This window comes from Neofelis nebulosa, chromosome 2, assembly GCF_028018385.1.
Source record: "Neofelis nebulosa isolate mNeoNeb1 chromosome 2, mNeoNeb1.pri, whole genome shotgun sequence".
Lineage (NCBI taxonomy): Eukaryota > Metazoa > Chordata > Mammalia > Carnivora > Felidae > Neofelis > Neofelis nebulosa.
Genome location: NC_080783.1, coordinates 86,379,856 through 86,451,944, shown reverse-complemented (window position 1 = coordinate 86,451,944; position 72,089 = coordinate 86,379,856). Strand labels below are relative to the sequence as shown.

Sequence of the window (72,089 nt, the reverse complement as noted above, 5' to 3'; positions counted from 1 at the left end):
TAATTAAGAGTCTGTTTATTGATTTGCTTCTCCTTTTTTCCCCTATATTCATTTGTTCTGTTTCTTAAATTCCACATATCAGTGAAATCATATGGTATTTGTCTTTCTCAGACTGACTTCATTTAGCGTAATACTCTCTAGCTCCAACCATGTTGCAAATGGCAAGATTTTATTCGTTTTGCTGGCTGAGTAATATTCTATTACCATATATTCCATACCTATCTCACATCGTCTATCCATTCATCAGTTCATGGACATTTGGGCTCTTTCCATAATTTAGCTATTGTTGACTGAAATTTATTTTAACATAATTTGTCCACACAGGCAAACCTATAAATTACTGAATATTAGTATTGAACCAAAGTTTTGCCATAGTTTCTCATTAATTTTTTTCCTTCTTTAGGTCAATAATACCAAAGATCAACAGTCAAAGCCAGTACTAATCTCTAGCAAGGAAGTGTGACTAGCACCACAAATCTGTAATTTAGCAAACTCACCTAGAAAAAACTGAATGTAAATGACCGCAACTCTTCTGTTATTTTTACCTGGTCATTTCAAGGCCAAATCAGCAAGAGAGATTTAGATAAGATACAAAGGATTTTATTATTCACACCTTAGGGAGCAGTATAAACATCAGCGTATTTGGTGCCCTAAACCCTCCATTCTTACTGTGCGACCCTAAGGGATCCAGGTGATGCCCACGTGTATAGCTAAGTTGTATTATAGGATAGAAATACTGCACTTCGAAAATCTGAAAGTTGTATACTGAGAAACCAGCTTGCTGGCCCATTACTTGGGACGGGGATATCGTCTCTATCTTCCATGAGTGTTCACTACACAAATATCCTGGTGCAGATAATCAGGAACAAAAGAAGTCAGTGCTCCTGCTGGCAAGATAGGCAGAAAATGAGAGACCCACAGAGAATTGTTTCCCAACAACATTAGCACCGGTTTCATGGAAATAAGCCAAAAATTGGAAAACAAACCTAACGCCTTTTCTTTTTTGAGTCTACATCATTCCTGAAAGAAACCCTGTCACTACTAATACATTCTCAAATTGCCATGGCCTTCAGATTGCTAGCCATATCTTCTGGGGCAGTGTGGCCTTTTCTTTTGTGCTATTGAGGGACAGCCCCTGTGGGCATGTAACCAGCGCTCTTCAGGCATGTTAGGTGAGTATCCTGTAGAGACTGGTCTCTCTCTCATTATTTCCTTGATACACGCTGTTTCATGTTCTACAGAACCTATGGCATTTGGTCCTCAGTAGGCAGATCTAGCTATCTGGTTACCTAGCGTCGTGGGATGGAGTCTGAGATGGAGAAGAGATTGTTGGAAGGGAAGCATGACACAATGGCCAAATCATAAACCATAACTCCATTAAGTCCTATTTTTGTATTGAATAGGCAATGAAATTGTATTACCTGTCTCTTACAGTGGGAAGAAAAATCAATATGGGCTGTTTCTTCATGTGATGAATGTTCTTCTCCATCGTCCCTGCTGTCGCCCCCCGCAACATTTAATATTAGCATGATAAGAAACATTGCAAAGTGTGGGATGGGCCTGTGTCTTCAGAAGGTGATTTCTCATATCAGTCAGTGAGTATCGTTTTTAAAACAGCATTTGTCATTATGGCTAAAAATGTCTGTAATCAGGAGGGAGTAAAGCAACATTAAATTATTGAACAAAGATTTCTTCTACCTCCCTGTAGGATATCTAGAAATAGCAATCAAGTGTGTATAATATAATAGAAAAAGTGCTAGAACTGGAATTCACTTCAGCTCCACATGGATTAGTTATGCGGTCTTGATGAAATTTAACATCTCTGACTTTCGGATGTTGATATTTTGAATGGGGAGGATAATCTTTATTCCGTTCTCCTCATAGGTTCATAATAATTATTAAAATGAACAATGTACATAAGCATATGAAGATGCTTCAGTAATCAAGTCTGATGTAATTGTGAAATGGTATTCCGATTATGGCAATATTTAAAGCAAAGTAGAATCTGTTCATAATATAGACATTGAAGCATGAGATCAGTATTCCTGTGAGTTTCATTTTTTTGCAACATAGGGAAAATAGTATGATTGATAACAAGACCAAATCCATGTAAGAATGAATGACATTCTAGAATATGTTAGGGTAATCTAAGTAACACCTTTCCAACATTGTTCTCATTCTTCACTATCATTTTTCTTAGTTGTTCAATCGCCATCTATAACCAAGTGGTGACCAAACTGCTTATTCAAATTTCCTGGAGTCCTCTACTTTCTTCATCTCAAACTTCTGTGATAACATCACCCTTAATTTATGATTCTAGTCATAATGCTGGTGTCTTCTCTTTTTGACAACTGAGAAATTTAATAGGAATCAACAAATAAGCTGGGGGTGGGTAGTAGAGAAAAGGGCTTTGTCTCTACATGTGACTAGAGCAATTCAAGCAAATCACGATCTACAAAGCAACCTACAATATCTGCTTTTGTTTTAATAAAACATGGATCCGCAGTGATTCCATGGAAATAAGCCACCAACAGTGGGAATCAATGCGCACAAGTACTAGCTTTTTTTTTTAAACTAATTCACTCACCACTAACTTATGTAAGTTCTCATCTTGAAACTGATGATGGCTGACACAGAAATATTTCTAGGATCAAAACTGAAAGCAGGTAGATGCTGTGGTTGTGATACTAAGAATATCAAGTCTGCCTGAACTGAATACATGTTGAGGTTGCTGAGATTTGGTTCATTGAACAACTGGGTGACAGACATATAGTTCAGATATGACTGCGCACTTGGAATTTCTTTCAGCAACTTAATAGATGCTGTGTGTGTGTGTGTGTGTGTGTGTGTGTGTGTGTGTGTGTGTGTGCATGTGTGCATGTGTGCGTGTGTGTGTTTGCAGGACTACTACCCAGCAGTTTAAAACCCAGTTAGTTTAAGAGTCAGGTGTTAGTTCTTTTCTTGGATATCGGGAACCAGTGGTCTCGCTGGAGTGGTATCAGCTGCATTGGAGGGAAAAACAGAGAGTGACAAGAAAGGTAAAAGGAAGCTGAGTGAAGAAGCTTGGTTGAGTCCCATTTCTTGGATAAACTTAGGTCAGTCAAGCATTCCAGAGTATCTGCTTGCTAATACTCAACTTGGGCAGGTCTGAGTCACCCTTTTGGATATTATATAATGCCTAGACTAAGTATTCTTTTTTTTAAATAGATTTTTAAAGTTTTAATACAGTGAAATCAGTGCCAGGGTCATTTTAGCTCCTTTATTGCCAACCTGGGGGGCAGAGGCTGCTTCAGTTTCACTGCCCTTTCTTTGGCTGTGATGACCAAGATATGAAAGTATCTGCTGCATCGAACTTTAGACTTCACATTATCCTTATTTTTCTTGACCTTGACAGTGTTGGCATCGCTTCTTCTGGCTTTGAGCAGAAGATCCTTGATTTCGTCAGTTTTGTGAGGCATGGCTATGGGGAGCACAGGAGAGCATGTGCCTGGCGCAGTGAGCTGCAAGGCTGGGGTAGACAAAGTATTTTTGAGATCACCAACTTTCCTGAGCAATGGAAGATCATGGTGGAATATGTGAATGGTTTAAGTTGGTAGCTCTCAAATTTTAGCATGTGACAGAATCATCTAGTGAACCTTTAAAACAGATTGCTTGGCCCTATTCCCAGAGTTTCTGTTCAGCAGGTCAGGGGCGGAGCCTGAGAATTTACATTTTGAACAGGTTCCCAGGTAATATAGATACCACCGGCTAGAGGACCACACTTTGTGACCCATTAGAACGGCCTTGTTTCCATGCATGTATGTTATAATAATCCTATCAAACTACGTATTCAAATCACTATGAGTAAGCTCCATTCCAACCTCCAACCCCTGCCACCCTCAAATAATAAATGGGTGTGGAGTTAGGTATAGCCTTTGAAAGTGACCAGTGGAGAGTCATGGAAATGAAGTCCATGCTCAGAGGGAATGCTGTTTTTAGTTGAGAACCTAGCTGGCTTATTTTTGAATGAGCTGAATTCTAGTGTTTGTGGTAGAGACTATGAAACCCAAGGTCCTTTGATGACAAAAATGATGACAGCCTAACCCCCCACCCAGATGATTATCTTCACTTTTAAGTATACCATGTGGAATTGAGTGGACTCAGAGAAGAAATTAAGAAGGATCCTGCAGGACAAAGTGGAAAGCCCAGACACCAGGCAGGCACATATCCCCTCTCACTCTGCAATAGACTCCAGAACTTTTCATTCAATCATTTATTTACTCATGCAATCATACATCAAGTGGTGGTTGACTGGTAACAAGGTAGACATAGTTTCTGCTTTTGTGGGGCTTACCTCTTAGTGTGGGTGGGAGGAGATGGAGAGAGGAAGAGAGAGCGAGAGAATGAGCATGGATTGAGATTGAGGGAGGGAAGAGGGAACAGAGACAGAACATGAGCAAATAAATAATCCAGAAAAAATATCACATAGCATAAATAAAGTGCAGAGAAATAAAACAGTGATTTGATATCAAGAGACAGGTTACAGAGTGGCTATTTCGGATTGGATGTTTGGGCAGGTCACTCTGGATGACATTTAAGCTGTGATCTGAATGACAAGAAGGAGCCAACCCTGTGAAAGGTCAAGGGCAAAGAGTCTTTCAAGCAGTGCAGTGCTAGTACAGTTAGTGTAAAAACCTCAAGATGGGAGTGAGGTTGGTAAATTTAAGGAGTGAAAGATCACTGCGGCTGGATCTTCCTGGGACATAGCGTGAGTGATGCCAAATGAAAGTGAAGGACAGGGAGGGGCTACTCTAAAGTCATCGATGGGATTTGATTGTAGGTGTGATAGAAAAAACAAAACAAAACTTTGGCTAGTTGTGATCTGATGTGATTGGTATTTTAAGGCTGCAGAGGACACAACATCCTACAGAGCAGGGGACCAAGTGGAAACAGGGGAATGGTTGGGAATCTATGTCCATAGTCCAGGAGACAGATGATGGTGGTACTGACTAGGTGCTGTGAGTTGGAAAATAATCAGATTCTGAAGAAATTTGGTTGATGAAGCATTACTGATAGAACATGTGTGGGGAATGTTCACTAGGGAGACAGAGGCACTAAGAGTTACCTTGAAGGTCCTTGCCATTCAATAATGTGATTTGAGGACTAGCAGCATCACATCATTTGTAACTTACTATAAATGCAGAATCATATGTTATAACAGAGACCTACAGAATTAGAAGACCTCCAGGTGATTCATATACATATTAAAGTTTGAGAATTGTTTCAATGTCCAGGGAGAATAGTGCTACTTACCAAGATGGAGGTTTCTAGGGCAGGAGTCAATTGGAAAGGGGAAAAAGGAACCACACTTTCTCTTTTATGTGTGTGAGTTTTGAAAGATTTATTTGGCATATAAGTGAAGACCTCAAGAAACAGTTGATTATATAATTTGGATTTCTGGGAAATGATCAGGGCTAGAAATAAAGATGTGGGATCCGTCAGCATTTGGGTGGTGCTCACTATCCAATAAGCGAATGGGCGAGCTCACCGGTGAGAGCGTGTAGATGGAGAAGAGGGCCAGGAAGGAGCTGACCACTACAAAGTTTAGAACCCTACATTTTTTTTAAGAGGAAGAGACAGAAAAGGAGACTGAACAGAGTAAAGCCAGGAGAGCATGGTGTCATGGAAGCCAAGAGGAAAAAGCGTTTCAACGAAAGGCAGTCAACTGTGCCAAATAATGCTGAGAGGTTGAGGGAGAGAACACAGAGAACATGGAGGTCAGTGGAGACTTTGGCCAAAGCAGGATCAGCATGGTAGGAATGGATGCCTTTGGGATACACAGAGGAGAGAAGTTGAGGTAGGTGAGTAGAGACAGTGCTTATGAATGGTGTTTTCAAGCTTCTGGGAGATAATACAGTTGTGTTTATTTCACTTGTGCTCAGAAACCAATAATCACTCTTTGTTTCTCTTTCTACCATAGCGGAACTCCTAACTCTGTCCTTCTAGATGTGTGGAGTACAAGTACGCAACATCCTAGCTACCGCCTTCAGGAAACTCCTGATCTAGTGAGAGAGATGCACACGAATAGGACAATGCTCTGAGAACTCTGTATTAGAATTTCTGGGATTTATGGGGCTGGGAAGAGAGTTCATATTTTTGCTTGTATCATGCTAGACACATTGCATGTGTTATTTGATTTAATCCTCACTACATTCCTTTGAGGTTTTCCCACTTTTATCCATGGGGAAGTGGGAGCTCGAAGAGGTTCAAGACTTGGCTTTAGTGTCAGAACTAGTTAATGGCGAAGCTAAAATTTGAATGGTGATCAAATTTGAAAATTTGGTCAGTTCTGCTGATCCCAGTGCTATATTCTTTGCAACATCATGTTGTTTTGCATGGTGGGGGAGGGAACAAATAAAAATTATGCTTAGCAAACTGTGAGTCATCCTTCACACATTGCAGTACAAGGACTCCTTACTACAGCAGAGTTGAACATTGTACAGTGTTTAGGGATAAATTTCCAAATGGTGAAAATTTCCCCCAAATCCCATTATATCACTCACATGTCCCTGGGGAATGTTCACACTATGAGAACCACTTGGGTATTGAGATCAGAGGAAGACATGTCAGAATTGTGTCTCCCTTTTCACTCAGAGAAACACAATTATTGAAGGAACTCATCTATAATACTATTATTATTGGCTATGTACCTATGGTTTTATTACTGTAAGTTAAATATATATATGTCAGTTATACCTCAATAAAAAAAATTGAAAATACATGGGGCACCTGGGTGGCTCAGTTGGTTGAGTGTCTAACTCTCGGTTTTGGCTCAGGTCATAATCTCACGGTCGTGAAATGGAGCACCTCATTGGGCTACTCTCGGGGGTGGAGCCTGCTTGAGATTCTCTGTTTCTCTCCCTCTGCCCCTCCCCACTTCATAAAAAGTTTTTTAAAAAATAAAAAAATTAGATAACATGCAATCTAATAAGAGTTCATTAACCTTAACTGAAAACTCACTATATATAGTCAGTGTACTAGGAATATTACATGCACAGTCTTTTTTAAAAAAATGTTTACTTATTTATTTTGAGGGAGGGGAGGGCAAAGAGAGAGGGGGAGAGAGAATCCGAAGCAGGCTCTGTACTGTCAGAGCAGAGTCCCACGTAGGGCTTGAACTCATGAACCATGAGATCATGACCTGAGTCAAAATCAAGTCGGATGTTTAAGCGAGCCACTCAGGCACTCTTATGTGCACAATCTCATTCAAATTTTAATTGACATACTAACCTGTGAGGTAGGTATTTTTATTCTACCTGAAGGAAAGACTAACTTTCCTAAGGCCATAGAGCTAGTTGCTTTCCCAGCCCCAAAGAACTCCTATGTAAGTATGCCTTCCACTTTGCACACGGTCTTCCTGGCTGGCCATCTTCTGTGGGGGCCAAGCAGATCCTCACTGTTATTTAACTCACAGGTTAGGGCTTCCTAACCATGTGGCTTGCCCAGTTCTTGCTAGCAGTAGATTTTCCCTTTATCTGCATCTCGAACATTCACCCCTTTCTTTACTAAGGCTCTCTAAGACTCGCTTTGCTTCTTCAGTCCCCACTGGAGCTTATTACTATCCATGGATCAGTTAGGGAGTTTGCATGACTGAGTCTGTGAGTAGGAAACAAACTTCTTCTGAAGTCAGAAAGTATTAAAGACCGCATGATCTGATTTAACATAAATATAACAAACACATTCCTGTCTAAATAAAAATTAGTTATTTGCCTTCAAAGTTTTCAGAGCAATAGTTTTATAAGTTTAATTTTTTAATGTTTATTTATTTTAGGGAGAGAGAGAGCAAGTGCAAATGGGGGAGGGACAGAGAGAGAGGGAGACATAGAATCTGAGGCAAGTCCAGGCTCTGAGCTGTCACTACAGAGCCTGACAGGGAGTCAAACTCATGAACCATAAGATCATGACCTGAACTGAAGTTGGACACTTAACCGACTGAGCCACCCAGGCATCCCAATTGTTTTAAATATTTAGTTGTTTGCAAGTACCCTCTGAAAGGCTCAATCGAAATACTGCTTAGCTCAATTCAGATATAATTTGATATTTGTATTAACATAAGCCCCAAGATTCTGTATAACTTCTGTTTTTCCAATCCTCTCCAGTGGCTCTCTTTGGACAGTGCCTTATTTCTGCAGCTAGCTAGTGGGCATTTATACTGGTGCTTACTTGGATAATGCAAACCTGAATTTCAGGGTTTTACCTAAGGTTTTTTTCCCCAACCCTCTTTGACCCTAGCTTTGGTTTTGAATGCCAATGTTCTGTTTTTGGAAATGCCATGGGCATTGTGAGGGACCATTGTCTCCCAAGTTTCTTTCTTGGTGGAAAAGAGTATATGATGTGATTTAATTCACTTATTTCAAGATCAAAGTATAAAACAAAAGGGAATCAACAATGAGAAGAGGAGGGAAGTTGGAGATCAGTGGACTGGAGTGACTTTTGAAACTTCATTTGTTCACTCTCTTGTATTTGGAGCTAGAAAAAGGTAGCAATGACAGTTATATATGGGAGTGCATCTAGTGAGATTTGGCTTGGAAATTAATTCTGACAAATTGTTTTGGACCAGATAGGCTAGGTAATATTGTAGCAACAAACAACACTAAAATCCCAACGGTTAACCAAAATAGTATTATTTTCAGTCATGCAAACCTTCTGCTGGCCCAGGCATCTCTCCGGGGGGGTCCTCTGTGTGGAAACCAGCATTCTGGGCTGTTTCTATCCCATGACACTTTTCTCTCAATGTGGGGCTTTAGGGTTTGTCTAAGCAGGGAAAGAGAACATTGGGGATTATGCATTGGCTCTTAAGTGTTTCCTCCTCAAAGTGACCTCTGCATCCCAATCCACTGTTCAGAATTAGTCACAGCCCCGCTCAACTGCAAAAGGGGCTAAGAAACATAGTTTTCTATAGGTCTAGGAGTGGTTGGGAAACGAAGGTGGACACTAACAACATCTATTATGGACATCTGAGGGAAATATTCCTCCAAGCCTCATATTCTTTGACCTTCAGATGCTTAGGGTACATGACGTATGGCTTTAGGTGGGAGAGTGTGTGGGCAGAGTGATAAGAAATTTGTCCTATTTTGAAGACACCCACCGATGTCTTTATCCCTAAGCCTGCATGACGAACTTGCAAAAATTTTCTTGTATGCCATCTTGGCACAGAGACCATCAAAGAAAAACAGACTAATCTCCTTATAGCCGTGAGTAAATAAATACACTTTTACGAGATCTTTTATAAGGTAGTCAAGGACTTTGAATTGAGAGCCTAGATCGAGAGCCTCCTAGGTACAGAACAGGCAAGTGCAGATTTATGTATGTATTTTTAATTCTCTTTCTGTTTCTTCCAAGGCTGTTATAGGAGTTACACATTAAAATAGAGTCTACGCAGCAATGATGAATCAGAAAGGGAATGTAGAAAGCTCAGGCACATACACAAAGGATAAACCATGAAGCTGTGAACCTTCTCTGAAGGGCAGGAGTGGGATCTTTCATTTAACACATCTCAGTTTGTTATCCTGGGAGCAAGTTTGATACTAGCTTCTCATTATGGGAATAGTGATCAGGCCCCACTGCCTTACAAACATCATATGTATGGGTATACAATCTCACCTCTAAAATTTCAAGGTAATAGAAAGTAATCTAATTATGTGGATAATTAAAAACAACCAAGTGCAAGTTTAAAACTTGTACTTTTATGACTGCAAAGGAGGCTATCAAAATGACAGGGTGTCTGGATGTGATCGTTGCACGCACTCAGATTAAATGAGTGCATTAGTTGATTGTTTCTGGTATGAAGATAAGCAGAGAAAAGTATAATAATGGTGGCATTTAAGTGGACCTAATTAGGCTTCAAGTTTAACACTCCATTAAGATGAATGGGGAAGGGTCACCCCTGTTCAAGCTGTGGCATTGTCTTAGTGTGTCTGGATTTTGCCTCTGAAGACAACAGCCTGTCAGCATACGTTCTCACAGTTACCCCTGGGAAACAGACTGGAAATTTCATTCTTTTAAAATTAAATCTCAGATTCTGAAGGCCACAGTGAAATCCGCAAGGAGACCTTAAATCTTCAAGTTCTGCAACTATAGTAGTCAAAAACAACAGCAGTAATGATAATACTTTCTCTTGTCTATAGGAACTTTCCTGTGCAGACTTTAGTGTTTCCTGAATATGATCTGGTAAGACTAACCACCTCCAGTTTACCACTAAAGGACCCTACCCATAGAAGGAACGAGTGACTTGGGTAAAGTTACACAGCATATCACGGGGAAAGCCAGAAATAACGTGGAGGGACCACTCAGGTTTTGTGGCAGCAGTTTGTTATCCATCAGGGAAAGGGAATAAGGAATACTGATCTCATCTACTAAACTGAGTGCGCAGGCATTTGAAAGAAACCCCAGGAATCAAAGCAGGGAACAGCACATGTTTATGGGGGAGATGCCCAGGTAAGTCCTATCATCCCGCCAAACGGAAATTTGGCTCACTGGTGTGTGAGTAGGGGAAACATTTAATTATGACAATGGCCAAGGTGCATGGATGTGATCTGAAAGTCATGAGACCCTGGAGCCACATTCAAAATCATCAGCCAAACAGCCACAAGGTTACCCTGTGCCTTTCAGTGACTGGATTTGGAAACTAGATGTCTAGCTATTGCATAAGGAGAGGTCACATATGTTTTGCGTTGCGTGGTTGGGTAAAGGTTGTCATGGTTTTCTGATTCTTTGGAAGTAGTGTGGCTACATCTCTACTGCAATCTCAGGACTGGCGATTTATAATTCTGGTTGTGCTATAGACTTGGTGCATGTCATTGAACAGTTTTTTCTTGCTAAAATTCAGTTGTTTCTTTTTAAAATTAGTGAGATGATATATAGCCTGCTTATTCAAATTCTATGCCTTGTGGCTGTGTTATTCAGTTAGATTGTAGAAAGGAAGTTTGGGTGTATGACTGGTGACTACATCCAACCCTTTTCTAAATGTGAAATCATTATAAATTTTGGAATTGCTTAAATGGTTCTAACTATAATAAAATGATGGCAGTATGTTTTTACTAAAAATAAACTGTAGAATCATCGACCTTCAGCTTTAGATGGAAGGAAATATGGTTCCTTAAGCCAAATTCTTACCAACGCTGAGGTTCATTATTTCAGATCCCTGACTGATGATATGCTTTAGCTTGAACACCTCTAATAATGGGGAGTTGAGAATGGGGCAATCATTCCATATGTTGATCATCTTGAATTATTAGTTCTTCTCACTCTGGCTTGTGATATTCTATAGCTATTGATACTAATCTGGACTCTGAGAATAATGTCTCTTCCTTCCTTTGGATACCTAAAGCAAGTGATCATGTTAGCCCCTTGGTCTTCTCTTTTTCATTCATTATAGGCACACGGAAGTTTCCAGAAACTTTGTTTCAAATGTTTCCCTCAAACTTTAATATTACATGAGGATTCAGCCTAGCTTATAAATGTTCTATCGTATGTCATTAATATTTGCTTATTTGCACTCATTAAGAACAGGTAAGTTAGTATTTGGAATGTATTTTCTTTATATATATTTCAGGTTTTTTTTAATATATATTTCAGTTTTAAGTTACTTTTGCTTTAGAGAAAATCAAATTCACTTGGGTTTATCCTAGTTAATTAAAACATTTATTTGTAATAATTATTTGTAATAAATTTGCTTCAAAATGAATCACTAAGTATCATTTCCAATAACACACCGACAAGATAAAAACCACGTAAATGGCACAAGGAAATAAAAAGTAGAAAAATAAGCTAGAACTGGGTAAAGTTCACCATATAAAATACAATCATGAGGTTATTATATCCTTATTTGTGGTGGGTCCAAATTTGATTCTGAAGTTGCTAGCAGCCAATTCAAAGAGAGAAGTAAGAACAGTTAGGAGACTAATAGCATCTAAAGTGTTTCGAAGACAATTGAAAGAAGCTCGATGATTCCTCACACGGAGTCCTGAGAACATACTCTCCTGAGGGTGCAGACAGATGGCTCTCTAGGATGAAGTAGGAATGTCTTCAACAACATTTTTGTTGTGAATTCCACAACAGATTTCATAGAACTTTTCCACGATACACTGATAAAATTCCCATGTGCAAGTGCCTGGTACTTAGTAAGTGATTGTGATGGGTTAAACTGTGTCCCCCAGCTAAACAGCGTAAAAGTCCTAATCCCCTGTACCTCTGAGGGTTACTTTATTTGGAAATAGGGTCTTTGCAGATGTAATCAGGATAAAATGAGATCATACGGAATTAGGATGGGCCCTAATCCAATGTGACTGGTGTCTATAAAAGAGAGAAGAGAGACAGGGACATAGAGGGAAGACAGCCAGGTGAAGACAGAAACAGAGATGGAAGTTGTGTGGCCAAATGCCAAGGAACACCTGGGGCTATCGGGAGCTGGAAGAGACCAAGAGACATCCTCCTTTAGAGGTTTCCGAGGGAGTGTGGCCCCGCCAGCACATCGATTTTGGATGTCTAGCCTCCAGAACTGTGAGAGAATACATTTCCGTTGTTTTAAGCCACTCGATTTGTGATACTTTGTTACCTAGGCAGCCTTAGGAAACTGATAGAGTGCTCAGTACATATTTATTAAGGTTTGGGTGAATTTTACGGACCACTTGACTAACAGGAAAGGGCTGCTCAGAAATTTAGAGACTGTTATAATCAACTAAGAAAAAAATCGACATAATCTCACTGGCTATTTTTACATCCATTTTTATTTTTACTAAAGTCGGTATTTCTGCATAGAAGATTTGTTTATTGCGGAGTTATAATTAATCACCCACCCCACAATCAGGAGGTTTAATGTGTAGATTTGGCCACTACCTGGTACCATTTTATCTCCCATGACATACAGCTCTTCTTAGAGCTTTGTGCGGCATCCAGCCTATAGTAGGTATTCAAGACATGTTTATTGGAATTACATGGTGAACGCTATTATTACATGATTAATAATGAGGGTAGAGGAAGCTCCTGTCCCCAAGTGCCATTGTTAGAAAGGAGGCATATTACACCTGTGTATTTTAATTAGCAGTGTCACAGGAGTCCTTTTATCTACCCTTGTGAATTTTACTATGTATGGGTGTTTCTGCTGCTTTTTCCTTAGTCCTTTTCTCAAAACACATGCCCATGACTTCAATCCTTATCATCTCCTACTGTCTTTAAGAAGTCAGATGAATCAATGACTCCTGAAACACTGAGAAGAAGAGAAAATGAAAAATGAGCCAACAGGCAAAACAATGTCCTGATTCTGGTTGGAACACAGTCTACCAAAGTTGTTGGAAGGCCAGTTTCAGTCTCTTGAGTACTGGCTTCCTTCCTACTCTATCCTCAAGGCAGTCAAATGTTATGATAAGGTAATGACAGCCACTAATGGGTCATATGCCCACTACAAATTATGAAAGCTCACCAAACTCTATGATGAGCCAATGTGGAGAAAAATTGTTCACGTTCTTTTCAGTAACCTCATATTTTATTTGAAATGATAAAACTTCCAAGAATCATTGAACTCTCATGAATAATGATACTGTCGACTTAAAAAAGCAGAGATGAAGCGTCTCAAGTTTTCAATACAAGAGTCATCATTCTGGACCTGAGAGGAAGACATAAAAAAAACAAAAACAAAAACAAAAACAAAAAAAACAACCCAAAGAAACAAAACAAAAATAGAAAACCAAAAATGTGGTGGGCAATCTCTAGGGGACCCATGGAAAAATGAGTGCATGAATGCTCCCGTGTTTGCAGAAAGTTCTTTTCAGTTCATCTGTCCTAGGTTTATCCCACCGGCGGCTCCCCCCACCTCGTCAGAAATAGGATAGAGCACAATCTCCTAACTGCCCTGCCCTTGCAACTTTCACAGGTTCTCTCCCCCACCACCACCAAATTTGAGCTGAGGCACTTTTCCTTTCTAAAGAGCAGCATCTGGCCTCTTCGTGCGCTCATTTGCATGCCAATACTGGATTGCTCTCCCAGCGCACAGCTATTTAATAGTGGTGCTGGTGTCCGAGCTCTGGGAACAAACCAAATGGTTTGGGTGTGCTTTTGTGTGCAGTGTGGGTCGTTGCTACAGTGTGCTTATTAAGAATAGTACACATTCATTATAACAAGATTGCTCTTTTGCTCAGGGGCCATCACGGCGCATTCTGTAAATGAATTAACAGTAGCATGCATTTGTGTATTATGGGCCCAGAAGATGCATTTGTTTATTAAATAAATCTGCAACACAGAAAGTATAGTTGAAAAAAAAACTAGAAAATAGAGTGCGCATGTACAGTAGCTATTTTTTTTTTTTTAAACCTCAACGTCTTGGCGAGTTTTCCTCCTTTGTTTCTTTTAAATTACCAGACATCACGGGCCATGCTATAGACTACCAGCCTGCAAAAATTGATGTTAAAAAAAAAAAAGAAACCAAATTTAAGTTACAGGAGCACAAAACATTTCCAGAAGTGGTTCTGTAAATAATCACATACCTTTAAAATGATTTAATATTCTAATTCTTTTGTTTCTCTTTAAGTTCTTTTGTTTTTCTTAAAATCATTTATTATTATTATTATTATTATTATTTTCCTTAATTTTTATTTTTGGCTGAAATTTAGCATGCACCACATATATAATTTTCCCAGTTGAATTCTGTTCTCTGCTGAAATACAAACTCTGCTTTTGGGGGCATTCATCTAATATTGATCCATTTATTTCCAACCTTTTGGCCCAGGTATAGCTACTACAAGTATATTAATATACATGAGTCAGGCTGGTGGATTTTATTCCTGTTAACTAATGATTTTTTAAAGCCCAGTGGCAGTGCACAATTGCACTGAGAACTCAGAGTATGGTTTTAGATGTTGTGATTTGGTATTTCTTTCCATTTATATTTTGTATCTTGCTGTCTTTAATACATAATCTGATATGTTGCGCACTGCAAGTGGACAGAAAGAAAATGGAAATATTTCAAAATCCGAAATGCTGAAAGAGTCTAAAGCCACAGCAGGGAGAGTTGGAAATCTGTTAAAAAGAACTGAGGAAAAAAAGGAAAGAAGAAAGTCATATTCCCAAATTTTTGAAATACTTATGTTATTTAAAGGACAACTGTGTTTTCAAAGGATAAACTAATTTCGTATTTGATTTCTTGAAAAAGTTTCCATAAAATCCAGGGATAGTAAGTAAGTGAAATTTGACAAAATACTTTAAAAGGCAAAGTGTGGTAGAATGAGTAGATTAGGATTTCACAGATTTTTAGTTTAGCAAAAGATCTATGACACTATTAAAAAATACCCAGCTAATTAGTACATCTGCAATATAAAAAATGTGTTTTGTAGGAAACATGGCAGGACTTATAAAAGATCTTCCGTGTGTGGCAAAAATACGTAGCTGGTTGAAGCAGGATTCCACTTTTCTTTCACATGGAATCTTTAATGCTTAGCATTTTGTCCTTAAAGAATAATATTCAGCTGTGCTATTTACGGGGGAAAAACCCCCCAACAAACCAACAACCTACCATTGTAACAATTGACTTGAGAATTACGTAAGGGAGAAGAAAAATATTCGCAACTCGATTTCTTTTCTTTCATCCTTTTTCTTGGGGAGGGGAGGGTAAAAAGCTCTATTTTCCAGAGCATTTTATTTAGTCCACTGCAGCTTTTAGAGAGGCCAGCCAATCAGAAAGTCTGTAAGGGCCCAGGCCCAGACTCAGTGCTGAGCTCCAAATGTGATTCCAGTCCTGACAGGGGGATTATAGGAAACAGATGACTTACGCTTCTAATTTGTGGCCTTAAATTGCAAACAGAATTTCAGGAGTCGAGCAGAGTAATAAATGGCAATAGAAAAAGCCACACACAGCCAAATCAGTATGTGGTGGTTGTAGGTTAAACTAAATGGGAAGAGACAGGTTATGATGGTTCAGTGTATTACAGAGAAGAAAGTCTTAAATTACCAGTGCTGAGAGGTATTGCTGTACAGCAGACAGCGCTGCGTTGTGCAGTCTACAGATATCCCAAGCAGAACAATAAAAAAGCAGGTTGAACGTAGAACCTGTTGCTGGAGGAATCATTTTCCCCCCCTCTTTTAGAAATGGAAGCGGTGTTTTATGTTTGTTTTGACCTCTGCTGTATACTTGGCCCCTTAACATCTGTTTTCGACCGTTGCCGTTTTTCACACCAAATTAAATGTCGAGGAGTCAGATAAAATAAGTCCAAAATATGTCCAAATTATTTTTGTTGACTTCCAACAAATGTCTTAGTAACTCTTTTCACATGGAACGATACCATTTAAATGCCAACGTAGGAAATTATTTTCCTTTCAACATTTTAGGAGCTGAAGAAAGGAATTTGGAGGTGTGCTTAAACTCGGGAAATATTGCATTGGCCTTTTTGGTAACTTGCACGACTGTTTCAGGCTTGCTTTGAGGCTATTCTGCCATAGGAAGTTATGTGCGTTTGTTGGATGGAAATTCCAGGGAAATCGTTTAACAACGGCATAGAAAAAAGCCATTATTCAGAACTGCTTCAAACCGTAAATACCAGTTAGAATCAAAAGCGATCTACTGTTTATCATATGAAAACCAACATGTATTTGTTTTCCTTCGTAACCTCTACGTGTATGTTTCTGTGTGCATGTGTGTAAGAGAGAGAGTCAAGGCTATAATGACAACTTTTCATCGTCCTAAGAAGTTTGACGATGTTACACCACGGTTAAGTCTGTGGTGTAAGAATTTAACAAATGGCATCACATTTTCAACATCTCATCTAATAAATATTTTAATAGAGGTAAACTGTTGGAAAAGAATACCATCTTCTTTTAAGATCCAATGTGTCTGTATATCAGAGATTGGCAACTAATTCATGATAAAGATGGATTCAAAAATAATTACCCCATCTTATATTATTTACTGCCAATATATCAAAAGAACACGTTCCCAAGTTAACGATGGAAATAGGGTTCATGTCAGTCCACGAGACTGTGCTCAAAGTGAAGCCATGTAATATCTACAGTTTCTCTTCCCCTGTTCTATAACAAATTATCACACTAAAATTTGCATTTTTTAACAGTTATATTGCCTTTAAACTTGAGCTTTTGTTTTATATGTTGAAGAAAAGTTGTTATCTGATGGAGAGGTAACCTGGGGAACATGAACTATTTTCATTGTGCTCTTAAGCAAGTCTGTTGATAATTATTGAAGATGACTGGCTAAATAGATTTTGATTAATCACTTGCAAAAATGATGCTTGTTAGAACCACTTTATATTCCGTGTCATGGGGATGATATCAATGTAGGTTTTAGCTATTTCTTTGTAGATGGTGTTTTTTTTTTAAATCACCTGGCAAAAAGAGAAAACAAACCTTAGTTGAAAGCTTTTGTCTCCAAAAGAAAACTCTTTTCATGCCTGCCTTTTTTTTTTTAAGAAGTGCTCAATTATTATTTGTGTCATAGTGGGAACACTGGGTCTCTATAGGGCCTGAACCTTTTCAAACAGGAGATAGCTTTTGTTTTTGTACCCCATCAACACGGATTCACCTAATTAAATCCAGTATCTCTGGCTGAAGCAAAATGATTTGTAATAGTTCTTTGGAGTTTACTTAATTAGTTTCGATGTCTTCCGTGTGGTAAATGTGGTGATATTTTATAAAATGGAACTGAAAAAAGAGGAGGCAAAATGCACTCTTACAAGGGATGAGGGAAAGGGAGGTGAGAGGGAGGGCAGACCAGTACGACCAAACATGAAAGCAAGGTGTAGCTCCAACGCGTGGGCTTGTAGACCCGAGTCATTCATTAGTTGAGATCATCAAAGCAGATCTGACCTGGAAAAAGGCTTCCTGTCAAACGTAGGCCTGGGCATCTGTCAGGGCCTCAGATTCGACACCTTGATCAGCCCAAGACACTGACACCATTTTCTTTAACAAACACCAACAGCTTTTTTCTCCTTCATTTTAACATCTCTCAGGGGTTGGATTCCCTTTCTTCTCCCGCTCTGTAGAGAGTAAAGGGAGCTTGTTAACTTGCTTAGATATTTTGACTGTGGATGCTCTTTGGCCACTTGCCTGTGGTAACAGTGTCAAAGCATAACTTGGTATAATTGCGAGATTTGCAGTCAGAAGAGTGTTCTGTCTTTATGTTCAAGCTGCTGAATAAAAAGGAAGTGTCACTTTGGAAAATCGTGCAAATTATCCTCAAAGTTCAGGCAAAATACATAATACAAAATACATACCTGGTATGTCTTGTGTTCATTGCCAGGACATGGAAGAGTAAAAGAATGGGGCTTTAATTATGTGAATTAAAAGCTATAAATTCCCATGTTTGTTATGCTGAGACTGGCTGGCGCACAATAACATAAAATTAAACTTAAAAGGAAAGCAGTAGAACGGGGCTCTTTACAATTTAAAAAGTAACTGAAAAGCATTAAAAATTTTAATTATCCATTGTGTCACAATTTATATACAGTATGGATTAGAAATGACAATTTTTGATGGACCTTCATTTAATAGAGACGTGCATAATTTACAGACATTAGCAATACCCATTCTGCAAGTGGAAATTAGGATTGCAGTGGAAGGTTTATCTTATTGATGGGTAATAAGAGATGGCAATCTAAAACCAGATTTATTAGGAAATGCACTTTTAAAGTGACAGAGTTGTGTTCACTCTGTATTTTCTATGTTTCCAGAGTCGTTTTAGTAGGGAAACTGCAAAATGGGGATTTGCGGGGTTTTCCCCCCTTAGTATATAACGATGTGAAATTTGAAGCGAACAGGGACTATAGATGTCCCTCTGGCCTTTTCCATGCAAGATGCGGGTGTGCACATCTTCGAGGATAATCCTTACAGAATGAGCGCCAGCTGATCAGTATGTAACACTGGTAGGCACCGGGGCTGGGGCTGCCAATGGTGGCGTTTAGTACGAGAAAAACGATCCCTCTGGTTAAGTAGACCTTTCCTGTGTCTCACAAACTGTACAAAACCGCGTGCTGCTGGCAGGTAATGGCTAGTAATTAGCGTGGCAGGCAGGTAATGACTTGAAATCACCTGCTAATTGTTTCTGAGTGTTTGCTCACTTTCAAAACTCTGGATGAGCGGGAAAGTCGTGGGGGGCTTTACTGATGGGAATGGAGAAAAGGGGAGGGACACAACCAGGGAATCTCTTTCTGAACAGGGTATCTCCCCTTTTGTTGCTTATTTTACCCGCAGGGCCTCTCTGAGGGACTCCGGAGAGGCACTGAGAATTGGCAGGTTACTTTACCAGCCTGCTGCTCCTACTGGGAAAGATGGTGCCTGTGGAGAAATCCTTTGCTGCTCTGGAATCCAACCAACCTTCTTAGTTTCAGCCTCTGCACTAGAAAATTGGGAGGGAGAGAGTAATGGCAGCTTGTTTGTAAAGAAAAATGAATTACACAAAGCCAGATTTTACTTCCCTGACATAACCTACTTCTTTCTCTTTCGTGAGATTTCCCCAACATCATGGAGAGCCCTTGGTGCTGATGCAAGAGCGGCCGGGCAAAGAGCCTATGCTAAGTTGAGACTGGATCACTTGTCTAAGGATCCTATAAATGCTTCAGACAAGCGCTCACACACAGAAATCCATACAGGGCACAAGTGAGTAACATAACTGAACATTTTGAGAAGGGGATGGAGGGAGGGGGTCATGGTGAGCCGGAGAGAATATGGCTTCTCTAAACTTGAATGAGGGGTGCTTGGGTGGCTCAGTCGGCTAAACATCCGACTCTTGATTTTGGCTCAGGTCATGGTCTCCCAGTTCTTAGGATTCAGTCCCACATTGGGCTCTGTGCTGACAGTGAGGAACCTGCTTGGGATTCTCTCTCTCTCTCTCTCTCTCTCTCTGCTCATGCACATGCATGGGTTCTCTCTTTTTCTATAAATAAATAAATAAATAAATAAATAAATAAATAAACTTTAAAGAATAAAAAAAATAAACTTGAATGAAATGCATTCTGCTCCAGCCAATTGCTGGGATATGGATATGGGGAAGAGAGGTCTCCCAAATACTTTAAAAAAAGTTTCTGAGTATAGTTGATGTACAACATTATATTAATTTTGGTTGTACACATAGTGATTCTCTGTAAGTTATGCTATGCTCACCATAAGTGTAGCTGCTATCTGTCACCATACACTATTACAATATTATTGACTATATTCCCTATGCTGTGCCTTTTATCTTTATGACTTACTCATCCCATAACTGCAAGCCTGTGTCTCCCACTCCCCTTCACCCATTTTGTCCATTTCCCCTCCCCTCTGGCAACCAACCTATTCTCTGTATTTATAGGTCTGATTCTGTTTTTTATTTGTTTGGCTATTCATACGTTATGTTTTGTTTTTATATTCCACATGTGAGTGAATTCATATGGTATTTATACTTCTCAGTCTGACTTATTTCATTTAGTATAATACTTCTGGTTTTATCTATGTTGTTGCAAATGGCAGATCTCATCCTTTTTTATGGCGGTATAATAGTTCACTGTGTATATGCGTGTGTGTGTGTGTGTGTGTGTGTGTGTGTGTATGTACATACCACATCTTATTTATCCATTCGTCTATCAATGGACACTTAGGTTGCTTCTGCATCTTGGTTACTGTAAATAATGCTGCAGTGAACATAGGGCTGTATATAGCTTTTTGAATTAGTGTTTTCATTTTCTTTGGGTAAATAGTGGTAGAATTATTGGATCATATAGTATTTCTATTTTTAATTTTTTGAGGAACCTCCACACTGTTTTCCACAGTGGTTGTACCATTTGTATTCCCACCAACAGTATACAAGTGTTCATTTTTTTTCCACATCCTTGCCAGCTTGCAATTTCTTGTCTTCTTGATTTTAGCCACTCAGATAGGTATGAGGTGATATCTCATGGTGGTTTTGATTTGCATTTCCTTGATGATGAGTGATGGTGAGCATGTTTTCGTGTGTGTGTTGGCCATCTGGATGTCTTCTTTGGGAAATTGTCTAGTCATGTCCTGTGCTCATTTTTTAATTGTGTTGTCTGTTTTTTGGTGCTGAGTTGTAGAAGCTCTTTATATATTTTGGTTATTAACCCCTGTTGGATATATCCTTTTCAAATATCTTCTCCCATTCAGTAGACTGCCTTTTTGTTTTGTTGACTGTTTCCTTCACTGTGCAAAACCTTTTTATTTTGGTGTAGTCCCAATAATTTGGTTTTGCTTTTGTTTGCCCTGCCTCAGGAGACGTATCTAGAAATACGTATATGATGCTAGGGCCAGTGTCAGAGAAATTACTGTCTCTGTTCTCTTCTAGGATTTTTATGGTTTCAGGTCTCACATTTAGATCTTTAATTCATTTTGAGTTTATTTTCGTGTATGATGTTACAAAGTGGTCCAGTTGCATTCTTTTGCATGTAGCTGTCCAGTTTTCCCAGCACCGCTCATTAAAGAGACTGTCTTTTTCCCATTGTATATTTTTGCCTCCAGATTTCCTAAATTCTTAAGAGGAGCCAGAAATCTGGAATTTTATGGGAAAATATCCTGTTTTAAAGCTTTGAAACTAATTAGAAAAAATAAAATCTTTGTGTAGGGGAAACAAAACCACTGGCTTGATTTTAGGTCACAGGCTGCTAGTTGCTGACGTCTGTTTTAAATTATATATATTTTTACTTGGTACCTTTTCTTTTAGTATCTTGTTAGATGGCAAAGAGGAAGAAAGCAAAGGTGGGCTTACATATTCAACAAGTGTTATTTGGCTGTTAGAATTTTCTTGTGTTTCTTATGCCCAAACAGTTAAAGAATGACATCTTAGGAAATAGTCCCACATGATGCCTGCCTGGTTTTGAGCTTTTCCCTAAATGCTGAAGGCCCCTTTGGGCCAACTCTCTTGGGCTCTTTCAAACATATTTTAGTGGAGAACTTCTCTGAGCATGGACTCACTGGTTCTAATAAGTCATTGTTAAGGAGAATTGACTGACTGCCCCTCATGCCGGCAGTCCAGTAGGTTCCGAAGAACATAGCCGAGGAGCTGGAAAGGCCTAGATTTCATTTAATTTGGGCTCTGCCTACTTACTAGTATAACCTTGGGCAAGCTCCATCCAACTCGGCCTCCATTTCGTCACTGGTAAATTAAGAGTAATGTACTTACCTTGTGGAACTGTGGTCAGGATTAGAGAAAAATGCTTAAATTATCCCTTTTAGGAATCTTTCATATAGCACACATGAATAGATTGTGGTCATGAGACTTAATAGCCAGATACATGCTTTACACTGGTTAAAATCCAAATCATAAATATGCTTTATATTGATTTGAAACCTTCTATGCTTTTCCAGAATACTTAAAAAAAATTAACAAACTTCCTGGTAAAGTTTATTTCCAGATTAAACAGTTTCAAATGAACACTAATGTAATTATGTGATGAGTTTGAAAAAAGTTCAAAAGCTAGAGTCAAGTAAATTCAGGTTTTTTTTTTTTTTTAAACCAGGTGGTCATTTTTATGTATACAAGTAAGAAATCATCTAGCAGATCGAGGTTAATAGAGATTAGTCATACATAGGATTTACTAGCTTAGTATTGGAGTGGTGGCAAAAAGTAGAGCTGGTCACCGTGCTGAGGACTAGAAGAGAAGGAACTTGCATAGGTGTCTTTTAGTAAAGAGCCAGATTTTGGAGGTGGCTTCAACATAGTCTGAAAAATCATTAGGTCTACCTTGGATTTTCTTTCTACGCAGTTACTGTCATTTCAAGAAGAGTGGTTTCTAACTACATCACATTACATCAAATTGAAAAATTACCCTCTTATTTGTTCTTATTTGTTAGGTGGGTCTCCCCCCCTACTCCCCCACCTCCAGGGGCAGGGGATAATATAAGTACTAAAAATTTTATTCTCAAACTGAAAGAGAAAATTGAATTTATATGGAGATAAAGGTGCAGTTGGCTTAATTTGCCCCCTTTCCAAATGCTTTTTATATATAGTTGCCTAAGCAGTTTGTGACACTTATATCCTCTTTCTACCAGCCATCAGTTTTATACATAGTTTCTCTAAAAATAAAGATATTAAAATCAGTCTCTTATTCAGCCACTAGCTTCCAGTGTTCAGAGTTTGATTGTTCAGTTGTATAGTAATTAAGAAGAATGTCTAGCTCTGAAGCTTTTTGAAGTTTTTTTTTTTCCCTCCCTCAGGATAAAATAAAATAAAATAAAATAAGTACCTAAATTGTTTGAAGACCCAGTTTAATTTAGAAAAGGCAAAACCAAAATGTAAGTATAGAGAACTATGAATCTTATCTGAATGTATAGGTTGAGCTACATGACCTATTTAAAGACAAGAGAAGTTGTGTTTATTATATCATTGTTACTTTTCTTGAAATATCTGACTATAACAAAAGGAACTTAGTAATACACCATGATTTTTACGTAGCCCGATGGCTACAGATCCTGAGGTGTCACTCACCTCCTTCATCTATTTGCTCTTATATGTGTTTACCTCAATATTCAATAGAATATTAAGTGATAGATTTCATTCTCTATAAAGTAGTACTCTAATAGAAAACAATAGACTTTAAACAGAGAAATCCAAACATACATTATGAAGAGTTACTAATAAAAAGTGCAACACTTAGGGAGTTTATCAGTATGAAAGTGAAAAGATAGATCATTATAACTATGTACAATCATCATCACTATGTTACATTGGGAAAAAAATCCTCTTAAGGTCAGATTGATTGTGTTGCTAAATAATCAGAATTTTCTGTTGTAATTTGTGAAACCTTAAAAATGAGAAGAATTGCTATCATGCTTTCAAACAAAAACTTAAATCATTTCAAGCCAGATTTTTATGAGTCATTGCCAGAGTTTGTGCGTTTTCTCTAATTAAATTATTTTCTTTTAAAAAGCCAGCCTTGGTGGGGGTGGGGTGGAAGTCAGCAGGTGGAGGGAGAGAAGGGAGCTCAGAAGATATACACATAAATTGTCTTAATTTCTGAGAAATGGGGGTCTGACAATCACTTAAGACAATATAGTTGATATGGCTGTCAGGACGGACTCTTTTCAAAAGAATGTTTTCATAGAATGTTATCGTGACACTTTGCTCAGATGGATGTCTTTAGCAGTATTTGATTAATGTAACGTAATAAAAGAGATGCACACCAAAGTGTCTGTACATGTCTTGTTAAGTATGTTTGATTCATTATATGTGGTTCTCAGTTCTTTCCTCTTTCCGCAGTTCATTTTTTATCATTTCAATAATATATCTATAAATATGAAAAAGTTGGCACTTTCAAAGTCTTTGACATATATGGCTATTAATTCATAACTCTAAAAAATTGTATCTTTCAACTTGTCATTTTAAAGCTCATAGAGTTTATTACAGTAAGTAACCTGTGTTAGAAATTAGATTTTGAACTTTAGCAAGAAGATAAATAAGCCCATGAGCCTAAAAGTTAAAGATACCTAGACATAGATCTAAGATAGAATTACATGAAAAGATCAATTATTAAAGATTATAATTTTAAACTCCCTGAAGATATCATTGAGGTTTCTTTGGTTACTAGTTTCCAACTAATTTTGTTTTCCAACTCCAGATATCAAATATAGAGCAAGTTTGTAATTAACAAAGCTATCCAAATTCACTTTTATGATCATCTTAGTTGTAATGGGTTAATGGGTTAAATGTCATGGTTTACGTATTAATGACATAGATGGTTTTAAGACAAGGTATTCTGAAGGCAAAATAATGGTATATATATATATATATATATATATATATATATATATATACATATATATATGTATATATACACACACACATGTATATACATATGTGTATACATATATATACATATATGTGTATACATATATATACATATATATGTATATATATTTATATTTTCTTCGTGTTACTATTTTAATAAGAATAAGCCATATAAGGTAGATGCTATTTTACTGACAGAGAAGCTGTGACAGAGGTAACATGGCGAAGATCACACATATGCCAAGGGGTAAAGCAGAGCTGGGCTTGGAAATCAGAAGTCTGGCTCCAGAGCCTTTGACCACCTCTAGGTGAAGCTACATGTCGAATATCTTCTTCTTGGTGCCTTTGGTCCTGCTTCATACCCTTTGGTACGTAAGTAACAGCTTGTCCCTCTCACTTGCCATGTTTCTTTCCATGATTCAGTGAAGAAGATAATCAGGGATCAAGATGGCAGAGGAGGAAGATCCCAAGCTGACCTCCCACGGACACACCAAAACTACAACGACCTATAGAACAGCTATCTCTGAGAATGACCTGAAGACTAGCAGAACAGGTCTTCCACAACTAAAGACATAAAGAAAGAGCCACATCATGACAGGTAGGAGGGGCAGAGATGTGGATTGGTCGGGATGCACACCCCTGGCATGGTGACCTACAAGGAGGAGGGTTATTACCAATGTGGAGGTCCGCCCTGATGAGTGAGGGGTTCAAACACCACATTCGGTACCCTAGCCATGGGGCTCCCACTAGGAAGATGAGTCCCTATAATACCTGGCTTTGAAAAACAGAGGCAAAGTCCAGGAGCGCCAGAAGGCTATAGGAAACCAAAACTCTACTTTTAAAGGGTGTGAACACAAACTCCCTCACTCTGAGCATCACTGCAGAGGCAGCAGTTGGAAAAGCACTTGGGCCATATGTGAAAGAGACTCACTGACGAATTTTAGGGCAGGTACCAGAGGCGCAGGATCTGTAGGAGTTTTCTTTGGGAACAGAAGTACTGGTGGGCACCAGTGGTTTTACTCTCCTACCTAGCTGGTCTGGTGTTGGTGGGTAACATTTATGACTTCCCCATCTACATTGCCATCACTGCTCTCTCCACCCCCATATTCCCCTGTGGAACTGCTGGGGCAGGCACCCCCCACCCCCAACCAGGAGCTTCAGCCCCTGCCATTTATATGTGGCACCTAAAAAATAAAACTAACAGAACAAAACAGAAACAGTCTCATGGATACAAATTGGTGGTTGCAAGAGGGGAGGTGGATGGGGAGAGGGATAAAATAGGTGAAGGAGATTAAGAGGTACAAACTTCCAGTTATAAAATAAGTCAGGGGCACCTGGGTGGCCTAGTCATTGAGTGTCTGACTTCGGCTCATGTCATGATCTCACGGTTCGTGGGTTCGAGCCCTGCCTCAGGCTCTGTGCTGATAGCTCGGAGCCTGGAGCCTGCTTCGGATTGTGTGTTTCCCTCTCTCTGCCCTCCCTTTACTCTCTCTGTCTCTCTCAAAAATAAAAGTAAGACATTAAAAAAATAAAATAAATAAGTCATGTGGATGCAAAGTCCAGCTTAAGGAATATAGTCAATAATGCAATTAATTTGTATGGTAACACATGATAATTGGACTCACCATGGGTGGTCATTTCATATAAATGTTGAATCACTATGTTGTATACCTGAAATTAATATTATATGTCAACTGTACTTTAAAAAGAAGATAGGGGTACCTGTGTGGCTCAGTCGGTTAAGCAGCTGGCTTCTGCTCAGGTCATGGTCTCACGGTTCATGGGTTCGAGCCCCGCATCGGGCTCTGTGCTGACAGCTCGGAGCCTGGAGCCTGCTTCGGATTCTGTGTCTGCCTCTCTCTCTGCTCCTCCCCTGCTTGCACTCCGTCTCTCCCTCTCTCTCAAAATAAATAAACATTAAAAAAATTTTTTTTAAAGAATAAAAAAGAAGATGAAATAGCAACTCGAAGCTTGAAAGAGAGTCTATTTAAATGATGCAGCTAGAACAAAAGAAAAACCTCTAGCACATGCCCAATGGTTCCTCTCAGTTTTTATCCAGAAATACTGCGTGATTATTGATTAAAGTGAATCCTTTAATGATAGAATGCCCAAGAGATGGGTTTACTCTGGTTAGTGGAATGTTGTGAAGAACTGAAAATGAACAAGAAACCCATATTGTTGTTTATTTCCTCATTTTCTGTTAAAAATACATGTGAAAATATGCATGCATCCATTTCCCTCAAAAAGTGAGGGTCTAGCAAAATGAATGAATTATTTGATCAGTGAATTCCATCGTAGCTGAGAGGGAGAGAGAGAGAGAGAGAGAGAGAGACAGACAGACAGACAGACAGAAAAAAAATAATGGCCGACCATGAGGATAGCAAGTCTGAAGTGTTCCACATAATGAGGTCTGACTCACAGATGATCTGCGGGTTTCGAGTGCCAGGCTAGCACATCATGTGTGAATAAGCCTGTGGCAGGGGCTGAGGGTGAGGCCTGAGGACATGGTTTATGTTGGAGCCTCACGGTGTTCTGGGTGACTCATGTACACTAAACAGCAGAGTCATGAACCATTTATACACACCCAATATCAGGTTCACTTCGAGGCTGTTCTCCTGCAGCCATTTTACAGCTCTCTCTAAAAAGCACAGAACTTGTTTTGGCCTTTTCCAGGAGGATCACGAAGAGGAATTAACAGAGGGCCTTAATGTCTTGGTGGTCCTTTCCCGGGGAGATTGTTCTTCCTCTGAGCCCCGAAAGACACTCCCATGGTACTTTTTCTCTCTATTGTGCTGTGAAAGGAGTGGGTTTGGGGTCAGCTAGAGGCCTAGCTCTCGGCAATGTCCTCACCACCTCTGAGACCTTGGGCAATTCGTTTGTTATTCTTGGGTATGGTTTTCTTGGAAAACTATAAACCTTACAGAATGGGATGGCAGAATTTTATGCATTTATGGGAAATTAACAGAGAAGAAATGTTAACATTCTTTTCAGTGGTCACTTATCCAATTGCTTCAGCTCAGGAATGACCGATGCCAGAGCACTAATTAAGGATGTTAATGTTCAATTTTGTATCTGTTTAGTGTCAAGAGAGAGGAAGCTCTCTTGCACTAGTTTTAAATGTACACTAGTAATTTTTTTATAGGTATGTACAGGCTTTTTGAAACTATCAATAAAGTCAAGGGACCTATGCAAGGACTAAGAGAAAGTCAAAAGAAAAGAAGCATTCCACGTTGTAGGCTGAAGGGGTAGATGGCTTCTTCTGGGTGAGAAAGCATGATCTATCGTGCACTGCTCATGGAACGACCTGTCTGTGGCTGGGCAGCGCCTTCAGGCCTCTGAGTCCTGCCCAAGCCAGGACCTGCCTCTGCTCATTGTCAGTGCTATCACTTGATGCTGGGGAGCAGAGGGGCCCCAAGGGAGTCAACGATGTTGTTTAGGGTTGTCCATTTTGGGGACACATTGGCTAGAACGAATCATACGTTCATAGTCTTGAGGGGTCCTCCGTTTTTAGACAATTAGAAGGAAACACCGTGTTTGTCATTTTAAAGTGCCCAGGTCTGGCACTTCTATTCAGCATGTACTTTGGGCAAGTCCCCTCACCTGTTGGGGACTAACTTACTGCCTCTGAGAACTGAGGGAGCTGGACCCAAAGGTCTCTAAGGGCTAAAGTTTTCATGCCACTGACTCTGGACTTCTCTATGTAAACACTAAGTAAACTTACAGTAACTATGGAGAAGGACTATGTCCTTGCTGATAATTGTAAATGTCCATGATGTCAAAATGCAGGATGGTAAAAAGTGAAGTTGAAAAATGAGGAAGAGGTGTGACAGGGTGCAATCTAAATAGTTTTGAAGGGTGTGCACTTTTTAGGCTGCCTGGGATCAGGGCATGTCTTCTAGCGAATTTCAGAGTTGATCAAACTACATTTTGGTTCGGATCTACCTTATCCAGCAAGAGAGAGGATGGTAATTAAAGCAACGATAGCCCCATGGCTCACATGACCCCTTTTTTCTGATTGAGGGAGGAGGCAGAGGGAGACACGGGAAAGAGAAAATACTTATATTAAGTAATTATGTCAAATTCATTACTGAAACATATATTTCAAACGTACACAAAAATGTGGTAAAGAGTATAATGAATCCTCATGTTCCTGTGAACATTCTACAATCAATTCATGGACAATCTTGTTTCATCTATATCTTCACTTAATCTTGTCTTACTAAGATTATTTTGGGGCAGATCTCTCACATAATTTTATCTGTAAATGTTATCCAATATATCTCTAAACGTTAAGAACTCTTTTCATTTAACAGGCAATTGCAATGTCATTAACACACCTAAAAATTTACCCCAAATTCCTTACTATTATTCAGTATCAAGTCAGAGTTCAGATTTCTCCAATTTTCTCATATATATATACATATTTAACAATTTGTTTGAATCTGGATCCTAATAAGTTCATAAATAGCTATTGGTGAATATGTCTCTTCAGTCTCTTTTAATCTATAGGTGTCCTATCTTTCTTTCTTTCCCCCCACCCCCTAATCTCTATTTGATGAAGAAACTGGGTTGTTTGTTGATCAGAAAATCATGAATTTTCTGATTTTGATGATTAACTTTCTATGTTACCTCTTCACATGTTCTTCAGTCCCCTCAGTTTCCTATAAATTGATACTTAAATGCATGACTAGATTTCTTTTCTTTTTTTTTTTTTTGACAACTCTTCATAGATGTGTACTGTATTTTTATCAGGAAGCAAATAATGTCTCATTGCCTCCTTTTTCTTGTTCTATTACTAGCCATTATTGATTACTGTTTAATTTCTTCATTATAGGTTGTCCTATATTAATTTTATTAATATAATCAATTCCTTTTCATCCTAGTAGCTGAAATATTTTTATTAAGAGAAACTTCCCCTACTTGAATACTTGAAGAATTATATATTCATTATAATTTGTACATAAAACTCAGGATAAATACTGGATTTAACCCTCTCTTTACCAGTTTCAGCTTATTTTCTAGCATTCTTCAAAAGTGACCAATGAGAGCTGTGTGTGTGTTTAAACTGTTTATTTTGATCTCATGGATTTAAAAAATATTTGGACCTCGAGCTGGTAAGTCAGATGGATGTAGGTTTGCATCCCAACTCTGCCCTGTTACACCAGGAAGAATTTTCCCTCCTTTCTTCCCATGATTAAATCCTGGTGACCTTTAGCTCTCCTCCACAATAAGACTTTCTCTTAACTCTCCTGACCAGGTTAAAACCTCTCAAATGCACAATTTCACATTCATTTGTGTGGATGTTGGCTTAATGCCTGATTTCTTTGCTAGACTGTAAGTTCCCTATGGGCACGGACCATGTTTTGTGTTAACTAACCATCAGATCCCCATTATGAGGGTGTCTGTAAATATTTGTTCATTGAATGTTGAAAAACTTGGCTAAATTAATCTCTCTGAGCTTTAGTTTTCTCATCTTTCAAATAGGGGTGATAATACCGATGTCACAATACTGATGTTATGTGAAGATTAAGTGAGACAATGGGTGCAAGATACCTGGTCTATCATAAGTATTCTCAAGTGGTAGCCGCTTTACTACTGTTTCGTATCTGATGACCTTGGACACTACGCTCCTGTCATGAATTACTTGGCTGACACCTCTGATTGTATTGCTTGGGAATCAATTATGAAAAAGTAATTTCTGCTTCTGTTTATGAAATGCTAAGTCAGATGCAAATCAACAGAGTTCTAAAGTGTTCTGAAAGGGAGAAGAGAGAGAAATAGCATTCAAGTCTCCTGCCTCCAAAATGGGGGCGGGGGGATGAAGGAATAATTGAGAATGATATCAAAATAGTTATAAAGAATTATATGAACCAATGAAGTGTGAGGGGATGGATGGAGCAGCTTAAGTTAGGGGAAGGAGAAGAAGCACAGTCTCTGGAAGAGGTTTTGTGAGTGGAAGAGAAATTCTGAAGTTAGGACTGGTCTCAGTGTCAAAAAAGGAAGTTGTCGCTTTAGGAGGGCTGACTAAATGTCCTCCGAGACTCCCTTGACTAAAAATATCTCTTCCATTGGCTTGGGATCATTCAAATCAGAGTCTATCCTTATGCACATGTTAGGACTTTAGATATTTTCCTACTCACACCACACTGTGTCCCCACCTCCGTAATATTGCTCAGGCTGGTCCTTCCTCTGGAGTGGTCTTCTCACTTTTCTCTACTCGCCATTTTTGTATCGTGTCAGGAGTCACTTCTTCTGGGCGTCTTTTTGAGGCTCTTGCTCCAATCCACCAGGTGTGTTAAGGACTTTCATTTTAGCAAATTCAATAAGCTAACAGTGTGGAGGCCAGAGACCAATTAGAAGAACGCAGGCAATGGGGAGGTCATAGTCCAGGTAGATGATGAGGCCCTGAACTCGGGCAGGGGGCTATGGAAAGGGGAGGACAGATGAGGAAGCAGATTCAGGAGGCAGAACTCATAGTGGCTGACTACAGTGTTTTGTCTGAGGCGGTTCCTAACATTCAGCACACAAGTAACTAAAAATGTTGGCCCCTTAGCGCAGTCCAGACCTTATGATTCTTGTATTATTTATTTGGCATTTAGACTTAAGACTAAAAGTCCTTTTCACAAAGCTGAGTGGCCCTGATTTCCCCCCTGTTTTCTCAGGACATCCCGTACGTGTCCCTGTCACCGCATTTACATTTACCGCAGTGTTTATATCTGCTGACTTCACTGAACTGTGAGCACCCGGAAGGTGAGAACTCTCTTATTCATCTTTGTAACCTCGGCAGAGTGCTCAACACATACTTAGTGTTTAAGAAATAACAGATGGGTGATTGAGGTCTTATCTAACCATTGTACATTTACATTTAGATAAGATATTTAGTTACCTGGAAGGATAAATCAGTAACGTGTTAACACAGGAACCTAAGTTAGTTTATCTGATTGACCCCTTTTCAGCAGCAGGAACAGAGTGGTGGAAAATCAGCAAGCTGATTTGGGGGGAAGGTCAACAGCACCTGCTAACTTTCAGCCCTGGGTGAGATGGAGGGAAAGAGCAAAGGTGGTTTGTGTGGACGCCCTTAGCATGATCCCTGTGTGAGAGAGTGGGAGAAAGCAAGAAGTATTTAGGGGAGAGCAATCACTATTTTAGCATTGGCGAGATTGTAGAAACTGAGCAAAGGCAAACTGGATTGAGGTTCGTGGGGGTGGGCAAGTGTTGGAGAGCCTTACAACATGGTCATGACAGGGTAGTATGTAGAAATATCCATCAACGAAATGCATAATAGTCTTTCCAGAAAAAAGCCGCCTTATATTCGCAGTGCTTTGTATATTTGCACAGAGAACTTGCTCATTTATCTAGGTTCTTAAAACACTCAGTTATCTGCCCAAGAGATGCTTTTTGACATAAACAACTATCTACCTGGTGTCAGAATTTCTCAACAGATAAGACATGCTTGTACTCAGGAAGGAACTTCTGCAGTAAGATAGCACACCAAACTTTTATTGTTAATATGGGAAGAAAGGCGTGTGTCAGAATAACAGGAAAACCCACTCCGGTGTATCTGAACCTGATGTGGGGGAGGGGTGGTCGTTTTTATCCGGCACACTGAAAGCAGCCTTTCTTGCAACATGGACTGTCCTTAGAATTCATTGCTTTGTGAATTTTTTTAGTACCAGCAGAGATTAAATAAAATCCAGGATTTTTTCAGACCCAGTTAGAAATGAACAATAAGACGTTTATCATTAATAATCAGACTGAGCTTATTGTATTTCATGGGATTTAGCATGTGTCTGTGTTTGTCCAATTAAATGTTTCCATCCATAACATGTGTTTCTTCCCTAGGTGGAGGGATGGGCAGGAGTGGATCTTTTTCTATGAGCAAATTTTCCTTCTATCATGTTTAAATACATAAAATATCATAGCTATTTCCAATAGCTGTGTATTTGCTAAAAAAAGTTGTTTAAGTATAAAGATTTACAGGTCACATTTTGACTTCTGATATATATGGAATCTTAAGAAATTATACTAAATACACTTGTAAATTATATCGATTAGGAAGTCTGTGAGAAAGACAATTTACAGAAATGCCAACTGGATTGAGACTAGAGCAGAGTTGTTCAAATAATGGTTCTGGCCTCCTTTGGATTTTTATTTGTTTCCTTATTACTGTCAGGTAGACTTCCCCTGAGAAATTTAGGTGGAGAATTTAAAGGAGATGTGTTTTCAGGAAGACTTAGTGGCGAGACCAGAAGGAAGTCTTAGTGAAATATAGCAAAGGTCATTATAACGTGGCCTTGTCTCATAACTCTGGAGGAAGTAGGCAAGAGGTAGTGTCAGAAAGGGAAAGATACAGAGGTGTTTCTAACACGGGCACAGGAATATGTGGCAATGATAGAATATTACTAAAGTTTTCCTCTAGAATGAGTCATTGCCAAATATAACTTGAAGCTTTATGCAGCTTCAAGAAAATATCAATTTCTATGATTTTTATGAACTTGCACTTTAGAAAGGTTGGCAAATTGATAGACAATGAATAAATGCATTCAGAATTCACAGTTGAAGCTCATATTGTGGCTTGAATTTAGCTAGGTACGATACCAAAGTTAGTGGCGCATGGGTGTCTTTCCGATGGTCCGATTTGTTAAAAACAATGCTGACAGATCAATATAAATATAAATAAAATGCCAAAATAATTTGACAGATAACTAGGTATTCTAAGCTTAATTGGGAAGCACGTTTTACATTTTAGTTCAAGACTGGACAGTAGTTTTTCAAATCAAGTATCTAAGCACCCTAAAGAAATGAATTTCATTGTGAAGCTAAAATGATTACGTACTATAGCCCCTAACTTATTAGAGACAGATGTATCCCTGGTCTAACAAGCTCCATATTGTTAAATGGCAATGCTAGCATCTCCCTTCTTCAGTGTTATCCAAAATGTAATCTTAATATTATTTTATTGAATCTACGGTGATATCTTGTTATTTCCTTTTTGTTCTTGTTTTTGTTTGGGTGGTAGTCAGGGTGTGTGGTGCGGTGGGTGTTCAGAGGGTTGGGGGTCAGTTTGTATGTATTTCCAGTGAATAACACTGAAATAGTTGGTGGACTTACAGCCGGAGTTCTGTGTCCTCAACATTTCATATCCAGGAAAATTTGCTACATTAAACAAAAATCAGAACAAAGAGACTGGTATCTGTTCCCACATGAACTATTTTCCTATCAATATAAAGTATAATAGAATGTGATAAGAAGCAAAATTTGGCATAGTTTTATAGGAGTTTGATATTGTAGGTGCACATACATCAGATATTCAACTAATTTAGTATAAATAGTCTAGCACTGTCAAATGAGAGGCAGATAGGATAACTTCCTTAGAGAGCACATAGTTAAAATAATACTTGGAAATGACCAATGGTCAAATATGGGCATAACTTTTCATTTTAGAGATACCTTGTTGTATAGACCAATTTAGTAATAGTGTGTATTTTACTCCTAAGAATTTGCTGACCAAAGTACTTTGCCTTCCCCCTAGTGTTCCGATAATAAGATTTCATATTCTGTGAGCATTGCCTATTTCTCCATCCTGTGAGACCATGAACAGTCATCAGCCCTTACATCTCTACTCTCCCAAGGTCCTGCTAAAAAGGAGAAGTCCAGTTCCTTCCACAGGCACTGCCACTACCACATGGCAAACTTGGCCTCTTCCATGGAGGACTGTACCATGTTCAGTGGTTATTTAGTCAAATTGAAACACCACCTGTCTGCAGCCCAGTTCGACTTTCCCATGGTTCTTAGGAAGGCCCTGGCCTCCATTTTGAAAACAGAAAACAAAACCACAGATCAATGAGGGTCAAAGAAGAAGTTAAGAAAGCTGTAGCAATTGTTAAGACGTGGAGACCTTTTGTTTAATTTTTGTTCATTTCCCTTGTATTGACTCTCAGGTAGACACACTAATGACCTATAATTCTGTTAGGTGCTTTATGAAACAGAGGGAAATGGTATACACATGTGTAGAATCAGAGCCACAATATTGTTAATTAGCTCAATGGAACAAAAAATGGATGTTAGGCTATTTGCTAGAAGTTTGAGTGCAGATTTGACAAGGCAAGGAAAACAGATTGCACTCCAGAGAGAACCGGCTTAACCCTTGAATTCAGAGAACTGCAGATTCCTTCCTTGTTGAGTCCTGCAAATAGAGAAGAGGGTAAGAAAGAGAAGTAATTCAAAAGGCGGGGAGGTTAGGAGAGTAAACTGAATTTTTCCATGGAAATAAGATGGGTTTTTTTAATGTTTTTTTTTTTTTGGCCCCTTTTAAGCCATTGCTTTCAGTTTGCTTCAATGCAGTCACTGAAATAGCTTAGAAAGAAATCTTTGATATGCCAGATCAACCAACAGTTTTAAAATATCCTTTTGTGCCTCCATTTATAATGCAAATAGTCAGTTGGCATTTTGGGTTCATCTCACCATTGTCTCTGAAGTGGGTTAACATACACAGAGTGAGGAAGAGAAGGGAGTCCCACAAGAGAGCACCTCTTTGATAGTTCAATAATAGTAAAAAATGTATTTAGGTCTTTTCTAAATACCTGTCACCTCCTAAGAATATAAAAAAAAAATGAGAGGAAGAGATCTAAGAAGAATAAATTGTGGTTGCCTTCTACGTTAGCTGAATGACTAAAGATATTGTTCTATGAATTACCCAATACTTAAATATTCCGAAGTCTGGCCTTTATGAGCTCATAAAAGACTTTGCTTATGTATCTAGGAAAGCCAGTATCTTTATATACTGTTAGAACAGAACTAGCATACTGTTTCAATATAAGTTTGAAAACCAGCAGAGATTTTGTTATATAAAGCAACTGGGCAATCACCTTAAACCCATGTTTACATTTAGTTTTATCGTACATAAACATTCCTTAGCTGAAATAGTTTTAAAAACTGGTAACCTATGTTTGAGAATGATGGAAAGAGACTGAATCCTAGTTGAAATATTATTGCCACTGTAGTGTTTTATTCATGGGAATCTCCAATCTTTTTTTCAGATATACTAAAAAAGCCAAAATTCATTAATGTCAGAAACACAAACGAGGGTTGGCAGTGATCATGCATCCATGCTGGGAGGAGGGAAGGCTGGGAGCCCTGTACAGCGTATAAACCCCAGATTCTACTTTTTCATTTGAGTTCCTCCGTAAATCCTCTCATGCATTCTGAAGCTCGAGAATTTCTTCTAGGCAACTGTTGTCAAAGTACATTTTCCAACAAATACCCCCCAAAATGCAACCAAGAGCAACAATATTTCAGGAAGCTTCAGCTCAAGTGTGAATGATAACCATTGGGTAAACAGAAGTTTTACCATCTTCTGTTTCATGATTGAGCTTTTCAAATGTAAACAGTTTGTAAGGAAAAAAGTGGGCCATGTCAGATTGGAGAAACAGAGGAAAGCTTGACAGGAGGTGTGCTTTGGCAGGAGAGGTAGTTAGGATACATCTGTGATTCCAAACTGGTTGAAATATCTTGTCTTTGAAGTCATCATTCCTTCTTCTCCCTTTCCCTCCTCGCCTGCCCCTCCCTCATGGGCACTGGCATGGACTTTTTTTTTGCCTTTGCTTCTCTCAGGGACATGAGTTCAAACCCTTCACATTCTCCCTTCTCCTCTCATTCATCTCCCCAGACCCTTCTCCCACTTGGGCTTACTAAGCAACCATTACTCTCCAGGTCCTCTCCTTGCCTCAGCCTTGGTTAAGTATCTCTTATATATATTTCTTAATGTCTATATTTTAGGAGAAAAAAGATCTCCTGGTGACTCCCTTTCTTTTTTAATCTGAGCTGAATTACATTTTACAACTCTGATTAAAGACAAATCTTTATTTTTCTACACTGCTCCTTCTTCTGTCTCATTTAACACAGCTGGTGTAAAAGTGATCAATGCTGAAAAGCTTAGCGTATCAAGACTTATTTGCAGAAATGATGATAAAATACCATGAGAAAGGATGCTACGTGTACTTTGTAGTGGAACCCTACCCAGGATCCTCTTTAATGGCTGCTACGTGCTCTCCTGGTTGTTTGAGTGTGGCTGGTAAACTCAGCACTGTCTCCTTCTCTGGGGAATTGCCCTCTGATCAATGACTGCCTGGGAAGGAGGAAGCTTGCAAAGGCCAGCCTTTCAGCCTCAAGGTGGACCCAATGCTGGGTTGCGATTTGTACTCCAGAGCTTCTCCATGGTGTCAGCTGAGCTGTTCTCTGGCCGAGCTTGTCTAGTGTTCTTTCCCTCTTTCTTCTCTCTCCTTCTTCTACAAATGTTCCTCAAAAAAAAAAAAAAAAAAATCTTTCCAACAAGAATTCCTATCTCAGTCTGTGTCTAGAGCAGTCACCTAAGACATACACCTTTCAAAATAAAGAGGGGAGCCTGAGTGGCTCAGTCGGTTAAGCATCCAATTTCAGCTCAGGTCATGAACTCCTGATTCATGAGGTCGAGCCCCGTGTTGGGCTCTGCACTGACAGCTCAGATCCTGAAGCCTGCTTTGGATTCTGTGTCTCCTTCTCCCTCTGCCCATTCTCACTAGTACTCTGTCTCTGTCTCTCACTCCCCCAAAAATAAAATAAAAATTAAAAAAACATTAAAAAAATTCAATACGTAAGAAATGACTAGTTTTAAAATGGATGTTGATATGTATTTGGAAAAAACAGAATGAGAACTTAAGATGTTTTCAGTTGTGGCAAAGCTTAAGAACTATAGAGATTCTATCTTTTGCCTCATAAAAAAGAGGAAATACTTTTTAAGGAGTTGCAAATATTTAAAATGTTATTAGCCCAGAAAAATCCCTTGAGTGGGACTGCAGTAGTCTTCTAAGTACTTATTTTATGACTGACTTTATAATTTCCAAAGTAGTTTCAATTACATGAACTAAAGTCAATCTCATGGCAGGCATGACAAGCAGGGATAATTATTAGCCCCATTTTTCACATATGAAGACTGTCTCAGAGAGGTTGAATGACGCCATTATCTCCTAGGTAGTTAAGTACCTGGCCTGTAGTTGGTGCTCAAACCCAGGTGTCTGTGTGAAACGTGAGTGAGATTTGCTGATTAGTTTATTACAGGCTGGATCTTCATAATTCTGTTATTAAATTTATTTGGGCTGCCTGAGCAATCCACCCACTAATCTCGAGTTAATCTGGGGCAAAGTGGTCAAATTCATATAAATGTGTATATTGGTTATCCATTGATGTGTAATAAATTATCTTAAAAAATAGCAGCTTAAAATAAGAAATATTTATTATGTCATAGTTTCTGTGGATTAGGAATCTGAGGGGTGCTTGAGTAGTGCTGCTGTCTCAAAGACTTCTCAAAGTTATAATCCAGGTGTTAGGCAGAGTTTGCAGTCTCATCTAAAGGCTCAGTTGAGGGAGGATTAACTTCTAAACTTACTTAGGTAGTTGTCGGCAGGGTTTAGTTCCTGGGGAGGTGTTGGACTGAGAACCCCATTTCTTTAGTGGCTGATGGCCAGAAGCCATCCTCAGTCCCGTATTACATGGCCCTTTCCATAGGGCAGCTCACAATATGGCAGCTGATATCCCTCAGAGGGGGTAAATGACAGAGAGTAAGAAAGGACAGACAAGGGGGAGGCCAGAGCTTTTTTTCTAACTTAATCTTCAAGTGCTATCGAGTCACTTTTACTGTGTTCTGTCCATTAGAAGTGAGTCACTAGGTCCAGCCCCCTATCAGTGGGAGGGGATGATACAGAATGTGAATGTCAGGAGGCAGGAGCCATTTGAGAAGCTGCCTACCATCACAGGTCAGTTGGCTTTCTTATGTAGGAAGCTATCCCACTTGATCCAACCCCTTCTTCTCTCTATAAGGAGACACGGGATTATTTTCAATGTGTTAATTTCATGGATTTAGGTGTACGTGCCCTAGTTGAGTTCTCTTCTCATTTCTTCTTCCTCCTACCTACTCTTCAATTTCTCTTCTCTTTTTGCTCTTCCTTTCTTGCTTCTCCTGCCCTCTTGCTTCTGTCTCTACTCACTTCTCTTTCAGACTCTTTTTCTCTCTCCCTTCTCATTCTTTCAGCAATTTCCTTCCCTTCGGGATCCAAGTCCTCTATATCTTTCCTGCTCCTATGACCCTCACTGTTTCTCTCTCTGCTCATGGGGACATGGACAACCAGCAGTTTTAGATGCTGGCTTTAACATTTCTAAACAAAGTGATCTAATTCAACTATTGGGTCTAGTCTTCCTCCCAAGTTCCTCTAGGAACTTCCTCACCATGATGAGGTGAGACAAGATGCTTTTATAGAATGTTGAAAATTCCATTTAGGAGGAGGATGGGTTTTTTTTCCCATTGCTTCATGTATAATGTCAGGTCTCAATTGTATCTAGTGTCCAGTTTTGTTTTATGTTAAATTCTTTACTTAAAGAATTTAAACATAAGATGATCATAATAATGATGAGATGATGATGATGATGATGTCTAAAGTACACTATTACATTACTTATCCAAGATAACCTGTTTAACTCTTGATGGCAGGGACTTTTTCCAGTATCTAGCACCATCCAAGTGAATAAATGAATGCAACACTTTGGCAGAACTACAGTAGATTGGATAGGTTAGCTATTTAAGCTGTTAAAGTTAGGGTGGAAAAATGGTTTTCCCAAATCTTATGTGAAATTCTGGGAAAAAATGTTAATGGGATCTGTATTTCTATTTTTCAGCATGAGAAGATGCTTTCAGGAAAAAAGCGACTATTTGACCCAGCAGAGAGCATTTTCCCGATGTAGGGGTGATGTGCAGCAATTAGCTTGTTTTGGTCTGGGATGACTGACAGCGATTCCATGGATTGTTTTGTGATATTAGACAAAGGTTCTCGGGGCAAAATGTGATTAGAATATGTTCAACTTGATGACATGTATGTTAAGCCTGTTGGCACGTAGCAGCCAATTTCATTGTATGACCTACTGGCTAGAGACATCGAGAGTAAGAGTCAAATCATTTGGAGAAGAGTTGTTTAGTGAGTTAGAATGAATGGAGTCTTTAGTGAGTGTCCGCATCAAATTCTGTCCCAGTTTGTTGCTTGTCATGCCCTATTCTCCATCTGGGATGCCCAAGGCACTCTTTTTCAGGACATTTGACCTACAAGTCATATTTCAGAAACTACTGATTTGGTGCTTGCTGATGGAGTTTAGACTCTGAGGAGTCTGCCTGCTGGATTACGTACAGACTAATGACCCATCAGATGCTAAAGGCAAAAGCTTAAAGTGCACTTGTGAATTAAACCACAGTATTGTCAGAAAGGAAGAATTTATTATGTCATTAAATTTAATTCAATAAGTTTTGCTTCTTTAGATGCACTGCACTGAGGGAAAAGTAAGAAATTAATTTTAAACAAGTGTTATTTTTCTTCTGCTTATCCAGGTAAAGGATATTCATGTGAAAGAGACAGAATATTTTACCGAGATTTTTAAAAAAGCCATTACAACAAATGATAAATTGTGAAAACTGGGCATGGCTGCCTAGCCAGGCATGAACTTCTAAGATCAGAGACTATGTGCTTCAGTTAGTAAACACAGAGGAAAATCAACCTTGCCTAATTTAATGACACCCTGGGTGAAGTTTTCAGGCTTTGCATAAAAATCACAGAGGCTCATTGATACAAAGATGTCAGCAGTAATTGTGGTTGATGCTTAGAGTTTAATCTGAAAGTTAGGATGGGCAGAAAATGAAAATCAAGATGGAGAATTTTTGCTTCAAATCTAGAAATTATTATGATATGAAGAAAATTCTAATAGGTTAAATATTAGAATAAAACTTAGAAGTGTAAAATATGTGGCATTGAATCTTTCTACATACATCTCATGATTGCTTTAGAGCAACAGAGAAAATGTTGATAAATAGTAACTTAAAGGTAAGTGAGGAAGTTGCTGAGTGCACCTTTTGTCATTTACCAATCAAAACAATACGATGATCTTACAGGGGGTCTAGAATGAAGTCCAGTGATAAATACAAAAATTAGACTTTCCATTGTATTGATAGTGCTCATTCTAATAAGTGAGAGACTTTTAGTATTTGTATTCTAGGTAATAAATTTTCTATTAGTAACTATTATGTTAGTGGAATAAAAGCAAGAGTGCAAATCCTCAAAGAACAGATTCTGGTCATTGTTTTAATTCAATAAATTCCATAGCAAATGGTTTATGTCAAGTAAGAGAAAAAAAAAAACAGTTGACCATTGAACAACACAGGGGGGTAGGGGTACCCATGCCCTGGGCAGTGGAAAAGCTGTGTAAAACTTTTGACTCCCCAGAAACTTAATTATTAATAGCCTAATGTTGACTGGAAGCCTTACCAATAACATAAAAAGCTAACCAACACACATCATATATGATGTATGTATTATATATTATATTCTCTATAATAAAACAAGTTAGAGAAAGAAAACATTATTAAGAAAATCACCAGAAAAGACAACCTACTGAAAGGGAGAGGATATTTGCAAATGACATATCCTGTAAATGGTTAGTATCCAAAATATGTAAAGAACTGATACAACTCAGTACCCCAAAAGCAAATAGTCCAATTAAAAAATGGGCAGAAGACATGAACAGGCATTTCTCCAAAGAAGACATACAGACGTCCAACAGACACATGAAAAGATGCTCTGTGTTACTCATTATCAGGGAAATACAAATCAAAACTACTATGAGATGCTGCCTCCCACCTGTCAGAATGGCTAAAATCAAAAACACAAGAAACAGCAAGTGTTGGCAAGGGTGTGGAGAAAAAGGAACACTTGTGCACTGTTGGTGGGAATACAAATTGGTGCAGCCACTGTGGAAAACGGTATGGAGTTTGCTCAGAAAGTTAAAAATAGAACTACCCAACAATCCAGGAATTGCACTATTGGAAATTTACCCCCAAAATACAAAAAAACTAATTCAAAGGGATACATGCACCCTGATGTTTATAGCCACATTGTTTACAATAGCCCAACTATGGAAGCAGCCCAAGTGTCCATTGATAGGTAAATGGATAAAGAAGAAATGGGACATGTATACAATGGAATATTTTTCAACCACAAAAAAACAAGAAACCTTGCTATTTGCAACAACATGAACAGATCTAGAGGGTATTATGCTAAGTGAAATAAGTCAAAGACAAATACCATATGATTTCACTTATATGTGGAATTTAAGAAACAAAACAAGCAAAAGAAAAAAAGAGACAAACCAAGAAAGAGACTCTTTTTTAAAGTTTATTTATTTATTTATTTTGAGACAAAGGGAGAGAGAGAGAATCCGAAGTAGGCTCCACACTATCAGTACAGAGCCCAATGTGGGACTTGAACTCATGAGCCGTGATATCATGACCTGAGCCAAAGTTGGACATTTGACACACTGAGCCACCCAGATGCCTCACATATGGTGCACTTTTTTTTTTTTTTTTGCTTTTATTCATGCATTGTTAAAGGTGATGATTTTGATTTTTTGAAGACAATCTGATTTGGAATTTTCCTTTTCCTTCCTTCCTTCCTTCCTTCCTTCCTTCCTTCCTTCCTTCCTTCCTTCCTTCCTTCCTTCCTTCCTTCCTTCCTGTCTCTCTGTCTCTATCTCTGTGTTGTGCTGGAGTCATAAGGTTTATTTTAGTTTTATTCTGAAATTATTTTAATCATGGACCATTACCAGGAATAACAGATAAAAAAATCCCACTTTCTAGTTTTTCAATATGTTTAGTAATGCAAAGAATATTTTAAAAAAGAATAGGTTGGTGGTCTCACATTTCAAGGTAAGGCACACCTTGTCAGGAACGGAAAGCTGAGATGGGAAATTCATCTGCTCTTTGTGGTGCTTGCAATTTTTCCAAAAGTATCCTTCTCCACAATTCTGGGATGGGTATCTTGACTGGTTTCTGTGTCAATTGTGTTTTTCCCCCAAGAATGGAAGGTTTTAAGTGAGGAATGACAGACCAAGGTCACCATGGATGTCCACAGAGTTTTCCTAAAGAACCTTTGTGTGCCCACAGACCAAGGTCACCATGGATGTCCACAGAGTTTTCCTAAAGAACCTTTGTGTGCCCATTAGTGGAGTGTCAGGAAAGAAACCAATTCCACTCATAATACCATTTTGAGCATCTCTTACATATGTGAAGCTAGGTGTTTGCCTGTATCTATAAAACTGTGGTCTTTACACTTACCTTATGAGTTTATTGTGTGGGTTAAGTAAATGCATTTAAGCTCCTATAAGAGTGTTTAGAATACAGAAAGACATTCTGTACTTTATATATATTTATTTGTTAGCTCAGTGTTTCTCCAATTTTAGTGTTCATAAGAATCATCTAGGATCTCGTTAAAATGTGGATGATAGCTCAGTAGGTCTGGGTTGGGGTCTGAGATCCTGCATTTCTAACAAGCACCCAGGTGATGTCAGTGCAGCTGATCCACAGACTGCACTTTGAGTAGCAAAGATTAGGCAGTGAGTCATCTCCTTGGTTAGATACAACTGTGACTAGAGAGCAATGAAGTTTTAGTCCTGATGGAGGGTTATCCTACTGATGATCCAGAAGCCTCTGAGAAGTGGCACAACACTATTTCATATGTATTTCTTGCCAATAAACTCTCTGGAAATCTCAAGGATTCTATAATGTATCACAGAAGTAATTATAACATGTAATTCATAACCTAAAGTCCAATGAACTATAATCCCACCAGCCCATTTACACTTCGAAGACCGTTACGGCATTTGGGAGGAATGAGTGCTCTAGGGGAGTAGAATTTTATTTGGTAAATTCAAAAACCATTTTTGGATTACACTACAGAGAATCTTCAAGATGAAGTCTACTTGCTGTGTTGCTGGGAAACCTCTCAAGGATTTCATTTCAGGGATTTTTTTTAGCAAGATCCAGGTGCTTGCCATGACTGGTGACAGGTTGCTGTGGAACATTAGTTGCATGGTCATTTTTCCTGTTTACAAGGTTTACCTACCGACCGACCTTGCCTGGGCTGTTACTTCAGGTATGTGGCTGTGAACATTGCTGTCTGTAATCGCTCTGCTGTGCTTTTCATCCCTGTGACTTATATCTTTTATACCTGGAAGTTTGTACCTGTTAATCTCCTTCACTTATTTTGCCCCTCCCCCCACCTGAATTTTGTTTTCAGTCTAAAACAGTGAATGGATTCTGAGTGAGAAACCAGGGGGCTAGACATTTGAACTTCATGGGTGTTTTATCTTTGTATTCATACTCAAACTTTGTATGGAAAAGTAAAACTTGCTTTTGTCCTGGAATGAAGGAAAATGGAATGAGGGAGTAATTCTGACTTCAAGCCCGAGTTTACAAACTCCCAAGTGCTACCGACAGTGACAAAATCTATGAGTTAATATTTATCCCGCACCTTGGTACCTTCAGATGAAAAGAACTACACAAATATCAAGCACTGTGAGCTCTGTAGAATTTTCGGTCCTTACAATTTGCTAACCACAGGGTCCTCAGTGGTTCCTTCTGGAAGGCGTTCCTTTTGCAGGACCTCGGCAGCACTGGTTTACGCCGGTGTCTGAATTGATTAGTAAAATAGTTCTCACCTGTTTTCTTTCACAGACTTTCTGAGCTTTAATATGGCCAACGACACAGGCTACCATTTTAGTCTAAACTATTTTAGCAGCAACTTTATGTCTGAATAGCCAGAGTAAAAAAATATGTTTGAAATCATATTGGTTGAATTCTACATAGTGTATACCACCTTATGTTGGTTACATAAAACTTGAGGTTTTCCTTTGACGTTTGTGTTCAAGACTAGAGGTAACTGCCTCTCAGACGTGAGTCTCTCAGGTGTGCAATACATCTTTTTTAAACCGTCAAGCACAGACAGGGAGAGGCAGCTTGAAGGGATCTTTTACTAGCTGGTATTATTGGAAATGAGATGCTGATTTACCTGTATATATTTTTTAACTGGAAGATAATCTGTAATGTGCAACACTGTTCTGAATGCAAAATGCTATAAAAGAAGGCCTTTCTTCAGGAACTTCTGGAACAGTTGCATTACAAAGTTACGTTCAATGGTATATTTTTAGAAATCCAGCATTTCAATGACCACAGATCTACCGTGTAGGAAGTGGTCCATCAAACTGAGCCCGTGGATTTTGATAGCACTCTCACAAAAAATATGTAGAATTATCTGGCGACCTCAGTAAGTGGAAGAAAACCAACAACATACTCTCACACGCACCCATACTCACTCACACCCACACTCAGCTACGCATACACAAAATCACAAACGCACTGGTTCTTGCCCCAAACTTCACATGGGAAAGTCTCACGAGAAATGACAAGGTTGTAAGACAAGTTAGAGTAGAAATATAAAGAGCTGATAAATAATTGGCAAGTGGCAAGCAGTTGTATAAAGAGGTCTGTTGTATAAAGAGTTGTATAAAGAGGTTTAAAGACTAGACCAAAATGTAAATGCCAGATTCCCCTTGTGTCTGTTTCAGTCACTGTGCCCGTTCCTCATCCCCAACACCTAGGAGGCTGAATTATTTTCTTCCCTTAGACTAAAATAATTTCCATACACATGGTCGAAATTCAAGAAATGGATATTGGAAAGCATCAGGAAATTAGGAGACATAATTGTTGAATTATGAAGTATAACAGTTTACCTAATGTGTGTGGCAAACACTACCTTATTCTCCCCACCCTCCTACTTCCCTCCCACTGTTCCCCACCCCACCTGGTGTCATAAACACAAATTCAGAGGCTTTTTGCCATCCTTGCTTTACAGGAATCCCCAGATCGTGATGCTTTCAGACGACAACTTTTGACATTTTTCGTTCTTTCTTTCTTCTGATGATTTTTTACCAGCAACATTTGAATGTAGAGTTGTTGGTCTTGCAGGCTGTGATACATATTTTCGTCTCCAAATCTTTTGAACATTGTAAGGCTGGTTGTTGAAGCTTGGAGTTACCCAGGTGGTAGTTATTAACTGACGTGTCATGGTTCACGGTGAACAAGCTAGGTCAACAAACTTGTTTTTCATCATGGCTGGTTTTAATTTGAAAGAGAGCTTGTTACCTATTCGATAATGCTTCACTGAAGTTCACCTATTTCAGGTAGATTAATAGCTTGTTCAGGGATGAGAAGCCTAGGGGCCCTGTTGTAACTGTGTGCTGCAGGTTCAAGGTTCAAACTTCAGAAAGCAGAAAAGTCCTTGTTTTTCTTCTACCTATTTGCCAGTGCATGCCTTAGTGAACCTTTATACTTGGTAACACTTGAACGGTCACAGGTTTGGGATCTTATAGTCATATTAGGAGCTGTGTTATATAATCAAGAGAGAGATGTGCTCTGGTAGTTCTTCCCAAATTACAAGACTTTTCAATTTCGAAGATCATGGGGTTGGCAGACATTTAAAAAAAATATGTGTATATAGTTGCCTGGTCATCCGTTAGGAAGAGAGATTTAAAATCTCTTTAAAATGGAATATTAAATTTTGTGCAAATCCGGATCCTGTAGGGAGGTATTAGATTGAAGTAAAAATGGAGAAAAGGCTTTTCATGTTTGAACCAATCCATGATGGTGACATATCAGTAGTCCCTTAAATGAATGTCTAAGTAGATTTATAATATGTGAAAAAAATTGTAGTAAGTTATTCCCTCGAAAATTTGCTTCTTTTCAAAAAGGGGAGTTTCACCCTATTTGTTTTCTTTTAGCCATTCACATAATAGTTCCTTGCACACAAAAGATGTATCAGCTAACTCTGTCAATCTGGAGAAGAAAAAAAAATTTAAACTGCACTTTCTTCCTCACATGATTCTTATGAATCTCAGTGTAGCTGAGGTTCCCACTCAGATCTTGCTCCTGGAGCATTTAAATTCAACACTACTATTTGAAGATTAAACCGCAATGGAAATATTAATGATGTCTCTGCGCTGAAAGGAACTTGGCAATCTCTTCAGTTGATAGGTTTCTAAAGAAACTCTCCATTTCAAATAAAGATCTGATATCTGGATCTCCTAACCAGTCTGAAACGTAGCTCACCTACATGGATTGGCTATCTGGGAGCTTGTAAACAAATTCATAAAATTGTCATGCTGATTATAGTGTTGGCAAACACAATGGCTGATCATGTTATAAATGTTTATCAACACCCGCACTCACCCACCTGCTAAGAGGTGCTACGCTTTAATGAAATTGTTTGAATATCAAGGCTGGTTGCTAAGATACAATGTTCTTGTTACTAGGGATGTGATGCTTGCAGATTTCTGTTATCAAATAATGATTAGAGATGTGCTAACCTCAAGGTGCTCAGTGCAGTGAAAGGTTTACCGAGCTACAAATTAGTAAACTGTCTGCTTGAGCAGGCACTGGCAGAAGAAACATGTGCCTCGTCCATACACGACTGGCATTTGAAAAGAAGGGAGGACAGAGGGAGCACAGCCATGAATGACGGGTCCTTGAAAGTTTGCCACCGAGGGTTTACCTACTCTGCTGCCCAGCGTGATATATCTTTAGCCAGCCAGGGAATTTGTTGAAATCCATTGCCAATAACTCCTTCCTTTCTTATGAAAAATCCATTCTTTACATTTCCTTTTAATTGATTGTTATGGAATTATTATTGTTAAACACATCACATCTCTTATGAGAAATAAAAGCACACAGAAGTGTAATGCTACAAAATGGAGATGTATGTTAGCGTGTGCACATTCTTAAGATAATGCCAGGTTTAAGAGACTTATTGGTATAAATGTCATATTTAGCACGATGAGTTCTGCAATAATGATGCAGATTTTTTTCTTTTGAGAAGGCAATATTCCATGATACCTACTACAGTGTAAGATCTCGTGTAAATGCTGGACTGCTTCTCTTTCTTTCCGCGTTACCTTAATGTAACGGAGATGACCAAAGCCCTGTTGTCTACAGTAGTCTGTCTGATTGTTCATCTTGTTAAAGCAGGGCCGGCGTTGCTGTGCTGTACCTATTCTGGGGATGTTTTGAGCACAACATATTCACACTGAAAACATTTCTGTGATTCTGTGACAGGCTTTGGAATTCCCAAGTGCTCTACTCATGACTAGTAATATTTCAGAAATGTGTGGGCAACTGTACTTCTGGTGTCATGTATAATTTTTACTCTTGTTACTTTATAAGAAATCTCAATTATTAGGATCACAGATCTGATGGGTATTAAATTGACTCTTGAAAGTTCCCTTAATAAAAATGGAAACTGTGGGTATATTTTAATAATGAAAGTGTTACAAGAGAATGATATTCAGATGTAACATGTGGCCTTCCATTAGATCATGACTACCGTGAGAGCAGAGACTGAATCTGTCTGGGCTCACTGTTATTTAACCATCCTCCAGAAGGCTGCCTGCACGAAAGAGGCACCTTAGGAATCAATGAATGATACCTAAATCCAGAAAACTTTGTAATATCTGTAGCAGATACATAGGCGTTTGTAAGTGAAATTTTCCTGCCTTTTGTGCGGAGTACAAAGAGATGGGAAGAAAAACGTGACGGTGCCTCACCTTTGTGAAATAGATTTTGCATACCCTAATTTTACAGATGAGGAAAGCAAAGTTCAGAGGAATGAGATAATGAATTACTCAGTGCCACACAACCAATGTGAGGCACAGTTGGGGCATCGGTAAATCTAGTCCTATTTCCCAAACCCCAACCGCCTCTCTGATATTTGTGAGACCTGAGTGGGGATAGTTAAGTGGGCACAGATGGGGGGCACGTTTAAATGCAGCAAACATTATGTGCCTATTTTGTGCCAAACATACAGGTAGGTATGTGAAGGGTAAAAAGCAATAATTTATAAAGTCCTTGGTCATAAGAAGTTTCAGTGTTGAAAATGTTGAAATATGATACGGTCACTTTAAGGAACTTGAAGACTAAATGTGAGTTCCAAGGAAAATATATTTAGCCTGAGCATGGAGAGTTCTCATGTAGGTGAGGTTAGGAGACGGCATTGAAAGGATGGGTCTTTGTTTGAGAGATGTGGTTTTGTTACCAACAAGATCCGGTTTGAATTCTTGTTCTGCCACGTCCTGGCTAAATTGGGGTGAATTTCTTAGCCTATATGTGCTTTTCTTTCTTTCTTTCTTTCTTTCTTTCTTTCTTTCTTTCTTTCTTTCTTTCTTTCTTTCTTTCTTTCTTCCTTCCTTCCTTCCTTCCTTCCTTCCTTCCTTCCTTTCTTTCTTTCTTTTTCTTTCCATTTTTAACGTTTATTTATTTTGAGAGAGAGACACACAGAAAGGGAGTGGGGGAGGGCAGAGAGAGGGGGAGACAGAATCCCGGCAGGCCTCAGGATCTGAGCTGTCTGCACAGAGCCCGATAAGGGGCTTGAACTCACGAACAATGAGGACGTGACCTGAGCCGAAGTCGATGCTCAACCGACTGAGCCACTCAGGCGCCCCCGTGTGCTTTTCTTGTTGCTATTATAATTTGCTCATGTGGATTAAATTGGTCTTAGTAAGGTAATATGCTTAGCACATACTAAGCAGTCAATACATGTTATTTTTAAGACCTGCTCACCATGCCCTACAGAATTGAGCGACATTACACTTGTTTTAGCCCAAAAATTGTTTCTGAAACTTCAATTTCACCTCTTTCACGAGAAACGTACCTTGTTTTTATACGGCCCAAAGGCTGGTTCAGTGAAACAGAGTCATATTTATTGATGAATACAAGAGATGTGGCAAAGATGTCTTTATGTTCTTTGCGACTTTTGTGCTTCAAATAGATTTATAAGCGGCACACGGTTAATTATAGCTGGACAGACACACGTGGAAGTGTTGCTTGGGCAGGAGTGTGATGTCATGCTGGGAGTGACGAGTGGTGGGTGGGCTTATCTGGAAGAGATTTGGTCTCTTCCTACTCAAAGGGTTCTTCGGAGGCTTAAGTGAGAAGATAAATCTGCACGTCAAAAGTGGCATCCAAAGTCAAGGTAATTCACATGATAATATTACACTATCCTCCAAGGAGGAAGGAGTAAACAAACACCAATCCCTCGCTGTTCTCAGGACTGTAATGCTTGCCAGTGACACCGTATATACGGAATTTTGTTGGAAACGAACTGTCGTGGTACTCAGTAATGCCATCTCTCCAATTTTAGTTTTATCCTAAGTCACTGCTCTTTCCTTTATTTCTGAGTCTTCTTAACACCCGCACTTGCCTGGAGTGCTTTATCTGTAGTCTAAATTAGAATACTAAATATTTGGCCTACTGGCTCAGAAGCCAGCATGTCGCAGCCCAAATGGTCTCTACTCTCTAATTTTGAAGGCTAGAGTTTAAAATTATTCACTAGTGTGGGATGCCTGCGTGGCATCTGACCTCGGCTCAGGTCATGATCTTGGGGTTGGTGGGTTCGAGCCCCACGACGGGTTCTGTGCTGACAGCTCAGAGCCTGGAGCCCACTTCGGATTCTGTGTCTCTCCCTCTCCCTCTCTGTCCCTCTCCTGCCCACACTCTGTCTCTCTCAAAAATGAACAAATGTTAAAAGAAATAAAAATAAAATTCTTCGAAAAAAATTATTACAAAGAAATGTGAGGTCGGCCCCACTTAGAGCATGTATTCCATGCACCCAAATGCTCCTGGTTCAAATTTAGAGATGTCCCTAAATATAGTTGTGCTGAACTACCTACATATAATGCAGACCATGTCGAAGCACAAAGCCCTCTCAGTGTGGGGTAGTGTGGGCATTTTGTTATCTTCAGCAGCTGTTGCCTCTTTTTGAGGAGAAAAACCTACTCCCGTTTAAATTTATGTTGCATCCAGCGCGTTGTATTGCTTGCGATTATCTGTGGCTCAGCCGTGTCACGTGGGGTGACCTGCTTTAACCTGAGTTAATGCAGTCCACATGTTGTGCTGAATGACACACATTAAAACATTCCACTTCTCCACGGAACTGTGTGAGCAGGTGATTTCTCTAAATGGCAGACACTCCCATGCTTGTATTTTAAACCTCCACCACTTTAACTAAAAATATCTTCAAAAGCCCACCCCAAACACTTCCCGTGGTTATTTTTGCAAATTGTTGGGTGACTTACAAAGAGCAGGGAGGGATGCGCGAGGGGAAGCTTCGAATTATTTACATAATTTGATGGGATGGTGCCTCCTTTGAAAAGTCCACTTGGTGGAAGTCACAGATTTATTTACTTCGCATACTCAGAGTCCTAGAGAGGCGACCTAATCATGTAATTATTAACTTGCTGCTCCTTGGATCCCAGCAAGTTGATAGTTATATTTCTCATCAAACTAAATTTAAAAGAAACTTATTTGGAAGGTACTAGGTCCCAGCAAACAGCCCTCATAGGAATGCACACTAGTGTTTTACTGAGATATTTACTTCTCTTCTGTGAGAACAATGAATTCGACTCGAAGTGTTTGGCTGTCAGTGATAAAATTTTATTGCGGGCCATTCAGACGGTTTCACCCGATTCCCTGAACGACGCAGGAAGCACAATGCTAGCACACCTAGGGCAGAACCCTTCTTTTCTTGTTAAGCCAACGGACCAAACGGGTTTCTAACGCATAGTCCTGGTTTCTCCAGCATTGTGCTCTAGCCAAGAGAGGCAATCAGCCAGGCGTATGGTGAAGAACAGAGATCCTTAGAATACAGGTTCGGGAAGCCCAGCTCCATACTGTTCAAAATCCCAAATGCACACACTAGCTGGGTGACCCGGTACAGGGCACTCAACCTCTCAGAGTTTTCCTCTCTCATAAAATGGGCCGATGGTAGCATGTGCGCTGGAGGGTGCTTTTATAAAGGAAGTTAGCTAACCTGGGTGAAGTATCCTGTGAAACGTTTGATACATAGGAGGTGTTTGAAGCAGGAGAGCCACTGTTAGGTTTGTGAAGTTGAATTAGAGGAAGATAAAACCAAAAACTCTCCACATGTAAACTTAGTAAAATAAGTCAACACGTTTAGAAGATACTCCAAGATCTCCTGTCCTTCTTTGTTTTCTGGAAGTGTTCAGGGCCCCAGTGTACCATGCAAGTCAATTTTTCTGGGCATTAGTTTTCTGGGACGTTGTGTTATGGGCTTTAGAGCTTCTTTTTCTCTTTAATTAAGAAGACTGTTTATCTAAAGTATTTGAAAATATGAAAGGCCAGAAGACTAAATGCCACAGTAAAGGCAAGAAATAAAACTTTTGCTTACCTAAGACATTAGTTTTCATGATGTAATATATACATTTTTAACCTGGTGTTACCAAGATCTCCAACAGTGACTCACTGAAGACAAAACGTCAGGTTAATTGAGCCTATCAAGAAATGTAATGATTTCTCAGTAGAGTATCTATTAATGATTGAATAATTTATCAGTTGTCAAGTGCATTTGTACGAAGATATGTCCATATTGGATAGAGCATAGGAAATAATACAGCAAAAAATAAAATTCTAGTGAATCACATTTGGCTGCTATCTGACATAAAGGAAATATTGGATGGGGAAATGGCTCTACAGTGTTGGAAAATTTATTTTTGCCCGTAAAGCTAAGATATAACTAAATGAACAACTATGGTTATTTCTTTCAAATAGAATACCTGTTGATATGGGATGTTTTTCAGTCATTTCTGAGGACATGACTTTACCCAAATTATCAACCATGATTTTCTCTTCCCATGCAGATCAAATTAACATCTTTCCCACTCCAAGTAGTTTCCCTTCTTTTCTTCTGACTTTTGGGGGCTTTTTTTCATTAAATTAGATAAGAGGATTTTTATGCGTTCCCTCCATAGTTAAACGTTTTTTGAGTTGCCTATTTGTTTACATTTATATAGCAGGTTCTAAAAGTAAAATCATTTCGTGCATATCATCTAATATGATAAAATTGAAACTGAGCAGCTGGTTGGCTGCTCATTCACAGTAGATGCTCAGCAACTTCGTATTGGATGGGTGAGTGGATGGGTAAGTAAAGCAATGAATCAAAGCAAGCAAGTATAAAGGAAAACAACTGGTTTATCATGAATGCTGTGTACCACTGTAGTTGTTATTATACTTCTCACAGTTATGGTTTGTGCTGTTTTGATTTTAAGGTTCACTTGTGACACGTGACTTTACATTAAACATAGGTATTTCCTAAATACAAATCAAAGCCACAATGAGATACTACCTTACACCTGTCAGAATGGCTCACGTTAACAACTCAGGCAACAACAGATGTTGGCGAGGATGCGGAGAAAGAGGATCTCTTTTGCATTGTTGGTGGCAATGCAAGCTGGTGCAGCTACCCTGGAAAACAGTATGGAGGTTCCTCAAAAAACTAAAAATAGAACTACCCTACGACCAAGCAATTGCACTACTAGGTATTTATCCAAGGGATAAAGGTGTGCTGTTTTGAAGGGACACGTGCACCCCCATGTTTATAGCAGCACTACTAACAAGAGCCGAAGTATGGAAAGAGCCCAAATGTCCATCGATGGATAAAGAAGATGTGGTATATATATACAATGGAGTATTACTCGGCAATCAAAAAGAATGAAATCTTGCCATTTGCAACTATGTGGATGGAACTGGAGGGTATTATGCTAAGAGAAATTAGTCAGAGAAAGACAAAAATCATATGACTTCACTCATATGAGGACTTTAAGAGACATAACAGATGAATATAAGGGAAGGGAAACAAAAATAATGTAAAAACAGGGAGGAGGATAAAACAGAAGAGACTCATAAATATGGAGAACAAATTGAGGGTTGCTGGAGGGGTTGTGGGAGGGGGGTGGGCAAAATGGGTAAGGGGCAGTAAGGAATTTACTCCTGAAATCATTGCTTCACTATATGCTAACTAATTTGGATGTAAATTTTAAAAAATAAAAAATAAAGTTTAAAAAAAAACAGGTATTTCCTAGATTAATAGTAAATTTGATGAAATCTCCATTTAAAGAATTTGAATCCATCTTCCACCCATAATACACGTGGACTGAATTAAGTAGAAGCTACAATATAAGGAAAGGCAGGATGGTTGGCGGGATGGGATTAACTTTGACTCAGGTCTTATGTGAGCGTATGATTTTCCTCCTGGAACATTGCACATAGGTGGAAGTCTGAGTATAAAAAATAGACACCATTGTGATTTTGGGTAACAAATCATGTTATTGGAACACATGTGTTAAATATATCTGGGTAGGTTGATGGAAATTTGCTTTGGGAAACTGGCTATAATTTGAAAAGAGCTTCTGTTAATGTCTGTGTTTTCCATACTGCATCTACTGACCCTTACCGATCATGTGGAAGATGCTGAAGGGAGAAATGTCTCTGGGTGGAGAAAAATCTGGATTACCCTGGCTGCAAAAGTGCATGGCCACAGTTACTCTTGTTTTCAGAATTACTTTTTCTTTCTAGAAACACAATTTAAAATCTACAAGAATAAGCATTCTGTTTAGGTAACATCTAGTCTTAATCCTTTCTTTTACAGATGAAGAAACTCAGATGCTTGTCCCAATGGCACTAGTTTATTGCATAGAACGTCAACCGAAGTCTCCTAACTTCCAATTCAATATAATTTTTTATTATGAAAACAATCAAATAATATCACTCCTGAAGATGGGGACATAATTATCATGGCATAGATTTAGCATGCTCAATAGCTATGAAGCATTTGTACTATACTGCAACATATCAGCACTGACGAGAAAGATTGGAGAAATAAAACAAACAACCAAACAAACCTAAAATACAAGAACTTCTAATGTGACCAGGATTGACATAATCATCTGGTTAGAAAACAGTTCAAGAAAGGACATACCCAAAACTAACTTTTGCTCACAGAAGCTAAATTGTGCAATTCACATCGAGAGAGGATTGGGCCGGTGGGGAAGTGAGACTTCATGTAGAAAAGGGCTTTAGAAGGGAGAGTAATGTTTGCATGGTTAGGGAGGAAGAAGGACATCCAGTTAGGGGGAAAAAACCTGATGTGAAAGCGTGTGTAGTACAAATGTGCCTGTTGCAATGATCCATTGTTGGCAGACATTAGCCAAGGGTTTGGAAACGGGAAAATGGGTTTTGTTGTGTAGGGATAGGCGAGGTTAAGCTTTGTAATACATTGGGAAGCACATAGACTTTGGAGTCAGGTAGACCTGAGTTTAAGGTAGCATCTGTCATTTAATAACTTGGCAACTCTGCTCAGGTTACTAAACTCTCTGAGCCTTGGATTCCTCATCCGCATCACGGCCATAATGTCCGCAGGGTCATGTCAAGTGAGACAACATATAAAGCGTTCAAAGAGCCTCCCACATCCTAGGTATACAGTAAGTATGTCCCTTTATCTTCTTTTTCCTATTGGTCCCTCTATAACACATAGCATATAATTCTAAAAACACTGAATCATCTCACAGATATATATATTAATTGTGTATGACGAGTCAGTTACTACATTGGCACTGGGAATATTTCAGAGAGGATATAGAGAACTGTCTAAGATCAGGAGTATGTTCTACGGCAGAACTACAAAAAGTGCATATCACCAGGCCATATAGCTGGAGGCTACACACATTTCATCAAATTAATATTCTGTCCAATTGAACCAAACTAAATGTTAATATGAATTTGTGGAGAGAAATGTCTGATTGATCTTTTATTGTAGCCAAGAATTGTCTGCAGAGCGTGACACAAGTACTTAGCCAAGAACTATCTGCAAAACATAAGTATTACATTACGCATCCAGAAGGTGATATTTAACAATTCCAAGTACATGGATTGTTTTTATGGAGTAGTCAGCTTTATGGGCACTTAAAGTCTATGAGGTATATCTTTGAATATTCTTTGGTTGGTACAGTTTGCCTAAGTCTTGCTTTTTTTTCTAATTGGAAAAGTGTGCCTAAGGAAATAGGACTTGTATAATCGGTCCTATCTATTTCGGAACTTTGATTTGAGGAATGTGTACAGAAAAACGTCAACTCAGGTGGACTGGGGTCATGGGAATAGATCTGGTTGAATTTAAAGGTTCTGATAATTCCACAGATTAGCCCAGTCTCTCTCTTTTGGCCGGTTAACATCAGTCAGGGTTTGATTGTTGATGCTGCCTGTTCTATGGGGACACTCACTGCAAAGCGTTCATTGTCTACATCATAACTGACGACACTTTAAGAACGTGGATGACACCTGTAGCCTGTTGATATACAAAGAACAGTTTTCCCATGGGTTTGGAAATACCAGCTTTTAGGTACTTTCAGTTATTCTTATCTATGGCCGCGGACCTATGTTTTCATAAAACGGGGCCTATTATATAATCTTCCTCTTTTCTTTTTAGAGTAATGGAAGTGTTTGAACCCAGTATCATAAAATAGGTATTAATACAATCCTGCCAGAAACTGACTTCTTATATCCGAAGGCTAAACTTTAACACGGATGTAAATGCAACTTACATTTAAAAAGATGAGAATTAAGAAGTTCAAGAACGGTAAACTAAAACAAATTAAAAGGATGATTTTGGTTTAGGAAACTTTAATACAGAAAGTTTCTCTTGTCCCTATTATTCAGTTTCTCTCCTTTCATGATACAGGTTTTTTGTGGTTTTTTTTTTTTGTTGTTGTTGTTGTTTTTGTTTTTGTTTTTTGTCTGTAACAACGGAGTCATTCAAGGTGAGGTTTACCTATGTGGAGGACTTTTGGCTCCATGCTGCATATATATTCTGTATTTTCCAGAAGTTACAATGTGATTCTGTGTTTGATAATCTGGTGCAATAGGCATTGTTGTGGTAAGAATCTTGCCCTTGATGGAAAGTAATGAGACCACATTTGTTCCTTTTTCACTTTTCATTTGGAAGATGTAAATGCAGGTGGTGTCTTGGTTCTTGGGGGCTTTCCTCTCTGGCTCTGTGTGTTGAAGAAGTCATGTTGATTTTTTTCAATTTTATTCAAGATTTTGACACTCAGGAACACAGCGGGCACTTATATGTTATATTCCCAGAGTGTTTTTAATTGAGGAAGGGCACAGCTGATGAGAAAAATATAAAGAAATGAATGCATTAAGGAATTAAATAGTCAACTTTTTCAGTTTTTCTTTATTTAATAGTGAGATTATACATGGTGAGAACTCCTGGGCTTGAGCAGAGATAAGAATCTCTCTATTTTTTTCATTGCATTCATTTTCCTTTGCTTATTGGTGTTTTAAAGATATTTTTCTCATAACATTTTTATTTTCCTTCAAGATTTTCTGTATGTATTTTCTCTTCACTTTCTAATGTCTTCTCTACCAGGTATCATCTGGTTAATTTCTAGACTGTCAGATACTCACTTTAACTCAATTTACCTTTACTGCTAAATCATTATGATTAAGAGGAAAAGAAGCTGAAAGAAGGATCAGCTAGGTTGTGACGTGTAACAAAAGTCTTCAAAGTTCCATTGGGTTAAATGACAAAGGTTTATTCCTACTCACGCTCCTTGTGCGTTACACATCAGCAGAGGGTTTCTGCTGACTGATTACTCAGAGCTCCACGCTGAAGGAGCCACCACCATTTTGAACATTTCTAGGTTTAATGTAAGAGGGAAGAGATAGTTCTGAGAGGTAGTGAACTAGAAATTAAATATTCCGTCCTGTGACACGTTCGCTTATATTCACAACGCATTGGGCAGAACCAGTCACACGTTCCCGTGTAACAGAAGGGGAGGAGGAAGTGTAATCCAATCCGATCTTGCGCCTGCAAGGGGTTGGAGTGGAACTGCATTAAGTACCACGACAGGAAGCTTGCCAGGCTGCCTTTGATCTTAGTTGAATGTTATGGATCACAGATGGAGAGACAGACAAGTTTGGCTTTATTCACAGATGTGAAGATGACTGGCATCTGACAATGTCTGCCACGTAGCCAGTTAAACCACACCATACCTTGGACAGTGTACTTTGAACTCCAGTACTTGGTGCCATGCTAGCTCAGTTCTAGGAGTGGAGGCAGTATGGCCTAAACCTGTGGTCTATTATAAACACAGCCTTTGGGGCTAGGGCCCCAGAGTGGAATCCTCAAATCTGTCATATGCTGTCAGTGTCTTCTTTGGAGTTATTGAGTTCTCTGAACATTACTTACTACATCTTCAAAGGAAGGATGATTATGACAAAATAAACAGACTTGCTGTTTACCCCTTTTCTTACCTGCCTGAAATGTCAGTGTTATGAGAGCAGAGATTTTTGTCTGTTTTTGTCCCTGGATAACTTCTAAATTCTTGGAACACTGCCTTATACATAGAAGGCACTTAATATATCCATGTTGAATTAGTACATGTATGTATAGGATTTTTATTAGCATCAAATGAGTTCATGTATCCGAAGTCTATTACATAGTGGGTGGTACATTTTTAGGGATCAATAAATGGTAGATGTTTTTTATAAATCTGGAGGGAAATTAAAAGATTAATTGAGGTCTGCAAATAATAGGGGAAATCTTTCCTAGGTGTATTCGTAGCAGACTGTGTCTCCGGGAAGACCCAAGGACAGAGTAGACTTTGGTGGATTTAGAGGTCAAATTTGATTTTAAACTAAATGTATTTCTGTCCTAGAGAACACCCAAATAGGGGGCATTCTTATAACTGGCATTGTTTTAGAACTGGCATTGTTTTAGAACTGTCATAAGTTTGTAGCTTTTCTTGGGGTCAAGACAAATTGTCACAGTGTTGCATTGGTTGGGACTTCTCCAAAAGCTGTGGGATTGACATTTGTAGTGATTAGGCTTCATAAGTGTTCCTGTGATCCATCCATCCATCCATCCACCCATCTGTCCATCCATCCACCCATCTGTCCATCCACCCATCCATCTAGTTCAATAAATATTTTTTGAGTACCTACTTCATGCAAGGGAATGAAACTTTGCTCTAAAGTGTTCTCTTATTAGTATTTTATTTTCTGTTAGCAGAGATTTTAACTCCAGTATTGCCAGTAATGCTTATTAAAGATCTGTAGTTCAGATCATGACAAGACCTTCCTGGTAACCAAAGTGTCATATTACATGAGCGCACAGTCTTGTCCACAGAATGATGATGTATTTGGAACAGTTTTCTTGGTAAATTAACATGAACCAGAAAGCCAGTAAACATTTTAGCAAAAATGGGATGATTATGATGCTAGCCCTCCAATTGGCATCACCTCTAGATAAAGGGCCTGATCTGATTAGCTCCACTATTAAACTTTTGGTGCTAAGTGTAGCTAAATGCCATTTCAAGAGTTTAAACTTGAGGAATTTTAGGAATGTGTTCTTCCTTTTATTTTGATTATCTGTGGATGGTTTGGCACAAATACCAAAAAAAAAATTTCTCTGCTGTATTTATTTATGATATGTCTCTGTTGGGAAACAAGAATCTTTCTGCTTCTTAATCTAAATTGAACTGCAGTATACCAATAAAACAAGTCACAACATACAAAGTAAATTTTCTCCGTATAAATAATTAACTCCTCAAGATTTATTGGCCTTTCTCTATTTCCCCCTTTCTCTGAGTGGTGTAATCCAAATAAAATGTTGCATTTATTCTGATCTTATAAAATATTCATAAAAGAAACCACTACCTTTGAATTTGGATTAAGAAACTATGAAGAAAATATGATTATAAATGTTGACCTTTGTCTAAGTACTACCTAAAGCTTATTAGCAGAAAACAACCATCTGCAGGGAATCTCCTTTTACTTTACCTTTATTTCGCTCCTGGGTTCTTATTGAAACTTTCATTGGCTTTAAACTACTACGTAATGATTCTGAGACAAACAAAAGTGAGCGATCAGTTTGTCTTTCTGTCATGTACACACGAGGATAAGTGCGTCAGGATTTGGCTAGAAGACTCTTGGATGATCTGGGTGGCTTTGGAAATAATGAGGACAATGAAGAAAAAGGATCTGTGTCCCAGATGAGCAGATTTTGCTGATGTAGAAGTGAGAGTTGGAACCGCAACTTTTATCTTTTATGGTCATTTGTTGCTCTGTGCCTTATGGAGATAAAATGTATCTGTACCAATCCTCAGGGTAAACTTGACTCATACCCCTTGGTTTTTTTATGTGTCCTGGGACAACACATATCTCGGTTTTGGCTCTCACCTAGTCTAGAGGATTCCAGCAAGACTGAAAGGACACTGGTGCTTAAGAATTTGAGTTTACTGTGAGACAGGTTCTATTGTGAACATTCTAAAAACCCAAAATTCATGATGATGGATGTAATGTTCTCAGAAGAGGTAGATATCTGATGCTCCTTTTACCCTCCAGAAAAGATTTAAAATGGATTATCAAAAAAGCAATTCCTTGATTGTTCTCTGGAGTATATCAATCCTGGTTGAACAACTAAATGTTTGTGCTTTGGTTTGTTTAATGGCAAATTCCTCAGTTCAAGAATGAAACCACCTTAGCCTCTGAGGGAAATTTCACCTCTCAGAGAAATCACTAGATATTGGCTGTTTCAGGAAATCTGAAATACCAGTCCAAGGATCACCTCCATTTGGGGATAATATTTTCAGTGGATAGTGTCACACATATGTTGCAGTGTAATTAAAATGATTTTTCTTGAGAAGCCCAATATTTTATTTTGGGATCACGCCCTCCTAATTTTTTCACATGAAAATGTGCTTTCTTTTATAAAATTATGATGAGAATAAAAGGTAGCAAAATAAAATTTTTAACTCCATAGTTATCTTAATTTTCACTGCATATGGGCCAATAAAATGGGAAAGTCTGGAAACCGGTGAACTGAACAACTTCAGGTCTAGAAGGGGCCTGTCATTTCTAAGGGCAGTCAGACTTCTGTCTCCTAATTTCAGAGGTGACTGTCCTGGTGAGGTTCCATGTTATCACCTGTCCTGGTCCAGCCTGGCCAAATGCTGTTGGAAATGTTAGAGCTCATCTTTACTGTTTGTAGAAAGCTGAGTTAATTCGACTAGAACAGCAAGCCCAAAGAGGATCTGAGTCAACAGGAACTGACATGGCCTTTAGAGCTGAAGAGTCAGCGTTTGACTGCCTTGTTGTGAGATAGACACATTTTAGTGTTAGTGTCAGGATTTTGAGCCATACTTATTTTTCTGACGTGGATGAGGCCTTAAGTTTTTCAAAATAATTTCCTTTCAATACTAAATAGTGATTGAGTATCATCGGATGGTGTTTCCTTTTCCTTAAGAAGTGATTGCATTTAGTGGCTTCACTTCCTAAACCCTGGAGAAAGATGCAGAACTCTGCCGATGAGTATATATTTTATATTTTTAATTATGTGTTTATTGAGGAAATGTTAGGGAATTTGAAAACACATGAATAAGAAAATGAAAAAAGAAGTTTACTCACCACAAATGGCAACTGTTAACATTTTGTAACCCATTCTTTGGTCTTCTCTATGCATGTGTTTATTAACTTGGGATCATACTATATGTAACATTTTGTAATCTGATCTATTTTTGATATTTTATAATATACAGTGAGTGAATATTTCTTTGATCATTTGTCACTCTTCAATATGATTTTTAATAGCTGCATGATATGCTATTTTATAATCCCATCTTGTTGCATATTTAGTTTTGATGAGCATACTGCATCTCATGTATATACATATATTTTAATATATATATTTCAGGATGGCTCTGAAAAAGTAGAACTACTGGGTTAAGGATACAAATATATTTCTAAGGACATAGATATTTTTATTCAAAAAAATTTTTTTTAATGTTTTTATTTATTTTTGAAACAGAGAGAGACAGAGCATGAGCAGGGGAGGGGCAGAGAGAGAAGGAGACAGAGAATCCAAAGCAGGCTCCAGGCTCTGAGCTGTCAGCACAGAGCCCGATGCGGGGCTTCAACTCACAAACCGGGAGATCATGACCTAAGCCGAAGTCGGATGCTTAACCGACTGAGCCACCCAGGTGTCCCCCAATTTTTTTTTTTTTTTTTTTTTTTATATTTTTTTTTTCAACGTTTTTTATTTATTTTTGGGACAGAGAGAGAGACAGAGCATGAACGGGGGAGGGGCAGAGAGAGAGGGAGACACAGAGTCGGAAACAGGCTCCAGGCTCCGAGCCATCAGCCCAGAGCCTGACGCGGGGCTCGAACTCACGGACCGCGAGATCGTGACCTGGCTGAAGTCGGACGCTTAACCGACTGCGCCACCCAGGCGCCCCGCCCCAATTTTTTTTTTAATCTTTATCTATTTTTGAGAGAGAGATAGAGCATGAGCAGGGAGGGGCAGAGAGAGGGAGACACAGAATCCAAAACAGGCTCCTTGCTCTGAGCTGTCAGCACAGAGCCCGAAGTGGGGCTTGAACTCATAGAGTGTGAGATCATGACCTGAGCTGAAGTCGGATGCTCAACCGACTGAGCTACCCAGGAGCGCCAGGACATAGATATTTTTAAAAATCTGAAGAAAGACTTGAACACTTTATGAGAGGAGACAATAAAAGTCAGGTACTGTTTTGAGACCTATACATCACAATCCAGATTAAATGTCTGGCCAGCAAACATTCATATTTTCTGCTGAAGATCCTGAGAATGTAGGGAAAGAATAAAGAATGCAGCTGTAACATCAGTGTGACCAGATAGGAATGTGGGAGAGCAGAAAATTATTGATTTGCTAGTCCCTGCAATGAGGTTGGAAAATATTCATATAGATGATCACATTTGGTGGTGATATCTATGTTTACATGATTAAGAACTACCCCATATACATTTTTTTCAATGTTTATTTATTTTTGAGAGAGAGAGACAGAACATGAGCAGGGCAGGGGCAGAGAGAGAGGGAGACACAGAATCCGAAGCAGGCTCCAGGCTCTGAGCTGTCAGCATAGAGTCCAACCTGGGGCTTGAATTCAAGAGCTGTGAGATAGTGACCTGAGTCAAACTGAGACGCTTAACCGACTGAGCCACCCAGGTGAGAGCTACCCCATAACAAAGAGTCCAACAAAGTGGACACGGGACTGTTTAGTTCTTGATTGTATACATTAAACTTCTATATACTGAGGAAATATGTAAACTTATATATACTCAGTATATACCGAGGTATATACTTTCTACCTGTTGAGTTTTTGTGTTTCGCACAATATATTAACTACAGATTTGGTGGGGGGGGGGGCAGGTGTTAATTCTGAGTTCAGTTGACAAAAGTTTTATTCAAGAGGTACCTGGAGATAAAATGCATGTCAAATATCAGGTTTCATGTAATTTATGCCTTATTGTGTTTGCAATTTAACCTGCAGTTTTTCTACCTATACCTTAATGGGTGAAACAAGGTAAGAGCACGACATGCTGAGTGAGCATTGCTCCCCCATCCGCTGCTCGATATGCAATTTGATCACACCTCTGGCTTTGTGAGCTATAGGCATGGCTTTCAATTAAATTACCAGACTGCCATAAATCGGATTTTGGACTGAATCTCATGTGTTCAAAGTATTAAACCACTGTTTACCAATCCCTAATGAGAAGTCATCAAATAATTCAAACAGCAGTACAAATACTTCTATTTAACTCTAGGTAGAGCCAAATTAAATAGAAGCTCATCTTCATGGAAAAATTTGTGCAAACATAGTTTGAAAACATTCGCTCCGTTCTCTTCCGTAAACAAAGTCAGGCTAACGTGAGTTTATTTTAAACACCTTTATTAGGGACACGCTTGAACTTCAAAACTAAATTTATAGCCTATTTGACCCCAACCTCCTTCAGGTGGTACCTCTCCTCTTGAAGGTTTCCTGGATCACCAGGAATAAATCGCCCCTTGCTTCTTCATCCAGCCATAACACCCTATGCATTGCTCTATTGCTGCTTATCTGCTGGTTACTTGTTTCCAGGAGTTCCTTTCCAGTTAGTCTGTGGATTTGGTGAGATCTGGTTCTGAGTCTTTAGTTACCTGTTTTCCTGGCTCCTGGTACAAATAGATATTTGAAACTTACCTATTGAATACACGCTACATACAGAGGTTGCTATAATCTAAATGCACTCGAATTCCAAAAATATTCAGTGATTACTTATTTTCCTTTAATCTCTTATCTATTTTCAAATATAGAAGGCATCGTACTCTTCTAAATTGCAATAATGTGCACTGCACATTTGCAATTCCATATTTTGGAGTTAGGAAGGGATATAATGAATAGTATCATTAATAAACTTTTATTAAGATCTTCCCATGACACAGTACACCTCACTAGCTCAAGATACAAAAAAAGTAGGAGGATCTCCCTAAGATACAAAAAGTAGGTCTCCCTTCAGACCTGGAGAATCGAAAAAATATATATATAAATACAATTTTTCAATTTGTGGTTAGAGATTCTGCTGTTTTTTCCTAATAGCCACAACAGCCCCATCAGATGTCATCCAGGTTTGCCTCGGTACAAAAAGATAGAGACTGGTGATGTTTCAGAAGTGACACATGTCACATTCCCTCACAGTTCAGTGGCCAGAAGTAGTCACATGGCTTCAGTTGGGCTGCAACGGGGAGTAAAACATCGTTCCCTGTGCCAAAGAAGGAGATATCCTGGAACTGGTGAACATTAGTGACTTTAAAGACTAAAACTGAAAAAAAATTTTTTTTAAATAGATTTAAAGTCTTAATAATAAGAGTGGTAAATGCTTCTGTAAAAATTCAAGCAGTATAAGATAATGTAAAATCATTAACAAAATCCTTCCCCAAATGTAGCCACTTTTCATATAGTTTTGTGCATCATTTTAAGAATTTTTTTATTGTATTTACATGTACATACATACTTTATAAATCACAGTGTAGATGATATTAAAGTAGGATCATAGATGTTTTCGTGGAACATTCTTTATTTAAATAGTCTATTATGAACATCTTTCCCTAGGATCATATATGGATCTACCTCATTACTTTTTATGACCTCTACCTGCAGTGTTTTCCATTTGTGAAGATAAAATTATATAGACAAAGCGTTGCTCTAATGGTGATAATAATGATGACGAGGAGGATATAGGCAGTATCCCTTTAGGATACAACTTTAGGAAGTATGAGGTAGGTACTATTATTATTGCCATCTCACAGAGGGGGAAACTGAGGCATAGCGAGGTTAAGAAACTTGCACAAAAATCACACAGCAAGGAAGTGACAGAATCACGGTGTGATTCACTTCTTTCTGGATCCAGAGCAGATACTCATAACCACTGGGATATATTGCCTCTCCAGGGTGTAAGACTTTACATTTTGAAGTATATTTCAAAATTACTTTCTAAAACGTAACGTCGTATGAAAGTCCCAGCAATAATAAAGAGTGTCCATTTCCTCACACTTTCATCAACCCTGAGCTGGTTTCAACTCTGCCATCCTGACATGTGAAGAATTCTCATGTTCAATACTGTGTTCGTTTGTGAGGACTTCCAGAGCAGTGCATTGGAACATGAAAAGAAGCAGGAAAGATGCTAGACACTTCTGGGAAATGATACTTGTTTTCGCAAGAATCTCTTACATTCATACTGTCTGAGAGGAAGGATTTGACAAGATGATTAATTTGTCTTTTCTCTTACCTAATTGTGTAGTTGCTACTCATTTGAAGCAGTTTCCTTCTAATGTTAGCGTCAACCCAATCCTCAAGCATCCGCAGTTACATTTTTGTGTGTGTGAGGAATTTAGAGAAAGGAATGAGAAGAAGCATTTGTCTGGTTTCTAAAGTGTGTAAATTATGAGAGTGGATATTCAGCGTTATGGGTTGCACCATGCTATGTGCTGAAAAGTCTCGCAGCAGAGTGTCTGCATGTTCTTAAGTTCTCTTTTGTGTGTGTGGTGGTGGGGGGTGGGCGGGTAATGGAGGGAGGCTTTAGAGAATAGGGCTGTAACAAGGGCCCATCTTAGCCAGATCTAAGAGCAGTACTGTATACAATTATTTAGTGAGCACCAACTATGTGCCGAATCGTATGCTAAGCACTAGAAATACAGTGAGAACCCGAAGACAAATGGTTTCTATCCTCATAGAGGATATCACCTGGGTCAAGGGGCAAACTAAAGTAGTACGTGATACTTTAAGAACCTGTGACTAGTCACGAATGTCTTCCATGAGGAACTGATGTTTGACTTAAGATCTGAATGATGAGGAACCATCAAACATTTTTCTTTCAGAAAGGATTACATTTGCTACCTTTAAGATATCTGGTTGAAGACAGGTCAGATAGTGCTAGGAAGCTTATTGTCATTGTCCAGCAAGAGACAGTGATGATCGAGGTTCAGGTGTTGGTGGAATAGATGGGGAGGAGACACATACAAGAAATGTTTAGTAGAGGAAATGGATAGGACTTGTTGATGGCTTTGATATCAATGGTAAGGGAGAGAATAGTATCAGAGATAATGCCAGGTTCCTGGCTTGCATACTTGGTGGTGTCTTTCTTAGCTATGAGAGTCACTGAGGTAAGACTGAATTTGAGAGAGTGCATTATGAGTTTGGTTTTGGAAAGACTGAACTCTTAGTGCCTTTGAGATATCACAAAGACAAAAGTCTTATCTTTCTTATTCACTGTTGTATCCCCAGTGCCTAAAGTGGTATTGTGCATTTTGATAGGTACTAAAACGGGTGGGTTTTTCTTTTTGTTAATTTCATAAAGACATATCTTTTTCTTTATTTAAGTTACTTTACCTTTCTTAATAACATTCTAACATTTTATTCATGTAAAAAGCTTAATTTTTTTAATAACGTTTCATTTTTTTTGTTACTGTAACAGGATCCATCCCCCAACCCCTTCTTCCCCCTCCCCCCCGCCCATGATATTCTCTAATGGGTTGTTTTTTTCTTTAAAGGAATGCTATTTACCTTTTAAATTAATGCAACCAGCTACTTTACTTAATTCTTAGAGTTTTCTAATAGATTTTCAATCAATTCTCTAGGTTCTTTTAGTTATAGATTTCATTATTAGAAAGTAAAGATAATTTTGCTTTCTTATTACTTCCTTTAAAAAATACTTAAACCTATATTATTTCATTTAATCCTTCCCATGACCTAAGTTTAAAAATTCCTATGAACTCCTTCTTCTGGGTAAGCTAATATACAACTTCATAGTAGAATAATAGAGTAGTTATATTTCATTTTATTAATGGATTTGTCTTAAACAAGTTTCAAAGTACTGTTTCTTTCAAAATGTACAATGTGCCACCTCATTAAGAAAAATCAAACATAAATGATGAGTCTATGAATCCTATAAATGAAGTCAATGCCTAGAGGCTCATTCATTCATTCATTTATTCACACATATTCACTGAATAACTGGGGCATATCAGGAAAAATTCTATGTTCTGGGGATACGGTAGTTAAAAAATAAAGGGAAAAATATCTGCCGTGATAGAACTTATATTTTAGTGGGGATAACAGATGATAACTGGAATAAATAAAGAAAATATATGTTTTGTTAGATGGTGAAAGTTGCTAAGGATAAAAGTGGAGTGGAAGAAAAAATATAAAGTATTAGGGAGGGATGGTAAAGTTTTAGATAGGATGTATAGGGAAGGCCTCATTGAAAAGATCCCGTTTAATAAGAAGAAAATAAGGGGCAATTTATCTGGTCATCTGAGATGTCATTCCAGGCAAAGGGACACATTTTGTGCAATGATCTGTTATTGGAACAGTGCTGTGGCTAGTGTGCCTCGAGCAGAGACATGAGGGAGAAATCAGGGAGTTCAGAGAGGTAATGGGTATGGGTGGTGGGGTAGAGGCCCTGTAGGCCACAGCAAGGACTTTGGCTTTTCTTTTGAGTAATATCAAAAGCTATAGATGAATTCAGATTGAAGGAATGACAGGATGTGGCTTATGCCTGAAGAGGGTCACTCTATCTGCTAGTAAGACAGGACTGTGGGTGGACAAGGAGACCTGTTAAGGCCTATTTCAGCAATCCACACAAAAGGTAATGGTAGCTCGGGCCAAGTTTATAGCAGAGGAGGTAATGAGAAGTGGTTGGATTGCGGACATATTTTGAAGGTAGGATGAACAGGGATTTCCTAATTGATTAGCTATAGGGTATTGGAGACAGGGAGAAGTTAATGATGCGTGAGATTTTGGCTTGCATAGTTTAGAATGGTATTGCCCTTGATTGAGGTGGATAGACAGCGGGAGAAACAGTATTTTTATCTGGGGCTTGGTTATTGGGAACTTTGTAGTTCTATTTGAGAGGCAGAGTTTTAAGGATAGGCAGAGAGGTTTCACAGGGGTGTACCATCTCATTCTTTCCTCAGTTCCGACCCCTCCAGCCATGGCACTCCACTGACAAATATGTGGTTTCCCAGCAATATCAGGCTGAAGAAAAGCGGGGCGAGAGAAATGGGGCCAATTTCAAAATGGGCAAGGGAGAACAAAGGGAGCCTGGCTACCTGCACCTATGTTAAGAGATTTCACTATATTTGCTTACCATGTAGTGTTTGTTTCTGAGCTACAGAATGCATTATTATATAAAGATACGCTCTTTATAAGACCTACACTTCCTTGCCATTTTATTTATTTAACAAATACTTACCAAGCATTTCATCTATGCCAGTTTTGGTGCCAGGAGTTGGGGATAAGATTTGGTCATTTCCCTGAAGCAGCTCACAGCCTAGAGGGCACATATACATAAATCATGAGAAGTATTATAACAGAAGGTCGATCCCAAGCTATGAGACTAGAGCACAGGGGACGATGCATTGTCAGGTAAGCTAGGCTGTGTATTTCTCTTTTGCAACTTAATTCTGGGATTCCATCTTATTAGTATTCTCATTTTCCTGTATGAATCAGGGGTTTAACTACTAAGAGATTGCAGGGTTCTATATCATAAGACTCTTCGTTGCCTGAGCTGAATTTCCTTCAGGACTTGCAAAATCTTGGGTCATGGGATTCCAACTTAAGATTAAAAAAAAAAAAAGTCCCAAGTTTCTGTTCCTTGTTTGCAATTCTCCTAAACATAATTATCTAACTTCTTCTCCAAGTGCCGTGACAAAGCAAAGTTTTTTCGATGGGGGTACCTATGTGAAAATTGAATGTGTTGTTCACGGTCTCCGTAACCAGGTGCTTGCCAAGAAGCAAGACCGATATGCACAAGTGAACAGCTTAAAGGAGAATTTTTATTGATGGTGGAGAGTTGAAGATACCTGTATATGTTGTACTTCTGTTGTTCATCCTTTTGAAAGGAGTCTATGAGCCCAAGCATTCATTTCACGGAGTACGCACTTCTTTCTCATAGAAATTTGCATTTCTGTTTTCAGTATAGACCAGTGTGATACAATGAGGTTAGGTAGACTCGACTGTTGGTTGTTGTAGGATAGTTATAATGCTCTCATTTACCGTAGCAAGGTATTACTTGAAAGACACCATCTAGCTTTCTACCTTTAAATTTATGTAAGTATAGCAATTGCATTTACGTAAGCATAGCGATTGCTTTGCAAAGGATGGCTTGTACAATTTTCTACTGAGTCTAGTGTGGTCTCATCTTTGAGTTACTTTTTTTCCCAGAGTCATCTATTTTTATGGTCAGAGGATAGGGAAAATAAGGAAAAAAATGGGGAAAACTAAAATGATGACCAAATGATATTTGTTCATTTATACGTACAGCAGTTGCTTCTTAAGTGGCCAGTCCCTGTGGGAGTCATTTTGCATGGTTGGTTTGTGAGGGCCAAGCAGTAGGTTTGTGCCTGGGACAGGTTAAGAGGAGACTTCGCCACACTGTGTTTGTGTTTAGGGAAGTGTGACTTTGTTTCAGTGCCCCACCGCCCTTATGGAGCCCACACCCCTGCAGCTACCAAGAATTATAGAAGTAGTGGCTTAATGTTCTTCCTACCCAAAGTTCTCCTCCCACCGTCTCCCCATCTGGCAGCTCATCGATGACTTCTGCTGTACTCTCCACTCAATCTAACTAGTTTGGCTAGCGTCACCTGATTAGAGCCTGTTTGTGGTTACTTCTAATGAAATCATTTTGCAGTAATAAATAAAGTTTTCTAAAATGCTAAATAGGGCAGGAAAGGGTTACATCAAGAAATAAGATCTTTTACCTTATTTTTAGAAGTTTTATTTATTTATTTTGAGAGAGTGAGAGAGAGCGTGCGTGGGGATGCACTTGTGCAGAAGCAGGGGAGGGGCAGAGAGAGAGAGGGAGAGAATCCCAAGCAGGCTTCGTTTGCACTGTCAGCGCAGAGCCCAACATGGGGCTCAATCTCATGAACCGTGAGATCATGACCTGAGTCAAAATGAGGATTCTGACACTTAACTATCTGAGCCATCCAGGCGCCCCCAAGAAATCAGATACTTAAAAATGGCTACAAATATTCTTTACTCTGATAACCAATGAACTTGGGATATATTATAAACTGAACCAGATCATGGTGTCTCTGGACCGTTTTTCCAAAAAATTGATTTAAGATCTTCTACTTTTTATTTCCAATTTTTAATCTCAGGTGTAGTCAAAGAATGTATTCAGGGGTGCCTTGGTGGCTCCGCTGGTTAAGCGTCTGACTTTTGACTTCAGCTCAGGTCATGATCTCACAGTTTGTGGGTTTGAGCCCCGCATCGGGCTCTGTGCTGACAGTGTGGAGCCTGCCTGGGATTCTCTCTCTCTCTCTCTCTCTCTCTCTGTCTGTTCCTCCCCTACTCTCTCTCTCTCAAATAAATAAATAAATAAACAAACATTTAAAACAAAACAAAAAACAAAACAATGTATTCAGCCTAGTTTAATAAACAATATTTAAGCCCTACTGCATGTTGGACACTATGCTGGATGTAAAAGACATGACTGAGACACAGTACTTGCTCTTCAGGAGTACATGCTCCAGTGGAGAACAATGGTGCATAATAATGTCATTATCACAAAAATCACCATGTTTGGGGCATCTATTATGTGCCAGGCACTCTGCTTGAGATTTTTCATGACTTAATCCTCACAATATTCACGCAAAGCATACGTTTATTTTCCACATTTAACAAATGAGAAAACTGATGTTCGTGAAAATCCAGTTACTTGCTCAAGGTGATAGTAAGTGGTATATTTGAGTTTAATGTATGTGAATTATCACATTCCATGACGTGTGCTCTTACCATCAGGATATAGCACTTCCTAGTAAAAGAAAACCCGTACCTTTAGAGGAATGTGAAATGGGTAGATGTGCTCGTGTGTCTACGTAGATGTCCTTCATTAGGCATAAAGTTTCTTATTATATTTCTGTTGTTGTTTCTTAGAGAGAAAAGAAATTAAGTTGCTCTATTTTCTGGAAAAGTCAAGACATGAGGGCAAAATAATACGGTATCATTTTAGCAAGCGTATGAAATTTACAAAGGAATGCTGACTTATCCAGGGAAGTCAGGTTGGATAGACTACATTTAACCCTGCAGCGTTTGCCGCCGTTCAAGATGTTTTCTGACATTTTGAAAATTTCTTTAGATTCATTTTTTATTTCTCACAAAGAACTCATTTTATTATTTATTAATCAAACTTATTTAAAGCAAAGACGATCAATTTATCATCAGACTTGGCTCTGGATAAACTTTCAATGTTTGCAAAAATCAAACCTACCCTTTTAAAGAGGACAATTTGGAGCATTTGACATTCAAAGCAATATGAGGCAACATACCTGGTTCAGTTTTGGTGGCAGTTCCACCAACATTTCTCAAGCAATCGATGGAATTGATGTAATTTTCCAAGGGCACTAGTTGGAAGTAGGCAATACTCACTTATTGCTTTGAGTTCTTATATTTTTAGTGAATTATTGCTTTATAGTTACAGATCATCCAGGTATCTTTACTCCAATGAAGTGACAACTTGAAGCGTCCTGCTTCATGTGGAAGTATTTCTTTTAACTTCCCCTCTCCTGGCCCTTGTCCATGAAGGAGAGAGCAGCCGGTTCAGTCTGCACCTAGCAAAAGATCAGAATCCAACTTAAAAAAGGAAACAAGGAGTCAGCGAGAGCCAGAGCAAGAGAGGGAGAGAGAAATCATCAAAATGAGGAAGTGATTCCTCTGGTTATCAGAAACAGGAGCAAAGTAACAATGGCTGAAAATTCACCTCCCCATGGGGGAATGAATCATCAAAATAACCGGTGGAAAACAAGGTTGTGCAACCTTGACCAGCGTGTGTCACCGGCTGGTGGAATTTTTAGAAAGGCAGCAGTTTGGGTTCATCACTGCGGTTCGTGATTGCACACACCTGTTTGGGGTATGGATTTTGCAACCCCCCAAAAAGGGGAAACTGAACTCACTGCTCCTCCCGAGCTGTGCAAAAAAGCAGAAAACCACAGCTGCTTGAGCAGTTAACAGATATCAGTAAAATACCCATGTTACATAATTAAGGATAACGTTCTTGAAGCATATGGGCCGGAGGTATTATACTCTCATTAAAACTTTAGGTAGGGAACAATTTAGCATATTCTCACACATTTCTAGGGTTGAGTTCTATAATAAATGTTTGTAATTAGACATGCTCTAAACAGTTTATTAAATAATACATGAAGAAATGGTTGATGAAATATAGACGGCTCTGCATTTT

General features: G+C 38.8%; 1 protein-coding gene and 2 long non-coding RNA genes across 6 annotated transcripts; 1 reads left to right on the top strand and 2 right to left on the bottom strand.

Moving 5' to 3' along the window:
* Positions 1-3,245: 3,245 nt before the first annotated feature.
* On the bottom strand, positions 3,246-3,495 carry LOC131493049 (large ribosomal subunit protein eL38-like). The gene has a single exon (XM_058697120.1). It carries the CDS (start codon positions 3,456-3,458, stop codon positions 3,246-3,248), a length of 213 nt encoding a protein of 70 aa, XP_058553103.1. The 5' UTR covers positions 3,459-3,495.
* A 26,242-nt stretch (positions 3,496-29,737) lies between these two features.
* LOC131503733 (uncharacterized) lies at positions 29,738-41,006 on the top strand. Of its 2 annotated transcripts, none has more exons than XR_009257554.1 (4): positions 29,738-30,439; positions 31,411-31,498; positions 38,438-38,538; positions 39,455-41,006. It is a non-coding gene; the product is annotated as an uncharacterized LOC131503733 (long non-coding RNA). The 2 variants fall into 2 exon arrangements; XR_009257555.1 differs by lacking the exon at positions 29,738-30,439 and adding an exon at positions 30,643-31,038.
* Positions 41,007-63,750: 22,744 nt separating this feature from the next.
* LOC131503732 (uncharacterized) lies at positions 63,751-71,495 on the bottom strand. 3 transcript variants are annotated; one of them, XR_009257553.1, is made up of 4 exons: positions 71,179-71,495; positions 70,686-70,781; positions 68,100-68,177; positions 63,751-64,137 (listed from the first exon to the last, which is right to left on the bottom strand). It is a non-coding gene; the product is annotated as an uncharacterized LOC131503732 (long non-coding RNA). The 3 variants fall into 3 exon arrangements; XR_009257551.1 differs by having other exon boundaries at positions 63,751-64,131; XR_009257552.1 differs by lacking the exon at positions 70,686-70,781.
* Positions 71,496-72,089: the final 594 nt, after the last annotated feature.

Coding starts and splice junctions, on each gene's coding strand:
- LOC131493049 (XM_058697120.1), bottom strand. CDS start 3,458: ATGCCTCACAAAACTGACGAAATCAAGGATCTTCTGCTCAAAGCCAGA.